The following is a 72,089-nucleotide window of genomic DNA, read 5'->3' as shown; positions in this document are numbered from 1 at the left end:
CCGGACAACTCGTCCTCTCCTATCTTAACAATTATTTCATTACTTCTAATATTGCTAAACTTAAATTCCATATATTCTATCTTTAATCTACTAAGCTTAAAACCTTTCCCTTCTAGTATTTCCCTCCAAGATTCTAGCTTAGCATTTACTCATTCACGTGTCTCATCTACTAAAATAATATCATCTGCAAACAACATGCACTACGGTACTGTGTCTTGAATGTGCGCAGTGAGTTCGTCCATAATTAGTGTAAAAAGATAGGGACTTAGGGTTGATCCTTGATTTAATCCTATCTTTATTGGAAATGCTTCAATTACTCCACCTGAAGTCTTTACTCTGGTCATTACATCCTCATACATATCCTTAATTAGTTCAATATATGTTACGTTAACACCTCTCTTTTCTAAAATTCTCCATATAATTTCTCTTAGGACTCTATCATAAGTTTTTTCTAAGTCAATGAATACCATGTGTAGATCTTGTTTTTGCTCTCGATATTTTTCAATTAATTGTCGAAGGAGATGTATAGCTTCTATTGTCGACCTTCCAGGTATGAACCCAAATTGATTTTCTGTCACTGTGGTCTCCTTCCTTAATCTTTTTCTATTACTTTTTCTCAAAGTTTCATAGTATGACTCATTAGTTTAATATCCATATAGTTTGCACAATTTTGTATGTCTCCCTTGTTCTTATATAAGGGAACTAGAGTACTTATCCTCCATTGATCAGACATTCTTTTCGTTTTCAATATCATGTTAAATAATTTTGTAAGTCATTCAATACCTTGTTTCCCTAAGCACTTCCATACCTCTATCGGAATATCATTTGGTCCAACGGCTTTTCCATTGTGCATCTCATTTAAAGTTTGTTTTACTTCTGATATTTGAATTCTACGATAAAAATTAAAATTTCTATGCTCATTTCAAAATCATGCTTAGATTAAAATATGTATGCATGTTTTATTTTTTCTTAAAATTATCTAAATAAATTATTTCATATAATTTCTATTTGAAATTAATTTGATCTTAATTTTTTCAAGAAAGGGGATTTCATTACTTATCTGTAAAAAAAAATTTAAAAATGTTTGGCTGTTGAATTATTTCTAACAATTTATTTTAACAAAATTTATATTTTTTAATTTAAAAATATTTCGCAAAGTTATTTTTGCAAACTTTATTTTTTATTGACCACTTATCATGATATCTATTTAAAAAAAAATTGCCCCAGGGCGTAGTGCAGATGGTGGACACATGACATCTCTAGCATAATGGTCAGGGGTAATACTATCAAAATCGTGAGTTGACTCGTAAACCTTTACAAAATCGCGAGTTTACTTATGAAAATCGAATGAAATCGTGTATTAAAGTAAAATTGGATCAAAATCATAAAATCATATCAAAATTATAAAATCAGATCAAAATCGTAAAATCACATTTAAACTTCTAAAAACATGATTTTTGAAATAATTTTATCGATTTTATGCTATTAATAAAAGGGAATCATTTTGGATAAAACAATATCATTTTGGGGTGATTTTAGATTTGCACTTGTCTATAAATGATAATATTAATTTGTTATCTTGTGTTTTATTTATCTTTGGACTTAAGATTTAGACTTGAATTTATGTTTATGTTGTGTGTTTTATGGCAAGTATTTGGTTGTTTAAAAGTTTAAAATTATGAATAGTTTATGATTATATGAATTAAAATGTTCTATATGTAGATTTATGTTATAATTTGAATTAAAATATTTAATGATCAATTAAAAAGAATATATCATGTTTCTTTTAAAATTGATTTAAAGTATGATGTAAAATCTTACGATTTTACGATCCGATTTTATGACTGCCCTAACGATTTTACCTAAACTTTCGATTTTGACAACACTGGTCAAGGGTCAATTCTCAGGAACTGACGACCCAGAGTTTACCCCACCATATGCCTATGGCTTGTGTACCTGTATTGTTAGAGTGTATACTAAAAGCCTAGCTTTTGGTATAAATATTTATCTAGAAATAAGAATCACATTGGTCAAATGTCTACATTTATGATAAATGTAATTGTTCAATTAATTTATATTGTAGATAACATGGTGTGTGGTGTCACACACAGAGGATCATGTTATCAGTACCTTATAAATTATAAACAGTAGCTCACGACCATAATGGAAAGGAACAAACCATTGGAAGGTCGTAGTGTAATTAGGTATTAGTTTATCTTAACTATATAATTACACTAGTACACTTAGAGTGTATTGAGTAGGACCATTAGAGGTCGTTTCTTTTATACTGACTTTATAAAGAAACAAAGACCTCAGTTATTATGGAAGTGTGTGCTCTTAATCCTTATATAATAACAAGCATATATATTTGATATTTATTTCTTTAATTTATCAATGGGTGAGATTTAGTTCGATGAATCAATAAGCCCGATAAGTTGGGAAATGATATCACTTATAGTGTGTGTTGTTGATTATAGAAGGAAACTGTGTCCTAGTGATCTAGGTTGAGAATGTCCCCAAGAGGAGCTCATAAGGATTGTCATGTTAAACCCTGCAGGTGGACTTAGTCCGACATGATAATAAGGTTGAGTGGTACTACTCTTGGACTTAGATATTAATTAAATGAGTTGTCAGTAACTCACTTAATTAGTGGACATTTGATATCTTAAACATAGGGAGACTAACACACTCATAATAAGAAGGAGCCCAAAAATGTAATTTGGGATTGGTGCGGTAGTTCAATGATAATTCTCTAGTGGAATGAATTATCATTGATAAAATTAAGTTGTGTGTTCGGGGTGAACACGGGATGCTTAATTTTATCGGGAGACCAAAACCAATTCCTCCTCTCGGTCCCTATCGTAGCCTCTTATTTGTAGAAGTTCTATACCCACCTATACCCACCTTCTATACCCACTAATAAGGGGCCGGCCAAGCTAGCTTGGGAACCAAGCTAGGGCCGGCCTAGGGTGGTCTGCCCTAGCTTGAACCCAAGCTAGTGGGGGCCCGCCAAACTAAATTAAAAGGGATTTTAATTTTAGTTTTTATTATGTGGAAGAAATAATTTTTTAAAGAGAATTAAAATTAAAATATCTCTCTTGTAAAAGATCTACAAAAGATTAAAGAAAGAGATTAGATCTCTTTCCTTATTTGTAGATTGATGAGTTATTTTATTTTCTCTTTAAAATTATCCACATGTTGATAAAATTAAAATTATAGAAATTTCCTTTATCAACCATGAAGAGTTTTTAAAGAGAAATTTTATTTTAAAATTTCCGGAAACAAATTAGGAAGTTTTAATTTGTTGATTAAAACTTATCTAATTTATTTCCTCTAGAAGTGGCCGGCCATTAGAGATTAAATTGGGAAATTTTATTTATTTTTCTCAATTAAATCATGTCAAGGAAATTAAGGAAATTTTATTGTAATTAAATTTCCTAATTTGCCTAGGCCAAGGAATATAAAAGAAGGGTGAGGGTGCCTTCATGGGTGAACCATTATTATTATTCTCCTCTTTTTCCTTGGTATGGTGGTCGGCCCTTCTCTTTCTCTCCTCTCCTCTTGATGGCCGAAACCTATCTTCTTGGTGGAGCTTTTGTTGGTGGCCGGATCAAGGAAGGAGAAGAAGGAGAGAAAGCAAGTCTCGTCTCTAGCATCCCTTGGAGCATTGGTGGTGGCCGAAATTCTTCATGCTTGAAGAAAGTTATTTTGGCCGGCCATCTTCTTCTTTTCTTCCTCTTTGTGGTGGCCGAAACTTATATCTTGCTTGGAGCTCTTGTGGTGGCCGGATACTACTTGGAGAAGAAGAAGAAGAAGGAGAGGAAGCTAGCATCTCTTGGAGCTTGGTTGGTGTTTTGATTTTCTTCCTTGGTGAAGCTTCCTTGTTGTGGCCGAACCTAGCTAGGAGGAGAAGAAGGTGGTTGGTGGTTTCTCATCTTGGTAGATCGTTGCCCACACAACGTCCGAGGTTAGAAGAGGAATACGGTAGAAGATCAAGAGGTCTTTCTAGAAGGTATAACTAGTAGTTTTTCCTTTTCCGCATCATACTAGTTATTTATGTAAATAATACCAAATACAAGAGGCTTACAATTCTAGAATTTCGAATATGGTTTTTCGAAGTTGTGTTCTTTTGTTTCTTTCTTTTCCTTGTGATTTGATTGTTCTCTTTGGTTAACCTAAAGTTATTTTAGGAAATTAAATATTAGCTTTCTATTAAAGGTTTTGTCTAGTCGGTGGTGGTTGCTCCCATATCCAAGAAGGCCATGTGCCTCGCCACGTCAGTACTGGGAACCTTTTATGGAAATTAATATTTAATGGAATTAATAACTTAAGGAGACTTGGGTCGAACGTGTTAAGTTCCGCAGGAGATCCAAGTCAAAACCTAAAAGAACAAATAGATTAAGTTTTGGATCAAACGTGTTAAGTTCCGCAGGCGATCCAAAATTTAATTTAAAAGAACACATGGTAGCTAGGAAAAGGTTCAGACCTTTGTACAAAATTTTTGTACAGTGGAACCTCTAGGCTTTCCGAGTAGCAACCAACATGTATTACCTTCCTCCATATCTGTGGGGTCGGCACTAGGGGGTCGCTAAGGTAGCAGATCTATCTTTTTTTTTATTAAAGAAACTATTTTCAATTTTTTTTACTGTTATTAAATTTTCTATGAAATTTTTTTAAAAATAGTAAATTTTAATATTAAAAATTCTCAAATGTTCAATTTTTAAATTCCCCTTTCTGTAAAAATACTTACTCTATTACATTCTCAGAAATTTTTTCAAGAATTTTCTAGTTTAGAAACTATTTTTAAGCAATATTTTAAAGAATTTACATCTTACTGTAGAAAAGAAATTATTACTATTTAAATTAATTTCACTTTCTTGTGAAAGTTTTATCACTACTTTGGATATGTCTGTTTACTACTATAACATTTTCACAATTTTTTAACAATTAAAAATAATTTTAAATTATTTTTTCCAAAATTGCTTAATAAATCACAAAAATCAGATTTTTGGAATTTAAACTTTATTATTTTTCTGAATGTTAGTCAATTTTTTTTCTCAGAGATTATTTCATACTTATTTCAAAACTCTTTTCTAAGATTTCCCCTATTTTTAATATAATCAAAGGGAGAAAATTAGATATTAAGTATAGGGGAGGGTACATTTTAAAATTTTGTATTACATGTTATTAATTGTAAATTATGTACGTGCTATTTTTCTGTTATTTGATTTTGGTTTATCCTAATTTAACTTGGGTTGCATATATAAAAAAAAAAGGAGATTGTAAGTACCCTGTGGTAGTTTTGATGTGATCAACCAAGTTAAATTAGGTTCTGTTGTCTTTTGATCCTTGTGTCTAAGTGTGCAGGAATTTAGGAGCACAAGAAGTCAAGCGAGAGACGTAGCTAGAGAGAAGGATGGCACGAAAAGGAGTCGGCGGGCTCAGTGTGTCTGAGGGGTGAGGTGTTGTGGAAGAGTACACTAGCGGGCGAGAAGGAAGCACGCGACGTTTCCGAGGGACGAGAAGCCAGCGCAAAAGATTGCTCGATAAGGCCGGAAGATAGGTTCGGGTGAGCTCAATTCTGGATGGCCGAAATCACCCAAGCGAGCAGAGCGAGAGCGGAAGTCTGGACAAAAAGTCAACTTGGAGTTGATTCTTGTCCGGGCACCTGGAGCTACTTTGAGCGCCCGGACCACTTTGGTGCCAGCCGGGGTGCCTCGACTCCTCGGCACTGTGGATCAAGATCAGTAAGGGTTCGGGTGCCCGAAGTGAGTCCGGGTGCTCGGAGTGGGTCCAGACCCCCGGAGCGGGATAAAATTTTATCCCACGTCCGTTGCATAGTTGTTTGTTAGAAGATGATATTTGCCACCCTTGGGAGCCCAAAGAGGGTCTAGGCGCCCGGACCATGCCATGTCAACAAACAGTTAGTTTCAACCAGTTGACTATTAATAGAGCCCTGATCTTCTCCATTTCAAACAACACATTGTACTCCTGAATCTCTTTCTAGTTTTCACTTCTAAGCTTTATTTCCGTGTACAAGGCTTCTCCACCTTTGATGTTTTGTTCGAGAAGGAGATCTTCATGGTGAGCTTATTTTTCTTGAAGTAGTAATCTTCTAATTGCCAACCAAGTAAATTGTTTGTCTCATACTCCTTTTAATTCTATAATATTTTTTAAGTGTGTAATAATTTAAAGCCCGATTGTTTGAAAATGGTATTTGTTGATTAATTATGCAGGGCAATTCACCCCCCTTTTGTCGGTCGCAAGGGACCATCACCACAGGCCCTCTCCTGTTCACCCTCGATCCATGGGCTTCGCTCCAGCTCGCACTCGATCCACGGGCTGCGTTCCCCTTCACCTTTGATCTCTCGGGCTCCACACCCACTCGACTTACAAGCTTCACGCCCGCTCGTCTTACTCACCTCTCACTTGGCATTGCTTGGTCACCCGCTCGACACTATTTTCGTCGCTTGGTTGACACTTATTTTCTCGTCGATCTGCTCGGTACTCGTCGCTCGATTAGGACTTGCTTCGCTCATTGCTTTGTTGGTATTTGTCCCATTTGACACTTGTTCAGTACTATTTTTTGCCGCTCGCTCGTCATCGCTATTGCCATCCGATTAACATTGCTACTGTCACTTGCTTGACACCGCTTTCATTGCTCGATTGACATCATCATAGCTACGGGCTCAACATTATATGACAAACCCAACAATTGGACTCTGTATTTAGGAGTGATTCAACCTTTGTGAAGGACTGTCTAGTGAGTTAGACTCGCGTCTCCTTCGACTAGACTTGAAGAGGAGACTTGTGATGCGGATGTATCTGGAGGGCCCAACAGAATTAGGGAGGAGAAAAAGGGCATTTTTGTCAATGCGTTGGAGGTGCCCTTTTAGGATGGGGCTTGGACAAGAGAAAAGGGGGGGGGTCTTTCGTTTCTTCTCCGCCCCAAGCACGCACGCCGCCACCCTCGTTCAGTGTCGCCTCGCTGGAGGCTCTCGTCGCCACCTCGTCGAAAATCTCATACGCTACTGTTTCTCACTTCTTCTTCTCTCTAGGGGCCATGCTGCTAGAGAGGAGCTCTTGGTTTTGGTCTGCCGCCAACTCTCACTCACGCTGCTCGCCCCTCCTCAGGCCGCCCATCGTCCGACGCTGAAGGCACACCGCTGCCCTTCGGCCCCGTGCCTCCAGTAGTCTCCATCGCTGCCTCCATCACTCACTGGGCTGCCGCCCTTTGGGAGCCCTTTCCCCTTCCCCTCACGCACGCCGACCAACTGCTGCTCGCCGTTCTCCTCTACTCTCTCTCATGACAAGGAGGTCGACCACCCGTCTCACCACCTTCGCCCCTCAGCCAGACGTTGTTGCCTGCAGCAGCTAGTGCCTACCTCCAACGACCAAAGCCGCCCGACGCATGCCATCACCCTTCGATCCGCGCCTCCGTACACTTTCAATATTGACCCATCCTCCGATCCGTGTTGGCATTCCCTTTTGATGCGATCCAACCTCCTCCGAGTCACTACGGTCGTGCACCTCGCTATTGTGTTCCAGCCTTCAAGCCGATATGGTGTTCCAGCCTTTGAGCCGATATGGTGTTCCGGCTTTAGCATCATTGTTGTGTTCTATCCTTCGAGCCAAGGTTATGTTCCGGTCTTCGTGCCGTTGTCTTGTGGCGGCCTGTGTGTCATGTTCTAGTTTACGCGTCGTTATCTTATCTCGGCCTGTGTGCCACTATCATATTTTGGCCTGTGTACCGCCTTCCGGGTCCATGCCGCATCCAGCTTCGTGCCATCAGATCCAACTTCTCAACTAACTCACATTTAGCTACATTTTAGGGTCATGACAACTCAATCAGTGTTTCGATCAGCTCATCGGTCTACCAGAGGGCGCCCCTTGGGCCAAGGTATGTTCTTTATACTTATTCTTTACGCATTTCATTACTCTACTAGTTATTCAACTTCTTATATGATGCGTTGGTAAAAGGGGCATACCAAGAATGAGTCACAGGCGAGAAATGCGGCTGACGTGGAGGTTAAAGTTAAGGCGATTAATGCCAGGAAAATGATAGGTTCACCAAAGTTGGCTGAGCTGTGCCTACTGTCGAGCGGGCCTGAAGGGTCTGATCGGCTCGGACACCCATCTGTGTAGATCGCTCATCCGACCGGGATCACTATAGAAAGAACATCGAATGCTCACAATTGTGACCAAGTGAAGGCTAGTCCGACCGGACCATTTGTCCTATCGGGTAAGAAACAACCTACTGAGATGAGGGTAGGTTGCTGACAACAGGGAATGGTCAACAGGCAAATCGTACGACAGAAGTTTTTACTGTCATTGTCACGCCCCGAGGGTAAGAGTGTCCAATCGAAAATCGGACAACACCTCCTCTGTAATAGTGACAATTGGAACCAATATACATCCACACTCAACATATAAGCATATTCAACAGCCCATATGGCTGGATATAAGCACAACCACACAGTTTATAAGCAGCCCACACGGCTGAAAGTAAACACAACCACGCAGTTTATAAGCAGCTCACACGTCTGAAAGTAAACATAGTGAAAATCATAAAAAAAAATATACGAATGTAAAACCAACAAAACAAGTACCCAAAATACCTGCAATCACCAGACTAGACTCCAAAATCCACGTTAACTAGTTACAACGCAAACTCGCAAAAGCACTATACCACTCAAACAGAAATAAGACCGAAAAGAAAATTGTTCTCGACTGTGTAGTGGGACTGGCAGCCAGGAATCTCCAAGCATCCTTGATTCATCTACCTGCTACCTGGCAAAAGAAAAATCAATTTATGGGGCGGTGAGTGCTGGAACTCAACGGGTAAAGGAAAGATAGTGCATGAACATAATATACCAATAGAGAGTGAGCCAACAGTATACAGTCTCATAAGAGGAATAGCAGATACTAAAATAAAATCATAATATATGCTCATACCTGAAACCATATCCTAGGCTAGGTAATAGAAGATCAGGAGTAATACCGATCGACTACTGAACTGTTCATCACTACGAAGGTATCATGTGAGGTAAAGACATTCTATCAATAAGTAAACCGGAGTCGAACAACATGCGATCAATATATATCCAGCTCAACATGTACAAATGTATCACGTGGCAAAACGAACAACTGTAAACATAAGAAAGCAACAACATATGTAGGTATAACAATAATAAAAACGTATGCACTAATGGTCACTCCCGCCCACCCCTTTACTTCATGACCCCTATATGGTCAAGAGGTCGGGTCAGTGACAAACTGTACAACACTCCAGCTACCACTCTCTCGAGTGGCTGAGTGTACAGTTGCATAGTAGCTAACTAGCTACATCTGCGACGGGGGTCCTTGCTGCTCGCAACTCCAGCTTCCTCTACTCATGAGTGAGAGAGTGGGGGCACAACATGACAAGCGACATCTGCTCCAGCTACCACTCTCTTGAGTGGCCGAGCGTGTGGCCCTGGTCAATGACTCTCTTGATCGCAAGGGAGAATTTATCGTTAACATGCATGCAATGATATGATGCACAAAATACAACAATCATTATATACATATAAACATGAATCAGGTATGCTACATGAAGCCAGCATGCTCAATACGGTACATAAATAAACAACAATCAAAGTATACAAGGTTGGTATCTAATATCTACTGAATATCATAGATGGCATCAAGAGACTGTATGGATATAGAAATGAATATCTCAAAGGTTTGTGTGGAAGTATCAAGCACAGGAAATATTACGAGTGGAGTCAAGGTAAAACAGTCCTTATCCAAAAATAGCTCATGCACCAAGTTCCAAAGAACTAAAGAGAGTCAAAGTAAGAAGTACCCGCCTCAAAACGAAGATCGTATCAAAATAGAACCCATGTCGTGATGCTGTCTCAACAGAGTCCTGCATCAAAGTATTTTATTTAGCTAAATTCTTATGAATTAAATAACTAAATAAAATCCCTAAAACTAGTTAGGGAAAACCCTAATCGATATGATCATTAACCCTAACTATTGATTAACCCCACCATTCTAATCCATCGATCAACTACCCAATAACAAGCAGGAATCAACACTAAACTTACCTAAATTCCAAGTGACCACTGGTGGAATACAACCGGAGGGGTTCCCCACCGAAGCTGGATCACCGAAACTGTGGATCACCAATAATCAGTACTGATCTAAGCTATAATGACCAGGTAAGCATCAAATCTCTACATCACAATCCAAAAATAGAAATTGTATTGCTACAAATCTGATATGAACCATACCTTACTCCAATTCTGTGTTGGCAGTCCATCCCACTCTAAGGATCGGCAGCCATTCTCTGCCGGCGAGGAAGAGGTACCGAAATCCGGTGAAGAGAAGAATGCAATGTACCTCCCTAATGGTAACCACCCCTGCTCTGCTCGTATCCACAAGCAAGAGGGAAGGGTATGCCCTAATTCCCTTTGCTGTCTCCACCCTCTTGGCAACGACAACACCTGACAATAGCAACTCTCGCCATGATCGAGCAGGAGCGATGGCTGAAGGAACAACGATGGTGGATCTAGGGCTAGGGCACGACTCAGCGAGGCCTGTGGACAGCCGACGCGTCGACCGACTCCTGGTGAGACCGACAAGGAAGATTAGGGCAGAGGGGTTGGCGTTGGTGCTAGGGCAGAGGGAAGGAGACGAGAATCGGGGCACAACCGAGAGGGCTCAGGTTGCTGGCGCGATCGAGGCGGAGGCGAGCGTCGAGCTTCGACTAGCGGAGGAGAGGGGAAACAACTGTTGGAACCCCAAGGTTATTTTGGTGTTATCAACAAGTTAAGTTAGGTCCTGTGTGTTTTTAACCTTGTGTATAAGTGTGCAGGAGCTTAGGAACATAGGTAGTCGAGCGGAAGACGCAGCTAGCGAGAAGGACGGCACGCGGTGCGTCTGAGGGACGAGGCACTGCGGAAGAGTACACCAGCGGACGAGAAGGAAGCGTGCGGTGGTTCCAAGGGACGAGAAGCTGGAACGGAAGACTGCTCGAGGAGCAAGAGACGCAACTAGCGAGAAGGTCGGCACGGGGTGCGACTGAGGGACGAATACTGCGGATGAGTACGCTGACGGACGAGAAGAAAGTGTGAGGGATCAGTGGCCGGTTAGAAGGGGGGTTGGATAGACGGCACCCCCAAATCGATCGCTCTTCCTACACTTGTTAGTAAGCGCAGCGGAATATACAAAAACAAACAAGCTAAAGGAAGTTAAACTAAAGACAAGAAAGAATACAAACCAAGCTACACGATCATTTACGTGGTTTGGAGATAAAGCTCCTACTCCATGGCGTGTCCGTAAGGTGGACGATCCCTATCCGTCAGTGGATTACTCCCCGGAAGACCTCCGGCTAGCTCACGTAGCTCCTTGTGGGTGGAGAAACCTCACCACAACTCTCACCAAGGACTCTTTACAAGCTAGGGCACAAGTAGACTACTAATAGGGGTTAACCACCTCTATTTCGTCAACCTCAACCAAGCTCCCAAGGCTTGGTTATATAGGCCACGGGTTGGAAAACCCCGCTTACCAGTCGACTGCTAAAACATGCAGTCGACTGCCCTCTGTGGAAATTCGACTGTTACATCCCAACAGCTCGATTCCACACTAACCGAGCGAATAGAGACATTCTGTTCGCTGCCAGTCGACTGTCCCAGTCGACTGCACCAGTCGACTGCACCAGTCGACTGCTAAAACATGCAGTCGACTGCTATAGTACTGCTACAGTAGCACTACAGTACTGCTACAGTAAAACCCTAAAACTAGGATTTTACTCCGAATACAATCTCTCATGCACTCGTACCCTCACCCTTATGACTCATTTGACGCTTCATTTGTAGCTTTGACCTCTTGCCTTCAAGCCTACTTCCTTTGGCTCTCGTCCCTCGGATGTATTCAAGCCCGCGGCTCATCCCCAATGCCATCCTTCACGTATGCCTCGAATTCGCTTCCCTCGGCCCTTGTCCTCACAGCATTGTCCACAGTCCCTCGGATGCTCCATCCTTCACTGGAACCGAAGCCATCAACCTGAGTCACATGTGTATCATGCAAACCTACACAACTCAAATACACATATCAAATACAAGAGTGAACCTAACTTAAACCCTTTGCCCAAACACCAAAACACATGGTCCCGCAGACCATCGAGATTGCTCCAACAATCTCCCCCTTTTTGGTGTTTGGCAATACGTTTAAGTTAGGGAAAACATATAGCAAATAAACATGCTAAAACAAATGGAGTTACGTTGCCAAGGCTACACACTTGGACTTACACCGCCGAATAGACTTACATTGCCAAGGCTACACACTTGGCAACCGCCGTAACAATGCATCATGCATTGGAACCTATCCTAAGGCTCCCCCTACACCTATGCTCCCCATTGAGCTAGGATTTTATCACAGACTTTTTAAGAACCTATTCCAAGGCTCCCCCTTTACCTAAGCTCCCAATTGAGCTAGGATTTCACCACAGGGCTTTTTAAGAACCTACAAGGCTCCCCCTACGCAAAGGCTTTAAGGTTTTCCCAACTTAACCTTACTTCTCCCCCTTTGCCTAACATCCAAAAAGTTCTCCAACAATATCCCAATTGTTGAAAACTTGTCATCCAAATTTACCCTAAACTCATATATTAATCCCTCATGGATTTCATACACCTGTATGAGTTGACTTAGTCAAAATCCAATGCTGAAAACAATTTCAGACTGGTATCAGTCGACTGCAAGAAGTACCAATCGACTGCCCTTATCGAAACAACACACAGAAACATTCTGTGCTCAATTTTCATTCCTGCCAGTCGACTGCTAAAACATGCAGTCAACTGGTGCAGTCAACTGCTAAAACTAGCAGTCGACTGACATAATTTTTCAACTTTTTTCAGCATTTCTGACCCAATTTTAGAAATGCACCAATAATTTCACAGACCTCCAAAAAATCCTCAAATTTTGTATAGAGGTCTGTTTTACCCATGTCTACTTGGGAAAAATACATTCAAAAATGTATCTATCACCAATCCCAAGATTGACACAAAATCTAAAACTAGCTTAAATGATTCAATAGAACTTTGACCTAAAGTCCTAGTTTTGGCTTCCTCTTGATGTATTTGCCCATGTCAACCCACAATGCATCCCTAGTATTGGTTTATATGACATCTATACATCCAAAACTAATTATCATGTAATATGACCCCAATGTCATATTTCTTACATGAAACATAACCCAATTGTGCCAAAACCCTAGGTTTGAGACTCAAGTCCGCCTCTAAACCACTTGGCACATTCCATGACCCAATCTAGACTCTCAAGTAGAATCCACTTGAGATCCATTTGCCATGGGTCCCAACTTGACTCTTTAAACTCCCCCTAAAGCTCTTAGCCTTAGCCACCTCCCTAGGTGACTCATCCACAATGGTTAGTCCACATCGGTGCACCTCCGGTGACACTTGGCCTACAAACCTAACTTTATTAACCTTGGGCACCTTGTCCTTGGTTACTTTCTCCTTACCTTTAAATGACTTTTCCTTGCTATTTATTGACTTCTCCTTGCTATAGTCATATGCAACCCTAGCATAAGACTTTCCCTTAGCATTGGAGATATTAGATTGGTATCCCAAACCCGATCTATCATTGTTGGGTCTTTGGCTACCCAACACCATACATAAACCCTTAGATCCAACATTGAATCTTTCTAGGGTTCTCTCCAACTTATCAAGCTTTGCCTTCAAAGCTTGATTTTCCCTTTCTAGGTTCCTAAACCTAGAATTAACATGTCCACAATGGACATTCCTAGACCTACCCTTCCTAGGCATATGTCTCCCCTTCTTAGGATTAATGCCTTGGGTCTCCTTAGGTCTTTCATTTCTAGATTTATCATGCATTGGTCTCCTAGGGTTATAGTCTACCTTAACCCTACTTCTATCATGATATCTAAAACCGAAGTTATGCATGGGCAAATAATAACACTTATTTCTAGCATGCATGGGAGTATAAGAATTTAAATTTGAATTAACCTTCAAGTAAGGTATACCTCCCTTACCCTTGAAGCTCCCCCTTGACTTGAGCTTTTCTTCTTCTCTTTCTCCCATTTCTTCAATTTCGCAAGCTTCTTGATTTCCCCCTTTTTGGGGCATTTGGTGTGGTAGTGACCCTTCTCTCCACACGTGAAGCATATGATGCGCATCTTCTTCTTTTGGACTTCTTCATTCCTACAACCCACATCAGAATTTAAAAAAACTTGATTGGGTTTAGGATTTACCTTCTTCTTACCCATAGGACATCTATTCTTGTAGTGTCCCTTCTCATTGCACCCTGATAACCATGATTTTGGCTATATTATTTTGAATCATAATGCATATTTTTATTGGTTTATTCATAGTTTAATCTCACATTAGCATCATATCTCAATATTGCATTTGATTTTGGACCTAATTACAAATTAGCTAATTTTCATGGTATTTGGTGCTAATATTTGATTCTTATTTTGTAGGCATCAAAAGGGTCATGGACCCGATCAGATCAGGCTGCATTTGGGCTCAAATCAAGGGCTAATCAAGTCGATCAAGCCTCGGAGCATTATAGGTCGTTCATCTAAGATTGATCAGATCTGAGCCATCCGTTGAGCATCTGGTTCATCCAACCTAAGGAGGGGTAGATCTGGACTATTGATGAAGATCCAGAGGTTTTTAGTTCGATCTGAAGATGTCTCCACCGTTAATCGAGATCAGAGCATTCTTGGCCATCGGATCAAATCTGAGGGAGGTTTAAAACATTGAGAAGCTACAGTGTACACCTTGGGCTCGGTCGCGATTTTCGTCTACAGTTCTTCTTCTTCTCCGTCGCAGCGCCGAGTTCCCATTCCTCAATTCCAGATCCAGATGCCAGCGATCTTCACCGGCGGCAATCTATGAGCTGACGGCGATCATTGTCCGAGGTCACAGAAGCGGCAGGGGCGTTCTCCAGTCTGCGCAGTTGATGTTCTATCCATTTTCGCGATCCGGATGCAGGGGCGTTCTCCGATCCGCGATTTCCATCATCACCGGAGCTAGAAGGGCGTTCTCTGAGGCTTCGACGACACTTCCGTTTCTTCATTCCATCAGCAACTCCAGAATCGATCTGATCAATCGATTGGTGTCGCAAATTCCAGAACACAGCGCTGTTTCCTTGTGCATTGTAAACTCCAGTTGATTGTGAGCTGTATGGGAGTTCTCTGAGGCTATGAACGATCGATTAGATTAGTTGGAAGTTCGAGATCTGTTGTTGATTGCCATAAGGGCGTTCTCTGAGGCAATTCTGTTGACAGCAGGATGAAGAAGGCTTGCGGCAAGGTTTTGGGTTTGTGGAATGCTTTAGGGTTTAGATTTCTTTGTTTTAGTCTTTGAATTGTGCTTGACCTGCTCAGATCTTCAGATCTAAATCCTTACGTTGCAATTTGATTCTTGTTTGAGTTTTTGTAATTCCAGTTTCAATTTCTGTTTGCAATCCCGACTTTGATGAACTTTTGCAATTAATTTCTTTTCGGGTTAGACTTTATAAAATTGTTTACAGTTAGTATGTAGGTTTTAGGTAATTTAGTTAGCAATTTAGTGATTAAGAAATTAATCTTTGAGGCTATGAACTTGTTTAGTGTTGGAAGCTTAATCTGATGTTTGGATTGTTTACCTCTATTCTTTGTTATTGAGAATGACTTTCTTGAGATTAATTGTTAATTGTGATTAAGTATAGAAGATTTGGTGATTGAGTTGAGTTTTAACTTTGAATGTGATGGTGATGGAATGTTAGATTCGGTTCTTGAAATTGCAATAAGATTTTGAATGTAATGTGGTTAGATGAAAATGAACTTTCTTTGATGCTATTCTTGGCCTAGTTGAAATTAGATTTTGATGGGAACCAATTTTAGAATTCACACACCTACTAGTTATCCTTGGAAAAATACGACTTGGGACTCCATACTACATCTCTTATTTTTAGTTTTGAAATGTTCCAATATTAATTAATTTGATGCACCACGTGACATGTAATATGGTTGACACCAAATTTTGGCGCCGTTGCCGGGGAAATAACTAGCAATGTGTGTTAATTTTAGATTGATCATTGTGTGATTTTAATTGGTTAGCATTTTTCTTGGTTGATTTGATTGTTTATTCTTTTTGTATTTTCATGTTGATTTGTTCTTGAATTTTTAAGTGCCTTTATTGTTTATGTTTTCATGAGATTGAAACTTTATGCTCTTGAGTCTTCTAATTTTGTTTGCTAGTGTTGTTAGTGAAGAACAGGAGATTTCTTTAGCATGGATCCATATTTTCAGAATTTTGGAGGTGGAATGGAGAGTTATCAGTGTTTTCAACCTGAGTATAAAATTTACCCAAATTTGGATCAACAAAATAGTGCACAAGGACCATTTATTGAGCCATATCCAGTTTACCAGAGTTCATATGGGTTCCAAGAAGTTTCAACAAATTTTATGCCACAACCTTTTCAACAAGATTATCCTTAGATGGAAGAATCAACATGGAAACTCAAGGAGATCATGCAACAAATGAATGAGCATCAAGAGCAATAATTTTCAAGGATACAAAACATACAGAATCAGTTAAATCGGATTGCATCATCCATCAATCAACTACAAGCACGAAATTCCAGTGGAGAGATGGAAAGTAGCGATTCTGTCAGGCCTGACCCTACTTCCATTGATTCGCATAATTTTTCTAGTATCTTTTGTGATGATTATGTGATTATGCAAATTTCTGATCCTACTGATATTTTTGATGAAGATGTTGTTAGTGATTCAGGTTCTGAACATGTGTTTGAAGATTATTTAAGTGTAGGGGAATGCTTACTGGAAGCATTACCTCAAGAATCACCTGGATTTGATGAAGTTGAAGATGTAAGTGTAGGGACTTGTGCTATGGAGCCAAGTACCCAAGAATCACTACATGAGGATGTACATTCACCTGAACCATCACTTGAACCAGAACTTGAGCATTCACATGATGAAGAAGAGGTAACAATCACCACTCCAGGTACCTTTCAACACAATGAGGTGAGTATTTCTTGTGATTTTTCAGAAAATTTAATTGAGGTACCAATTGTAGACTTTATTAGATGTGATTCATTCATTGATATATTTTATACCCACACTAATGTTCTCCTATTTTCTTTTAATCCCTTATGTGAGCGGAAGGGATTGTATTTTAATGATGTTGTAGGAGAATACAAGCTCCCGGAGTGGATGCTTGAACTGAACCGCCTTCGACCTCCAGAAAAAGCTTTTGATGGAAAAATGGTAAATAACAAGGAATTGATTGCAACCAAAAGTACTCCATTACCGGTGTGAATTTTGTTGCTCAATCTTCTTCGACCACCGGAATTAAAGGGGAGTTGGTTCTAATTTCACTTTCTTTTGCATTTTAATTCATGCTTTGTTAATAAATTCTTGCTTCATACATTTCTTTAGTTTCATACTTAGCAATTGCAATTTATTTCCACACTTTGATTTCATATTTTGCATTTTGTCTAGTATATATAGCATTTCATTGGAATAAAATTCTCCATGGAATTTTCTAAGTAATATTTTTAGGATGGTAAAAGCTTCTTAAATTTGATCATCAATTTAGATCATGTGACATGATTGGATGCTTTTCTTGCATGATATTGGTTAATTTGGTGGTGGATTCCAATTTGATCAATTATGCATGATTGCATAGAAAATACCTAGAGAGGACCACTTTTAACCTAAACTCTATTATATTTTTGTGTGACGTGTACTCATAACAATTGAAACTCTAGAACTTGCTTAGCTTCTTTTCAAAGTCACAATAGCATGAGTATGCATGGAAATGAAGGATTGTTTTCATTCTTGATCCCTTATTAATTCTAATTCCTTTCTTCATAATTCTCTTAAAACAATTTCCTCTTGCATCTCTATTTTATTTAGAGTTTTGGTTGAATTCTTGATGAGTTTGATTTTTGCAAGATGGGTAAAAGTTTAAGTGTGGGGGAGATATTTGTATACATTTGAAGATGTTGAAGGTTTTGGATGGTTCTTTGCATTGAATGTTAAATCTAATTGTTCTTTGAGTCTATTCTTGGAAAGAGTAAGTTTCAATAGTTTGGAATTTTGGAAGTTGATACTATGGAGATACACTCAACATCTTAAGAAGTTTTTGGAATGCTGAAATTTAGTTGCAGTGCTAAGTGCAAGATTTTGTGCCAAGTTTTCTTGCAAATCTTTAATTAGAAGAAGTTTAAGTGAAGTTCTTGTTCTTGCAAATCCATTTGCTTTCAAGGAGAAATGCAAGGAAAGTTTGAAACAAGAGAAGACTGAATCAATTTGAATTACTAATTTTGGAGATGTGGTGATTGAAGGATAAATTCTGTGATCAAGCTGCAGGACAGAATTGAGAATTGTTAGAACTGCTGGAATGTAGAAACTGAAACCAGAAATTTCAGAATTCTTAAATCTGAAATTGTAACTAAATCAAGTTGCTGTTGTGGATGAGTTTCAGGTGCCAACTGCTAATGCTGTTGAAGAACTTTTCTACTGCAATTGTGAAAAATCTGTAATATGAAATCAGAGTTCAATCCTCTGCTGAGTTGCATTTGATACTACACATCTGAATTAATCAGCAACTTGGAGGAATGCCATGAGTATGCAGAAGCTGCATCAAGAAAAGGGAGAGGATCAATGTGGCAAATCTGAAGAAGTTTAAATGCAGTAATTCAACAGAAGTAAAAAGATTGGAAAGGTCTCTCAAATTGGGATAACACCAAGGTGGATTAAATATAAATGGAAAGTTAAGAAAGAAGCATAACCAATGCTGCTGGAATGCAGTACAATTGCAGTGGTAAGAAGAGTTTCAGAAATGAAGATGAAGTTTTGCAGCTCCAATTTTTATGCAGTCTTGATTAATGTTTGAACACTTAACGAAACCTTCATTTAGACTAAGTTCTTTACGTTTTAAAGTGAAATAGAGTGTGTTCCAAAATTTTGAAACTCAGGAGCTGGAACTATGCAGAATTAGTGTTGATGCTGGAATTGGAAATCAGAATCAGAAATTCTGAAATTCAGAGATTGCTAGAGATTATCGAGCTAAACCTTGATATTTTGCAGCTTCATTTTTAAGTTGTTTGGATGGATATCTGAATTTGACCTATGCATTCATGAATTGCATAGATTTATTTCATTTTGGAGATCTTGTAGCCGCTGAAGATAGCATTTTAAAAATTTCTTAGAGGCCATGTCAGTGCAACTGACACTTGGTGCAAAATAGATCAGACTAATGCATTTTCAGAAGTACTTTTGAGGTTTAAATGCAAAGAATTTCTATGATACAAATGGTACAAGTGAAGTTGGTGGAGAATATGCTATGTACAGAATTAAACAGAAGTGTTGAGCTTTCTGGATTAAAATTTGAATCAACATGAATCTTGGAATTGTAGCTAAATCAATCTGCTGTAAGTGAACAACAAGGTGGAGCTAAGTCTAAAAGAAGAGATGCATAAGAGAAGTTTGAAATGAATTCTGAAATGCACAGAACTGCAAGTGTAGAAGATGAGAATTGTTGCTAGAATGGAAGTGTGAGAAACAGAATTGATAGGAATTCAGGAAATTCTACAAGTAACATCTGAAGGAATTAAGGAAGCTCAGTGGATTAAATTTGATGTATGCCATTGTTTCAATATCTGTACATTTGATTGTGAAAGAAAAAAAAAATCTTGTATGCTGAGCAGAATTATGCAGAGAGTGTAGAGCAGAGATGGAACTTCTGTATCAGATCTGTATCAGAATTTAGGATGTAATGTCCAATTGAGGGAAGCTTAATTGAATATTAAGAGTGTGCTGAAAACAAATGGTATGCTGTTTTTCATGACATCTGCTATAACCGAAAGGAATTGGCAAGATGAAGAATATATTTTGCAGTAGTTATAACCTCTGTAATTGCAGCAATCAGTTGAAGTTCAATTCTGAAAATGCTAAGCTAAATTTAATACTTAACTGCACATCTGGGAATAGGTACTCTGAAAATGTATTCCTAATTAGTGAGAAGCAACATGAAGTTGTTGGGTTTGCATTGTCATTTGATGTTCTACTCTTCTTAATACTTTGTGTACAAATTCTGAATATTCTGAATACGAAATTGTTCTCCTTTTCAAGTCTTCTTGTTTCAAGAGCTTGAAACTTTTTAGAACCTAAATTCCTGAATTTCTAGTATCTATTCGAACTAAATGCTTTGGATTTATATGGATGATGAGATGTATAAATGTTGATTTCAGAAAATGTGAAAGCTGCAACTTAGAGAGTTTGATAGAATCTGGAATGAAACTGCCTAATAGAAGCTGTAATGTTCAGACTTTTCAAGTTTCTGTACCTGTTGGAAAATTATCAAGTGCTGAAATTGTTGAGTTTAAGAGTTGAGTATATTGTTGCAATTCCAGAAGAGGTTTCTGAAACTCTGTCTAGAGTATATTGCAAATTGCTGCTGATTGTTAGAATCCAGATTTTAAACTGAGAATTTCGGCAACATTTGATTCTGCAGAGATGGAACTAGTGTATCAATAATTTCATGTTAGGTGTAAAAATCTGATGATGTTTGAATTGAAGCTCAAATCATTCTAATGTTATATGATGACCATTGTGTGAGCTAAAATTTTCATACTTCAAGCTAGAATTGATTCAACTCTCATACGAATTGGAGTGAAATGTTTAAAGGTTGACCACTAGCAACAATACACTAAAGATTCACATTCATCCTTTTAGTGTTGATAAATGGTTATCTTGCTTAACTAGAGTCACCTGATTTTTAGACTGGAATTGCTTACAAATCAGACACACAGGTTGGAACTGATAATTTGGCTCTCAATACTGCAGTTTGGGGTTTGGTTACTAAAATTGCATCTATGGGAAGTTAAAATTCGAGCTGAATTGTTGTGCTATTGTATGATAATGTGGTTAAGTCTTGCTGAAGATCAAATGTGAAAGAGGAAGAAAAAGAAGAAAAAATATTTGGATGCAGAAATGATGCAGGAGCTGAGTTTAGAGCTGTGTTTTGCTTTAATTTTGTTTGCTTCTTAAGCCATACAAAAATGAGTTCATTTCCCTAGCTAACGAATGACTAAGAACATCTGCAATAGGAATGCAATCTTCAATCAGATCAAAACGGAGTAGCAGTTATCAAAATCTGAATTCTGAATTTGGATTTCTGGAATAGGAGCTGTAATTTGCTGATTTGTGTGTGCCAGTTCTGTATCAATCTCCATATCTTTGGTTCCTTTTGTTTTCAGGCATGTTGATAGTTCTTTACCTTTGTTTGTTGCATTGTTTCCATGATTATATAGAGCCTGAAGCTGGTCTGAAATAGAGAGGGCAGTGACAACAGCATAGACAACCCTGGGTTCTGGAATTGCTGTTGCTGTGAAAGCTGAATGCTGAAGTTTTTGTTCCAAGATTTTGATCAGTAAGGTCCAATCTCAGTCGTGCTAGAAGTTACAGAGATTAAATCCATGTAGAGACCTCTTAATTGATGATGGTAACTTTGCTGAACTTCTGAAACAACATGACAAACTTCTGAAACTAAGAGAAGCAAACGGAATGAAGACTGATTTCAATAATGAAATTCTGAAGGAGATGATCTTGAATCCAGAATTGTTTATTAGATAGCTGGAATTTCTTCAACTATTGAATTCTTAACTTGAGTCCAAGGTTCTGTTGGAAGAAAGTTATCAGTATTTTTGAATACAGGAATTGCAGGAATTGGAAGCTGAGTCTGCAAGATAATGCTTGGAAGACTGTTGCTGTTTTATTACAGTGCTGTTTTACCCAGATTTTTAAATTGCAGAGATAAAACAGTGGTTGTAGTGTGTTAATTGAATTGGGAAGAATAATGTGTTTCATTGTCCGAGACGGTCAATGCTCTAAGTGTGGGGGAGGGAATTCTTCTCCATGAGGTGATTTAAGATTATTTGAGCCTTCAAGTGATGGAAACAAGTGGAAAAAAAACAGTGAAAGAAAGAAATTTTTTTTTGAGAAATGGCACATCAAGAGAGTATCAAGAGGAGATAGAGTATCAAGATTCTTTGTTTGCATTCAAATTGAAGGAGAGGTTAGCTTGATACTTTGAATTGGTAACAACAAATGGTGTTCATCTCTTTTTACATCAAATTGGTCAACTCATCAAGTATACTCCTCCAATACTCTTATCTTCTCATTTTCTTCATTAAATACTTTTCTTTTGCCATTTTCATTCACTTTCATTGTTCTTTTTGCTTTCATTTCAATTCTTGATGATAAAATCCTTTTGATTCATGTATGCTATGTTTTATGGTGGTGGAGAATTAGAAAATAAGCAAGCTTATGGTAGTGAAATGTTGTGAGTTGCATTGAGTTGAACTCCACTAATATGCATGTTTGAGTGTGAGGGCTAGAATAGGTGAATACCTTGTGAGATTGTAACTTGCTTAATTTTTCAATTGGATTGAAACCACCATACCTACTGATTATTGTTTGAATTGTATTCATGAATGTTTGTGATCTTTAAGATGATCTTAGTTAAATTCTTTTTACTATCTTCTAGGTATTGCTAGGGAATTTGTTTGGAGATAATTTTTAGTTTTCTTGACTTGAACGGGACGTCCAAGGCTAAGTGTGGGGGATTTGATAACCATGATTTTGGCTATATTATTTTGAATCATAATGCATATTTTTATTGGTTTATTCATAGTTTAATCTCACATTAGTATCATATCTCAATATTGCATTTGATTTTGGACCTAATTGCAAATTTGCTAATTTTTATGGTATTTGGTGCTAATATTTGATTCTTATTTTGTAGGCATCAAAAGGGTCATGGACCCGATCAGATCAGGCTGCATTTGAGCTCAAATCAAGGGCTAATCAAGTCGATCAAGCCTCGGAGCATTATAGGCCATTCATCCAAGATTGATCAGATCTGAGCCATCCATTGAGCATCTGGTTCATCCAACCTAAGGAGGGGTAGATCTGGACTATTGATGAAGATCCAGAGGTTTTTAGTTCGATCTGAAGATGTCTCCACCGTTAATCGAGATCAGAGCATTCTTGGCCGTCGAATCAAATCTGAGGGAGGTTTAAAACATTGAGAAGCTACAGTGTACACCTTGGGCTCGGTCGCGATTTTCGTCTACAGTTCTTCGTCTTCTCCGTCGCAGCGTCGAGTTCCCATTCCTCAATTCCAGATCCAGATGCCAGCGATCTTCACCGGCGGCAATCTATGAGCTGACGGCGATCATTGTCCGAGGTCACAGAAGCGGCAGGGGCGTTCTCCAGTCTGCGCAGTTGATGTTCTATCTGTTGGGTTTTTCGGGCCGCGAAAACCGCTTTTCGCATCGCGGAAACCCCGAATCACCCAAAGCCGTAGATCCGTGCAAGGAAAACCGAACAAAAATTACGAGTATGAGTTTCAAAAATATCTAGATCTATGTGTTAAGAATATACCTTGAAGCGTGCCCTTTCGCGTTCCCGCTCGTCCAAGGAGTTGCCGGATCTCTAGACCGTCAAGCGTCGGTCCTCTAGAAGTATCCACACGGACACGTAGGTGGAGAAAACCTCACACAAAGGTGTGCTAGCACCTTGGTGAGATTCGGCCAAGCAAGGAGGAGAGGGAGAGGAAGAGCTTCAAGAGGAAGAAGAAGAAGATACACCACTTGAATAAAAAATTGAATTCTCATTCAAACCCAAAGTGGCCGGCCACTCTCAATGGTGAAAACTCCCAAATTAATTGCATTAATTGCAATTAATATGAAGCCATTAAAGAGAATGACCTTGTAACTTCCATGAGGTGGCACCCATGATGATGTGGAGTATCATCATTGGTCCACCTAATGCCAACTCACCAATGAGGTGGCAAAAGGTCAAGTCAAAATTAACCTTTGGTCTTCCTTCTTAAGTCAAGTCAAACTTGACCCAATCTCTTCCATGGTTGATCTAATCTAACCATTTGATTCAAGCCAACTTAATATAATGAATCTAATTCATTTAATTAAATTGATTCAATGAGTCAAAATCTAAATTAGACTCATTGAACACATGAATCAACTTGAGTCGAACTCAAGTTAGCCCAATTAGGATTACTCTTAATCCAATTTGATTCATCAAATGAATCTAATCCTCTTGGTTCATCATATGAACCTAATCTCCATCTAATTGTCCTAAGTGTGTGACCCTATAGGTTCTTGTAACGTTGGCAATGCCCTAAACCCATTTAGGAGCATAAGTAATGAGTGATATCTAGCAACACATCATTACTACCCAAGTTACAAGAATATCGAGATCCGACATCACCTTGTGACTACTAATTGTGACTCCTCACAATATGTAATATTGTCCTTCTATCCTAGACATCTAGATTGATCAATGTGAAGCATAGACCGTGTCATCCTCTAATCAATCTAAATCTTGAACTCTAAGTAGACTCACTCAATCAAATGAGCTCAACATCTCATGTTGACTCACTTGGGCATGGACATGCACTTCGTGGTCTAACTCTATCAAGAATATTGATGTCGCTCCCGTCATATGGGAGGGATAGATCTCATCTACATCACTCACATCCCTCTGCATAATTTGTTACATACCCAGTAATCGCCTTTATAGTCCACCCTGTTATGGATGACGTTTGACGAAATCAAAGTACATAACTCCTTATGTAGGGATCCATGGTGACTTCAGGTCAAAGGACTAATAGTCATACTAATAGCCACATGAGAAAGTATATGACACTCATATAACGATCCATGATACTTTCTCATGGCGGGTCATTCAGTATACATTCTCTAATGCATACCCATGTGTCAGCTTGATATCTCTATATCCATGACTTGTGAGATCAAGTCATCGAGCTGACCTACATGCTAGTCTTATTGTATTAACATTGTCCCTGAATGTTAATACTCGACTGGGAATGATTTAGAGTAGTGTTCCCTATATCATCTCACTATCGATTCAACCAATCGATTAATATAGGTAAGAACGCTCTACTCAGGGACGCTATTATACTTAGTTTATTTGGCACTAATACAAGTAAGTATAATAACCAAAATCAAATGCCTTTATTAATATACAAGAACATAATACAATGAGTCCATACAATCATCAAATGATTGGCTCTAGGGCTCTAACTAACACTATCCATTTTCACGATCCGGATGCAGGGGCGTTCTCCAATCCGCGATTTCCATCATCACCGGAGCTAGAAGGGCGTTCTCTGAGGCTCCGACGACACTTCCGTTTCTTCATTCCATCAGCAACTCCAGAATCGATCTGATCAATCGATTGGTGTCGCAAATTCCAAAACACAGCGCTGTTTCCTTGTGCATTGTAAACTCCAGCTGATTGTGAGCTGTATGGGCGTTCTCTGAGGCTATGAACGATCGGTTAGATTAGTTGGAAGTTCGAGATATGTTGTTGATTGCCATAAGGGCGTTCTCTGAGGCAATTCTGTTGACAGCAAGATGAAGAAGGCTTGCGGCAAGGTTTTGGGTTTGTGGAATGCTTTAGGGTTTAGATTTCTTTGTTTTAGTCTTTGAATTGTGCTTGACCTGCTCAGATCTTCAGATCTGAATCCTTACGTTGCAATTTGATTCTTGTTTGAGTTTTTGTAATTCCAGTTTCAATTTCTGTTTGCAATCCCGACTTTGATGAACTTTTGCAATTAATTTCTTTTCGGGTTAGACTTTATAAAATTGTTTACAGTTAGTATGTAGGTTTTAGGTAATTTAGTTAGCAATTTAGTGATTAAGAAATTAATCTTTGAGGCTATGAACTTGTTTAGTGTTGGAAGCTTAATCTGATGTTTGGATTGTTTACCTCTATTCTTTGTTATTGAGAATGACTTTCTTGAGATTAATTGTTAATTGTGATTAAGTATAGAAGATTTGGTGATTGAGTTGAGTTTTAACTTTGAATGTGATGGTGATGGAATGTTAGATTCGGTTCTTGAAATTGCAATAAGATTTTGAATGTAATGTGGTTAGATGAAAATGAACTTTCTTTGATGCTATTCTTGGCCTAGTTGAAATTAGATTTTGATGGGAACCAATTTTAGAATTCACACACCTACTAGTTATCCTTGGAAAAATACGACTTGGGACTCCATACTACATCTCTTATTTTTAGTTTTGAAATGTTCCAATATTAATTAATTTGATGCACCACGTGACATGTAATATGGTTGACACCACACCCAAAGCATATTATATAGTCTTTTGACTTCACTTCGGTGGAGGTGCTTGCTAGGTTGATTTCCAAGACTTCTTCTTATTCTTCACTTGTCTTGGATTCTTCTTCAACCTTTGAGGATGTAGATGCTATATCTTCCTCATCCACACTTGTGGATGTCCTTTCTTCATCCTTTTCCTCAAATGTGACCAAATTCACTTCCTCTTCTTCTTTTGATGTTGAATTGGTCTCCACATCCGATTGATCCTTCTCTACGTGAGCTTCTTCATCCGTTTCTTCGGATTTTTCTTCTTCTTGTGTAGACATAGGTTCTTCCCATTGAGCCTTCTTTATCTTGCTCCACAAATCGTGAGCATTCTCGTATTTACCTACAAGGCTCATTACGTCATTAGGCAAAATATCAATTAATATAGATATTACCTTGTCGTTTGCCTTTGATCGTGTGGTTTGCTCCTCCGTCCAATGTCGTGGTTGGAGCTTCTTTCCCTTCTTATCCTTCGGGACTTCGAACGATTCCTTTACCACCATTATGGTGTCTCAATCCGTATTGAAGAACACCTCCATCTTCATCATCCAATACGTGATGTCCCATAAGCCTCTACCTTCAAGCTTTGGTGGTTCTATCAAGCCGGTCATCTTGTGCTTCCTTGGCAGTTAGTCCAATGGAGAGCGTCCTCGCTCTTATACCACTTGTGAGGGATCGGTGGCCGGTTAGAAGGGGGGTTGGATAGACGGCACCCCCAAATCGATCGCTCTTCCTACACTTGTTAGTATGCGCAGCGGAATATACAAAAACAAACAAGCTAAAGGAAGATAAACTAAAGACAAGAAAGAATACAAACCAAGTTACACGATCATTTACGTGGTTCGGAGATAAAGCTCCTACTCTACGACGTGTCCGTAAGGTGGACGATCCCTATCCGTCAGTGGATTACTCCCCGGAAGACCTCCGGCTAGCTCACGTAGCTCCTTGTGGGTGGAGAAACCTCACCACAACTCTCACCAAGGACTCTTTACAAGCTAGGGCACAAGTAGACTACTAATAGGGGTTAACCACCTCTATTTCGTCAACCTCAACCAAGCTCCCAAGGCTTGGTTATATAGGCCACGGGTTGGAAAACCCCGCCTACCAGTCGACTGCTAAAATATGCAGTCGACTGCCCTCTGTTGAAATTCGACCATTACATCTCAACGGCTCGATTCCACACTAACCGAGCGAACAGAGACATTCTGTTCGCTGCCAGTCGACTGCCCCAGTCGACTGCACCAGTCGACTGCTAAAACATGCAATCGACTGCTACAGTAACACTACAGTACTGCTACAGTAAAATCCTAAAACTATGATTTTACTCCGAATACAATCTCTCATGCACTCGTACCCTCATCCTTATGACTCATTTGACGCTTCATTTGCAGCTTTGACCTCTTGCCTTCAAGCCTACTTCCTTTGGCTCTCGTCCCTCGGATGCATTCAAGCCCACGGCTCGTCCCCAATGCCATCCTTCACGTATGCCTCGAATTCGCTTCCCTCGGCCCTTGTCCTTGCTGCCTTATCCACGGTCCCTCGGATGCTCCATCCTTCACCGGAACCGAAGTCATCAACCTGAGTCACATGTGTATCCTGCAAACCTGCACAACTCAAATACACATATCAAATACAAGAGTGAACATAACTTAAACTCTTTGCCCAAACACCAAAACACATGGTCCCGCGGACCATCGGGATTGCTCCAACAGAAAGCACACGGCGATTCCGAGGGACGAGAAGCCGGAGCGGAAGCCTGCTCGAGAAGACAGAAAGTTGGGTTCGGGTGAGCCCTATTCCGGATGGTAGAGATCACCCAAGCGAGCGGAAGACTCGGTCTGAGGCGAAGGAGCCAGAGAAGAAGACCCTGGATGAAAAAGTCAATAGGGTTGACTTTTCCAACCGGGGCACCCGGAACCCTTCCAGGCACCCGAAGTTGACTTTTTGACCAGATCGCGTCAATCGTGATCTGAACATTGGGGGATAAAGTTTTATCCCCCTCTAGGGTGCCCGGAACCCCTTCGGGGCACCCTGACCAAGGCTATAAATACAGCCTTGGTCCAGAAACTTTTCAATAATTCCAAGCAATTTATTTCAGACACTTGTGCATTGCTTTTTAAAGTTAAGCTTTTGTTTTTTGTACGTCAACGTTGTAAGAGGCTTCTCCGCCTAGAGGAGATTTGTTAGTACGCTTTTCATCTGTCTTGGATTAACAACCTCCCCGATCGTAACCAAGTAAATTGTGAGCCTCGTCCTTTCTGTTTTACTTACTTACTCTTTATATGCAAATGTTAGTTTAAGAAGTCGAGAAGGGTTGTTCTTTTTATTTTTGCATGCTATTCAACCCCCCTTCTAGCCGGCCGCTGCGATCCAACAAGTGGTATCAGAGCTAAGGCGCTTCAGGAGGACTAACCGCCAATCGAAGCAAAGATAATGGTCGGACCAAGTATCTACCTACCGAAATTCGAAGGGGATTTCACTACCTGGAAAAAGCGAATGCATGTATTTTTTACAACAGATTTTGAGTTAATTCTAATAATGGAATTTGGTTTTGTAGCTCTAGAGGGCAAAGAAAAATACCAATGGACGAAAAAAGAGCAGGTCGACTACGTGGCAAACGAAAAAGTAGAATACCATCTGCTAAGCATTCTTCCGCCACAAGAAGTCAACCGAATCGGCAACTACAACTCCGCGAAGGAATTTTGGGAGAAGTTCCTCGAGCTACACGAAGGGAAGTCCGAAGCCAAGCTCGCTAGACGAGATCTACTTCGTAATCAGCTCACCAGCTTGCGGCTTGGGGAAGACGAGACAATTGCACATCTACACTCGAGAATTAAAGAAACCATCACCGGACTTTCGAATCTCAGAGAAAAGGTAAGTAACCGAGATTCACTTAGGTACGCGTTAAATTCTTTTTCGCGAAATTCAAAATGGGCGTCACTGGTAGATGCCTTTTACATTTCAAAAGACTTAGAAAAAATTTTATTAGAAGAATTCTTTTTTACATTTGAAGTGCACGAATCAAGATGTGCAGGTACGAAAGAGCCCAAGAACAACGTCGCCCTCAAAGCATGGAGAGACGAACCTGAGTTGGAGTCTTCTCTCGACGACGAGGAAATGGTAATGATGGTAAGACGGTTTAAGAATCTTTGTAAATCTAGGAAATCTAACCATCCGCAGGGGAAAAAGAAAAGGATCATCCGCTGCTACCACTGCGACGAAGAAGGGCACATCAAGGACAACTGCCCCAAACTAAAGAACAAGGACAAGGATAAAGGTAAGAAGCCTGTCCAAAAGTGCAAGGCCCTAAAGGCGACGTGGGACGATATGTCGTCCGAATTGGAAGTCGAGGCGTTCTCCGGGCTTGCACTAATAGCGAGTCATCAAGACGACGACTGCAATTCAAGCTCTTCCGAAATGAGCATCGAGAGCATCGATGAAGGGGGAACTACGTCGGAAGAAAGTAGCACTTCAAAGGGAGACACGGACAACGAGATCGACAAGGTAAGTCAGGTATGATCTCTTCCTCCTGATAAAATCTTTAAATTTGTTAAATTGTTAACAAAAGATTATTGCAAATTAGAAAAAGAAAATAAAAGTTTAAAAGTAATACTAGTTAAATCTTGACATCTAGAAGATTTAGACAAATCAAAATTAGAAAATGAAAAATTGAAATCAGAAAATGAAAATATGAAAATTCAAGTAGATAACTTGAAAAATCGTGCATGCTCATCTAATACAAATTTTAGAAGATTTAATAATTTAAATTGGTATTTTCGATATTATAAAGGAGAGATTAGAAATATTTCAAAGAAATATGTCCCTAAGAAATTTTTGGTCAATCCAGTAGGCTGAAACCTATATTGGGTTCCAAAGTCCTGTCTGACTTGAACTTGAATTAATCAGATTTAGAGCTTTGAGCGAGAAAATTAGACATTAAAATTTCATTATGAGGCTTTGTCTAAGGAAGTGGTTGTTGCTCCAATAACCAAGAAGGTCTAGTCCCTCGCCACGATCTAGAAGCCAAAATATTGAAATAAAATGTTTAATTAACTTTCTGATAAAAGCATTAAGGTGGAAACTTAATAATGCTTTAAAAAGTTTTTTAAACATTTTTTAAAAATTTTCAAATTTTATTTACTTAGAATTTTTTTTTGCTTAAAACTTTTACATAAAAGTTAAAAGGTTTTTTCTGATATTTCTGCTTAAAATCTTTACTTAGAAAAATTTTTAAAATTTTTTTAAAATTCTCTTACTTAAAGCTTTACTTAGAAATTTTTTTTCCTTAGAAAATTTTCTTACCTAAAAAGTTTTACTTAGAAATTATAAATTCAAAAAATTTTAAATTATAAAAATTATTTCGAAAATTTTTTTTGGTTAGAAATTTTTTTTTCGAAAATATTTTTTGCAAATTCTCTAACTTATAACTTATTCAACTTAGAATTTTTTAAGAAAGTTAGAAATTTTTTTAACCTTAGACTTTTTCAGAACCCCATTTTTTTTGTGATCAAAGGGGGAGAAGGAAAAGTATAAGTCTAGGGGGAGGTAGACCAAAAGTCGAGGGGGAGGTAGACCAAAATTTAAATTTTCTATCGTTTTGCACTTTATTGCAAAATTAGTTAGTTTATTTTTTATGTCTATTTTCCCTAGCTTAACTTGGGTTGCTCACTTCAAAAAGAGGGAGATTGTTGGAACCCCAAGGTTATTTTGGTGTGAACAACAAGTTAAGTTAGGTCCTGTGTGTTTTTAACCTTATGTCTAAGTGTGCAGGAGCTTAGGAACACAGGTAATCGAGCGGAAGACGCAGCTAGCGAGAAGGATGGTACGCGGTGTGTCCGAGGGACGAGGCGCTGCGGAAGAGTACACCGACGGACGAGAAGGAAGCGTGCGGTGGTTCCGAGGGACGAGAATCCGGAGCGGAAGACTGCATGAGGAGCAAGAGACGCAGCTAGCGAGAAGGTAGACACGGGGTGCGGCTGAGGGACGAAGACTGCGGATGAGTACGCTGGCGGATGAGAAGGAAGCACGCGGCGATTCCGAGGGATGAGAAGCCGGAGCGGAAGCCTGCTCGAGAAGACCTGAAGTTGGGTTCAGGTGAGCCCTATTCCGGATGGCAGAGATCACCCAAGCGAGCGGAAGACTCGGTCTGAGACGAACAGAGCCGGAGCAGAAGACTCGGGATGAAAAAGTCAACGGGGTTGAGTTTCCCAGCCGGGGCGCTCGGAACAGTCCGGGGCGCCCGGAACCCTTCCGAGCGCCTAGAGTTGACTTTTTGACCAGATCGCGCTAATCATGATCTGAACGTTGGGGGATAAAGTTTTATCCCCCCAAGGCGTCCGGAACTCCTTCGGGGCGCCCCAACAAGACTATAAATACAGCCTTGCTCCAGAAGCTTTTCAACAATTCCAAGCAATTCATTTCAGACACTTGTGCGTTGCTTTTTAGAGTTAAGTTTCTGTTTTTTATACATTAACGCTGTAAGAGGCTTCTCCGTCTAGAGGAGATTTGTTAGTACGTTTTTCATCTGCCTTGGATTAACAACCTTCTTGGTTGTAACCAAGTAAATTGTGAGCCTCGTCCTTTCTGTTTTATTTACTTACTCTTTATATGCAAGTGCTAGTTTAAGAAGTCGAGAAGGGTTGTGTTTTTTGTTTTTGCAGGCTATTCAACCCCCCTTCTAACCGACCGTCGTGGTCCAACAACAACTTCGTGCCTGAGAGAGAGAGATCGGATGGAGAGGACAGCGGTGGGGCGACTGGAACCGAAAGAGAAGAAGGGAGAGGAAGGAAAACGGGGATGAGTCGGCGTCGGGAGTAAGGGTTCGACACAGAGAGGGAAATAAGGTGGAGTAAAGGGAATTTATAAACTTAGGGTTTTTAATTAAACCCTAGGTTAAATTCCTCAATTAACTCTTCTTTTTGGGTATTTCAAACAAGCTTTTCCTAAACCTATAAATTCACCCCCCTTAAACTCGTCATACGAGCTCCGAAAAATTCTCAGAAAATTTCTAAAAATCCTTAAAAATTTCAATAAGATTATTTAATTATTATTTTATTACCGTATTTTACAGTCATGACAGGAATTTGCATGCCCTGATAAGGAATATTGTCAAGCACACTTTTTCTGAATATCTTTTCATGGGACAGTTGGGGAAATGTGCACGTACCTTAAGAAGCGTGCACGCCCGCTACTGGAGCACTATATAAATGGGACTCCATACATTGATGAAGGTATGCATTATTTTTGCTTGAACTCTCGTTGTCGCTAGATTTCTTCGCCATCTTTCTACTATTCTGGTAATTGGCTTGAGCATCGGAGGGCCAATGCCGGGATCCCTTCCCTGGCTCGACACTGATGTTCTTTGTGTTGTAGAGCGGAGTGGAGTTTTCATGCGGTCAATTGAGGAGCCATATCCCCAGCCAGCCGTCTTCACCGTTTTCGGACAGGATCATTATATATTTTTGGAGATTACCTCGAGCATCGGGTATCAGGGACCAAGACAACTCGATCATTATCTGTAGATAACATTGACGAAAGATTTTCTGATAACTTGATCAATATTGAAGACAATTCGTCACATCCTCTTCCCATGTCACGATAATTTGGTCAATATTCCAGTAGTATTATTTCAACCATTCCATCTTCTCAATGATCAAAATCATAAATAATGTGGCAAAAGGCGATTCGCTCGCCCCCAGTGCCCCCGCCAATCCGTCTCTAGGCCAACACGGAGGAGGTAAATCATGGATGGCTAATAGTAAACAAAATAGAGCGTTAATTGATTGAGGATTAATTATATGTGATTAATTTACCTTATCGACAAGCGCCCACTGGTTGTCAACCCACTGCCTTCTCAGCCGAAGCTCGCACGTGCGGACTCTGACTTTCTTCATCTTCCCGAGGAGGTAGACGATGACCTTCTTGTAGCCGATGGCGCTAACCACGGGCGGGCTCCAGGTATGGTCTGTGAATGACTCCACCTCGTCGCAGGGGCTCCAGTTGTAGAGCCCAATTGGGACCGGCTGCGTCCTAATAAACTTGCAGGGGACTCGCTTGAGCACCGCGCCCTGGGACGTGGTGGACCTACGGATGCGGACGACGTAGTAGTGGTCGTTGCCGGAGACGACGTCGCCGGAGAGCCAGGAGTAGGAGTCGTTGTCCCACCGCTGGACCTCGACCTCGATCCCCTTCCTCAGCTGCATCCTCATCCTCATGTTCGCCGCCGCCATCGTGCGCTCGATCATTTCTTCCTTCGTCGGTTGTTTAGTGATGATTTTTTTTGTGTGCCTATTTTCTTTATATGCCAGTTCGCGGGTACATCTCAACGGAGAATATCAAATAATCGATTTCCCCGCTCTTCGAATTGAAAACTTTGATTTTGGGACTAATTAAATAATTTTGAAAATAATAAAATATTATTAATTTATAAAAATAAAGAGTTTCTTTTTAAAAATAAAAGAAAGAATTTGAAAGTTACCTTTGCGCCGATTCAAATATCCATTCGCTGGTTAGAGTGAACACAGTTACGTTCTATTATTTTAATAAAATAATTAAATTTTATTAAATGACTCTAGCACTTTAGCTTAAGTTAAAATCACTTTAACAATCGATAATGTGAAAATGATTTTAAATTTGAGTAGTTTTAATTAAGTTAGTAAAGAAATATTTTAATAAAATAATACTTTCATATTTTTAAATTTTGATTAATTTAAAATAATTTTAATAATATAAAATATTTTAATAAAATAATACTTAATATTTTATAATTTTAAATAAGTTAAAGCAATTTTTATTATTGTAAATTGACTTAAAATCTTTAATATCAAACTCAACTTCCTTCTAAATCTATGCGTCAAATAAAATTTATTCTCATTCTTTACATATAAAATTTTCTTTACTTCAACTTCTTTTCAACTCCCTAATTCACATTAATTTACCTAATTATCCTTATTTTTTAAGGTACAAAAAGTTTAAAATAAAGTATAATTCCTTTTAAATGTAGAACATTTAAAGTAAAATCTAATATATTTCCTATTAAATTGAGCATGATTTTTTTTTTCCTAACAATTGATTAATATACTTGATTCTAATTAAATGATGCTGAATTTAGGAGGGATTATATCTCATTTTAGTTTTTTTTTATCTATAAAAAATAACAAGGGATTCTGTTTTATAAAAATAATGGTATAATTTTTCCTAAATTCAGCACCATTTAATTAGAATTAAATATATCAATGGATAGGTAAGCGAAAAAAAGAGTCGTACTCAATTTAATAAAAAATATACTAGATTCTAATTTAAATGAGTTGAATTTAGAAGTAATTATAATTCATTTTATATTTTTTGTACCTAAAAAATAGAACAATTAGATAAATCAGTATACATCTAAAGTTGAAATAAAGAAAAATCAGGGAGCAGATTTGCTGATCCTTTTTTTGTGGATCAGAGAATGTACTACTCATAATTATGACCGGATAGTAGGCGCAATCCGACCTCAATTGGTTGCAATTCCTCCTGGTTCACTGTCCATTCCATGTTATAGTTTGGTTTGGAACGGACTGTTGGAGGCCACTAGGAGGCCACTAATGGTGGACAAGTGGTTAGGTTGCCGAGCGTCGAGCGAGTGTGGCCTCCGACCGTCCGCTCCGAACCAAACTATAACCTGGAGGGAACGATGAACTCAGGAAGGGATCACAACTAATTACGATCACGATCTAACCATAATTATAAGTGATCCATCCTCTAGTCCATAAAAAAAATCAAAAAAATTTGTTCTCATTAAGCATAAGGTTGAGTTTAAATGGTGGGAGTTATAAGATCATTCACACTAGCTTCCCTATCCAAAATGCATAATTTAGAGTAAAAAAATTATTTTATTAAATTTGGATATTCATTTTTCAATACATCATATATCAGTTTTCCTATTTCTTCTCTCTCCTCTATAATATTTAGGAAATAGAATTCATTCCCTAAATTTAGAGAAATAGTTCATAAATGTATAATTTAGAGAATCGATAGAGTGACTGATATAAAATTTTTTTAATTACCCTATCCAAAATTTAAAGTAAAATTTTTGAATAAGGTATGTGGATGCTCAATTTACTTGTTTTTATTATAATCATAAGTATATAACATTAATTGCTATAACAATATTAAAATTAAAATAACATATTTTAATATAATAATGATTTATATATAATAATTTTATAATAAAGATAGTTTTGAAATAAAATTTATAACATTCTTTTCCATTTCATCCTTTTCGTCGAGGTCGAGATCCAGTCGAAATCTACCGGGCCGCAATTCCTAATTTATTCTTGAACCAGAGATTATTCATAAGTTGAATAATAGATGGGTCCATAAAACTAAACGGGTTCATCGGACCAGTTCTTCGCTGTCAGAGGATCCGTGCTCGTCGAGGTCGCCATGGGGATAAAGGTAAGCTTTCACATCCACATGCGGTATGCCAGTATGCCACTGCGATCGTCAGTTCGTCACCTCACTTACTTTGCCATGGTGTCGTTATCTTCCGCTGTCGCTTTGCTGTTAGGGTTTGACGAAGCTCCTTGCTGACCACGCTCCCAAAGCTATCAAGGAACAGAAGTTTGAGAATTATTTCGGCCAGAAGATTGCAATCGACGCCAGCATGAGTATCTACCAGTTCCTTGTCCGTTTTTATCCCTTATGTTTAGTCTTTTTTTCGTCTTATTTTTTTGGATATGCCGTCCTCTTCTCGAGTTAGGGTTTAGGGTTTTAGATAGTGGCTATTGAGCTTTTATCTGCTGTTTGTACCACCCACACTTTCCTCTCTATATTTTATAACTTGATGCAATTGTCTCGCGTCTAGATCGTTGTCAGAAGAACTGGCATGGAAACTCTCACTAACCAGAATGGCAAAATTACAAGGTGATCTTACACTTCTATTTCATTGTGTTGTCCATGATAAATGTTAAAAAGTGCTCAAATTTTGAGAGAAATCTCTGCTTGGCGTGGACTTGTTTATTTCTTCATCTAACTCTTGACATTTGGTATGGCCGATAAGCCATTTGCAATGGATACTCAATCGAACTATCAGATTTTTAGAAGCAGGTATCAAGCCAGTGTAAGTCCATTTGCATGTCTAAATATCATTTTGATTCTCACTCAGCCACCATGTTTTATTATTATTTTGTGATGCCAGATATGTATTTGATGGTCAGCCTCCAGAGCTGAAGAAACAAGGACTTGCTAAAAGGCAAGTCTTTACAGATTTGTCATTGTTTTGTCCCCCCTTTTTTTTTTTTTTGCAAGATAATGATAATTTGTAAGCTTATTTTATTCTATAGATATTCAAAGAGGGAAGATGCAACTAAGGATTTGAACACAACTGTTGAGGTCATTGCCTGTGCATAGCAAGTACCTGTATTGGGACCCTTTAGCCTACTAGAATTTCTTTTGCTGCCTTAGTTAGTTACTTTTGCTGTTTGCAGACTGGTGATCTGCAGGGAATTGAAAAGTACAGCAAAAGGACTATCAAGGTAATCTTTGATATTGCTATTTTATTAGAAATTACCACAAGGATCTCATTGACTATGATGCAATCAACATGAAGTTAGCATGCTGATTATCTGCTTTCTTCATATGTAACAGAGTTTCTTTAAATATATTTAGAAATTTTGTATTACTTCTTGAAGAATTTGATTCCAGTTGCTTACTGTAGAGTTTTTATGATAGGTAACCAAGCAACATAATGAAGATTGTAAACGACTCTTAAGACTAATGGGTGTGCCAACTATTGAGGTAAACTAGTCCACTTTCACTTGTTGAATTCTTAATCCTTGCTACAAGAATTTGAACTTACAATGACAATTTTTCTTTCCCATGCCAACATTTCCTAAAACTACATGCAATTGCTTAATATAGAAGTACTTTATCTCTTGTTTTAGAAGCTAAACTCATCTTTCTGATCTAAAGGCACCCTGTGAAGCAGAAGCTCAATGTGCAGCTCTTTGCAAAAGTGACAAGGTAATATGATGCATTGTAACATATTCTGTTTTGTTTTTTTAACTTTTGTATCCTAAACATATTTGTTTATTATTAATCTTTAGGCGTGTGCGGTTGCCTCGAAGACATGGATTCTTTAACTTATGGGGCACCGAGGTTTCTTCGTCAGATAATGGATCCTAGTTCCAAAAACCCTGTGATGGAATTTGAAGTTTCAAAGGTATACTTATTCTGCTTATTGCTAATTGAATTAGTGTATTTATTTCCATCCTTACTTTTCAGGTCCTTGAAGAACTAGAACTCACTATGGATCAGTTCATTGATTTGTGCATTCTCTCTGGATGTGATTATTGTGATAGCATTAAAGGTAAACTCGCTTCTCAGATATTGCACACTCAACAAGTTTAACATACAAGTCTAGTATTCTACTTGTTCACTGTTTACAAAATTTGATAACTAATGTATATTCAAATCTCTAGTACAATAATGCTTGTGTAGTTGAATATGGTGTCAGTACTGCAACTGTTCCATGCTTATATTGCTCTTCCATATCTATATTACTCGTACTTGATATAGTGTTCAACATGGGTATAACACTGATCGTTGACGAAGAAAAGACTTTCTGGCTTTAAGGAGATGATTTCCTTTAGATCCTGCGCACATTCAAACGATCCAACAAAGCGTTAGTGACCAAAGACCTGGGAAATGATCCCTGGTAAGACCCTTCGACGCTCAAATCAGTACGGTCTCCGGTTAGTGAAATGAAGAACAGTAGTGGATCTGCGAGAGCATGGGTTTCAGATGCAAATGATGTGTACCTTGCCAACGGAGAGGATCCCCCTTTATATACCACCTCTCACAACCTTCGTGATTATGAGATGACATTGTGCGTTGGAGTTTGTTAGGTGATGGAAAAGTATAGTATGGATGATATGCAGTAATAGTCCGAGGAATCTTTTTTCTACCCTTAGATGTACCTTTTTTGTCGTTTATGACTTAAATCCTTGATGAAATTTTCAAGGAAATATGTTGTCATAACTAACCTCCGCAAGAAGTACCCAAGGAGTATCCCTCGACAACCTTGACAGACTGTTAAAATATTGCCTGCTGCTTGTTTGTTGAGTATACCTTGACCGATCCTTAAGTCGGCCTACTCGTTTGGCTGATGTACTATGTGTTGAATATATTTCGACGAGTCCTTAAGCCGGCCTGCTTGTTTGGCCGATGTGTGCTGAATATAATTCGGCCGGTCCTTAAGCTAACCTCTTTTATTAAACCATTCAGTATATTCCTTTGCCTTATGTCAGATTAAGCTACTCAATTATGTCCTACGTCACATTAATATACTTGCTAGAGAATGGTAGAGTATATCGAGATCTCGAGAAATCCCTTTGATAAGTGTCATATGCTTGATCATGCTTGATTGGGCATATGTGCACTTTGGTCGGGCATACCTGGAAAGTTTTATGAAGTTGAGGGCCTTAAGTCCGGACAGCCGGTCGCATATATGGGAATTAATGAGGTTGAGTGCCTTTAACCCAGCCGGTTACATATGTGGAAGTTGATGAGTTTGAATGCCTTTATTTCGGCTGGGATTTATTCGACCAGTTACATATATGGGAATTGATGAGGCTGAGCGCTTTTATCTCGACTGGACTTTATCCGATCGGCTACATATATGGGAACTGAGGCTGAGCGCCTTTTTCCCGGTTAGGCTTTATTCGATCGGTTATATATATGGGAACTAATGAGGCTGAGCGCCTATATCCCGGCCAAGCTTTATCCGACCGGTTACATATATGGCAATTAATGAGGTTGAGCGCCTTTATCCCGGCTGGACTTTATCCGACCGGTTAGAGCATACATGCCTACCCGACTTTAAGGTTGGATGAATGCACACACACACACACACACACACTGTTGTTTATGTTGACATGCCATAGAATGAGTCAGTTATTCTGATCACAATGTAAGACCGGTCAACCTTAAACTTGACCTCTCTAAGATCTGGCTACCCTTAAGACATTATATTCTCCACTTCGCTCGGCTTAATGACCAATCATCTTCCCCTGGTCGGATTAAAACTCGGTCTGATTAACTCCAGGATTTAATATTGGGGAACTACTCCAATCCAGACGAAGGGATATTACTCATTTTTGGAGTAGGACTGTCACACTCTCTTGACTTTGACTACCACGTCATCTTCTGGGTCCATTCGTCATAACCCGTATCACTAGCCTCCTCTACAAGTCTAGTCGAAGGTGTAGCCGACTGACTGGACCCAAGTTTTAATTTTGCCCGCTCTATCTTTTCACGATTCCTTTTGTACCTTGGAGATTTGGCAAATTTTTTAAAAACCATCTGCCTGCAACTAGTTTTTCTCAGATGAGATTACCGAGGATGCGTAGAGAGGTTCATGGTCAGAGGGATAATATGGTTGTCACTTCCATCATAAATGTCTGCTTATGAGCTGAAGCTGCATGACTCTCCTTTTTGTTTTCCGAAACGGCTTATGATGCACGCCTCTTCGTACGGCTCAATCGCATATATTTCCCTATAGATCAATGACCCTTCCAACACAGATTGTTTTAATCCAACGGTGATAATTAACTTTCACTTTATAAAACTCTAAGCGGTGTGCGCTCTTCGCACTTTGCATTTCATCTTCCCTGCCTTTCTTCTCCGGCGACCCTTACTCTCCAAACTTCTCCTTTTTTCCACCCTTAAGCGACTCAGTAAGTTGTTCCCCTTCTTTTGGATTTACATCCTATTATAGCTCAGGAATCATTCGCCCCCTGGTATACCTTTACCTGTTCCACCTTTGATAATTCTAATGAGGCTTACATTCAGTCCAAGTTTGAAATCCCTAAAGAGTATACCATCGTCTTGCCTTCTTCCGACGATCGACCTCACCTGCCTGGCCCCTAATCATGTTACCTTCTTTTCTGACCAATTAGCGGCATGTTTACGCTTTCTTGTCCATCCTTTTTTTTTGTTGGAAGTAAGTTGATACTTCCAAATCCCTTTGCAACAGTTTGTTTCAAATGCTTTCCGATACATGTGTGGAATGTTTCATGTTGTTCTGCATATTTGACATTCCACCAACACCCTGCAATCTTTTTCTCTTCTCCTTTCCCAAGAAATTGGAACCCGGTGCCTTTCTCTTCCAGTCCCGACCAAAGGTGGTGTTCTTCGAAGATATGCCGTCTTCGAACAAAGGCTGTAAATCTCATTTATTTTTCATGAAAATGCCTGGGCCGGTACCTAGTCTATCGAAGGACAATCCTCTTTTCCTCATCTTCCTGACCTAGGCTAATTCAAACAGGATCTCATTTTTGTTTCTTATCTTCCTAAGCTGAATAATCAGTGTTTCAGAATTCATAGGTGGCTACACGAAGACTTCTTATATCTATTTGGTTTAAGCCCCATCTACAAGAAGCTACCCTGCTCTTTTGATAAGTTTTGGTAATTCTGTCCTTACGCTATTGTTAACTAAAGTGTTTTTTGTTTTGTGCAGTGGATGCCATTTTGAAGTCCTTGGTCGATGCAGCGATTGACCTACCCGCTAAAAAGATTCGCGCCGAGGAATAATAATTGCTAACCGAATGAGGTTTACCCTTGGTCGCTTCTTTTGGTGAGAGGACGTTCCTTTGCTAGGCAGTTCTTCAAGGCCCAGCTTCTTCGTGTCCCCTTATGCAGAGACCACCACCACTGCCCTCGAGTGGCTTCATCAATCATTTTTTTCCTTACCCTTTGTCTAAGCTTCGCTCGCTTCAACATTCACCCCTTCTCCTACGCTCTTAATACTATTAGGAGATCATTTAATAAATACGTGGGAGGTTGCAAAAAACAAACTTAATGAGCTTACTCTTATAGGGTTAGCAGACGAATTCTCTTATGAACAGACTAAGATAATGTAACTTTAATTGATTGCGTTTCATCCATTCTGAAGGCTCATAATTGCGCTCATCTTTCATAGTTGGGCAATTAGCATGAGCGTTGCTTAAAAACTGTACGACTTGGTTAAGGAGAATGGGTTGCTAAAGCAACGAGTCACCGAAGCAATTTCCGCGCGTATCTCTGAGCGAATAAAATAGCTAGATGCTCAACTACAAGAAGCTCAACAGTTAGCTAAAACCGAGCAAGAGAAGGCAACCCAGTGGAAGACTGCCTTGAACACTTTTGAAGCTCAACTTCAATCGAAAACAAGTTACCGGATAGAAATACAGAAAAATTGGATGAGCAAATGACAGAGAACGCATAATTGTCTGCCAAGTTACAAGAATTGAAGGCTTCATACGCTGTTGAACTATTTGTCAAAGAATTCGAACTGGTGACTCAAAAGGTCGAGCGAGATTCCATGCTATCAGATCTGATGATTGCTCAGATTGAATCAATAGTAGTTCGGTCAGAATCGACAGCCTATCAGGCGGGAGAGGACGAGCGATTTGAGGCTAAGAAAAAAGCCTTGTTTTTAACACGTGACTTCAACATCCTCATCGACTCCATTACTAAAGCTCTCTTCCTTAGAGCGGAAGGTGCGATGAAGCAATTAAAAGAAGGTGGATATCTCACCTCCGATCCTCCTGCCAGTTTACAAAAAGATAATCCATAGCGCTCCTCCTGATCTATTTCCAAACTTATTGTGCTCTATCTTGTTCTCCTTTATTTGTCTTGTTCAATGAATGGGATACTAATTTCTGCTGTATGATTGAACCTATCAAATATCTCTTCTTTAAAGCTTGATTGTATGATCATTTATGGTCTTACATAACACATGTGTACTACCTTAAGGATCATCTAAATCCGACCAGACGAAAATCCAGACGGGGAAGGGCAAGAATGCTTAGGGCTGACCATCTAGGCCAATCGACTGATCGAGCTATAGTGCTTAACGCTTATTCACCTAAGGATGCCAATCTTTACGACTAGTCATAATTAAAACTTGTTCTAGCTTATTCTTGACCGGGCTTACACTTGTTCGTACCTTAAGTTTTAGGATAATACGAGGATAAGACGAACTGTGGCCAATATTGTTTACTCCAAACTAATCGAAATTGAACCCGCCCGGTACAACCTTGTCTGAGTAAATAATCAGTCTCGTACAAATCCATTCGGGCTTCCACTATTATTCCCCCTATCAAATCACTAAAGGCTTGTTCGAGTTTGGGATCGACCATGCTTTTAAAAGAGTTGCACAAGAAACCAAGCTCACTTCAAAAACATCACCGATGCTTCGGGATGATTGTCCGTCAAATTAGTTACCATTGTAAGTTTTTTATTGGTAACACGTGTGAACACTCCATCCTAGATATACAATTTTTCATCTACTCGTTGCCTTATCTAAGCATCCAACAGTTCACAGGTGACTCCGCCTTTTCATTATTATGATCCGACGATTTAACTCAAATAACATTTTCGAAGAATTCATATAGAAACTTCGTGAAAATGAAAAAACCCTGACGCTTTGCCCTCTTCTTCTTCTTCCTCTATATTTTCACACTTTTCATTCTCCTCATCTTCTTGTTCACTATAGCTGAAGCTTGCGCATGGTACTATCACTGCTCCTCCAATTCCACTATTGATGATGCCTATGACTTTCCTCTCAACTATGGGCTTCCATCCTACATGGTAATTCCTGCTAGCCAAGACCGTCCCCATCTTCCTTGGCCGGAGAGTGTTGCTGTTTTTGGAGAACAAGTTATAGCCGACTTTCGTTTACCCCTGTATCCTTTCTTCATTAACGTTAGCCAATACTTTGGCATCCCACTTCATTAACTTATTCTCTAATCTCTTCGCATCTTAAGTTGTGTCATTATTTTCCGCTTGTTCAATGCCCCTCTTTCTCCTCGTTTGTTCCATCATTATTTCTTTCCTCGACAAGTAGAGGACGATCTATTTCGCTTTTAGGCTCGTCCTAAGGTTATTTTGTTCAATAGAATTCTAGCCCAATAGGAATGGAGAGATAAGTATTTTTTCATACACCTTCCGAGCTTTCTGTTCTGCCCCACAACCGGGCAACCAAACCTTCCCCCTATTCTTGACTTGGTCAACCTTCACACAGACCCAATCCTTCACCAAGCTCTAGGAGAGGTTTGAAGTTTAGTTTCCCAGAGTTGACTATAGAAGGTCTGCTATATGTTTTTGGGATCACTCCAGTGGATCTTGGGCTAAGTGTCACTTTTGGTAAGAAAAAATCTTTGTCTCTCTTAATTATTTGTTATTTCTTAACCATTTATTATAAAAATTTCTAATTCTAATTATCCATTTATTTTTACAACGGAAGCCATTAGCCTGACTTTCCTTTCCAAAAATAATTGGCCATTGGAAGAGACTCTGAACCAAATATATGAGAATTTAATAAAGGAGCGCTAGCTTAAACATGCCTCTGTCTCAGTTGGTTTACTTCCTCCAGTAGAACTTTCTCACAGTTCTTCTTCCAGCGCTATAGATTCGGATATCCCTCTCATAATTAAGCGCAAAAGGCCCCAAGCAGAGGCTACAGGCTCGGGTATACCCGATCGGGATCGTCTTGCTTTGGCCGAGATATCTTTTGCTCGAGGTAAAGAGCCTGAATCTCAAAAATATAGTCGCTCTCATTTTACAATTGCTATGATAAGGCCAGGTGTTCTTATACCTATGTCTTGTGCGATCGATCCAGATATCAGGCCCATCGAGACAATGCAAGCCCCTTTACCTACTCAGTCAGCTCTGCCAGAAGTTTTAAGCGTTCCTTCAGCTACCCCCCTTGCTAAACGAACTCCTAGTATGAGATTAGTCGGTCACACATCTGATCGATCGATACTCAAGTAAAGTTCTGGGCTGGTTGGGCAAGTATCAGAATCTTTATCTGTTCAACCAACTTCTGCTCATTTGCAATCGCTTGAGCTCCCTCTTGCTCTTCCTTCGAGGCCTACTCCTTCAACTAGTTTTCAATGCCTTTTCAAGCAGTCCTATTGGCTGCCCTCACAACAAGGGCTAAGTACCACTTTTCCATCTTTCGGGATACTTAAGTTAAAGGGTTTACTGGCCAGAGTCATGGGTGCAAGCACATGCACAAATACAAGGAACCACAATTTCAGAGTGTGTTGACGAGCACAACTGAAATGCCATTGTGGTGAGTGCATGACTAAGTTTTCTTAAATTACTTTTATGAACTATACCTTTATCGTTATTTCATTCAGTTCTACGCTTTTGGACTACATTTGGGCCAATTGGTTGTGGACTTGTAGCGGGCCAACAAAATTTTGAACAATCGCGTGGAAGAATTAGATGCTACTTCTATCGCTCCTAGCAATGAGACAACCATCTTGTAAGGAAAAATTGAGGAGCAAGCTGAGCTCATCTCTAGTATGGAAAATACTTTGCAATAATGTCAACAATTAGTGAAGTCTCAGTAGATGGACAAGCAGAGATTAGAACTCTTACTACAAGACAGCGAGTTCAAGCTTCGGGTAGAAAGAGCAATGAAAGATAAAGCCATTCTGACCTAGATCATAAAGATTCCCTGCTAGAAGAGCTAAAGCTTTCACATACATCCAACTCCCCTGAACTAACCTAGGAACTATCCACTAAGAATTTCTTGTTATTGAAGCAACAAGTGGAGCTGAATACATGAGAAACCCAACTATAATCCATGCAGGCCGAGTTAGACGTTGCAAAGGCTGAAGCTGACGCTGCTCGGACCGAGCTATCACTTTATAAAGATGAAGAGAATGAGCGTCTTGAGCTGGGAGGAGAGCTTATTTAGATTCTATTGATTTTAAGAGAGAACTAGCACAATGGCTTGCAGGAACACTTAAGCATTCTGCCGAAGGGGTAATCCAACAATTACGGAAAGACTGGCTACCTACCGGCAAATCCCCCTGACAATCTATTGATCAACATCGACTTCTCAACGAGCTCCTAGGGGATCTCTTGAACAGATTCGATTAACAATTTTACGTTGTGTACCCTAATGTATAATTGTGTACAATCCTTAGAAAGAATTGAAACTATCCTCTAGAGTATGCCGAAATATATTTTTAAGATGTGATAAAATAGGCATTGAGAAAGGTTAGATGACACTAGCTTCTCATGCATATCTCCAGAACCACCAATAAGTTTATAAAGTAACTTTCATGCACCCTCGTCATGCAATATATGTTAGGAGGCACAATAAACCGATCGAGGTAGTAACGCCAAACGAAATAGTCTGACTAAACAAATAAATTACTACCTTCAAAAAAACTTACCATAATTGATTGTCGGATTGAATAATAAGTTTAGCCTTGATTTAGCATTGAGCGACATAATCAGGTTGAATAAAGAAAATTCCTTCATAATATATGCTTGCTTTTAACTTATAACTTGACCGAATGGTTCGGGGGTTCCTGATATTTCGGTCTTTAAGCCGCTCTAGATTTATCTGAGCTGCGAGAGCATGCTCACTTATAGCTCGACTGAATGGTTCGAAAGTTTGGAATTCGTTCGGTCATTAAGTCGCTCTGGATTTATCTGAGTTGTGAGAGGATGCTCGCTTATAACTCGATCGAACGATTTGGGAGTCTGAAATTCGTTCGGTCATTAAGCCGCTCTAGATTTATCTGAGCCGCGAGAGCATGCTCGCTTATAATCCGATTGAACGGTTCGGGAGTTTGAAATTCATTCGGTCATTAAGCCGCGCTGGATTTATATGAGCCGCGAGAGCATGCTTGCTTATAATCTGGACCGCCCGCAAGACTCCCGCAGGAACCTTGATGAACTTCTTGTGAAATGTATTCTATATCTTTTTGGCCCTATGCACTTGAGTAAAGGACATGAGAAAGCTCGTTTATAAAGCTGATCACCAATCAGAGTGAACTGACTGACTTTTTTCTTAATTATACGTGTCTGCTCGCGCTTGGGTGGTAGACTATCCTGCTGTAGAAATAATATAATTGGGGTTCTCCAGTCACTTTTAGTGTTTGCTCCACTGGTCTGTCTATATTCCAGGGAATGATGGCGGAGGCTAACTTGGCCAGGTCGTCCTCCATTTGATTTTCTGATCGGGGAACCTTCTGGATAACTACCTCCTGGAACTTTGTTTTGAGTTTTTCAAAGGCCTTTGTATAGAGCTTAAGTCACTCATTATTAATTTGAAGTTGCTTGATAACTGTTGCGTAGCTAATTGGGAATCGGAATAAATTAGAACCCAATCAACACCCATATGTCTTGCAGCTTATAGGTCAGCTATTAATGTTTCATATGCAACCTCATTGTTGGTGACCCAGTAATTCAGCCGAACGAATAGTTGCATTCTATCTTCTTAGGGGATATCATAATAATACCTATCTCACTACCCTGCCGAGTGGAAGATCCATCTACATATATTTTCCAGATCTCCTACTCGGGATTCTGAACCTCTATTAGAAAATCCGCCAAAGCTTGAGTCTTGATGGCCGCTCGGGGTTGATACTGTGTATCATACTCACTAAGCTTAGTAGTCCACTTGATCAACCTTCCAGAGGCTTCGGGGTTGACAATTACTCGGCCTAATGTGCTATTAGTGAGTATTATGATCAGATGAGAAAGGAAATAAAGACGTAACCTCCGGGCAGCTAATACCAATCTGTAGGCCAACTTCTCGAGTGCGGTATAACGACACTCGACTCGTTTTGTTAAATGACTTAAATATATAGGTTGTTGCTCCTTCCTCTCTTGTCTCACCAATACTGACCCGACCGCATAATCATTAGCTGACAAATACATCCACAATGTCTCACCCGCTATGAGCTCTGCAAGTATAGGCAGGCGGACAGGTAATTATTTAGCTCCTCAAAAGCTTTATTGTAGTCGGCATCCTATTGGAACTTGGTCACCCGACGGAATATCTTGAAAAAAGGTAAGCTTCGATCGGCTGAACGGGAGATGAAACGAGAGAGGGCAGTAATCCGGCCGGTCAATCTTTGAGCTTCAGATTGCATGGAGGGGTCATATCTTGTAGTGCTCATACCTTGCTCGGATTAACCTCAACCCCTTGCTCGGTCACAATATAGCCCAAGAACCTCCCACTCTTGGCTCTAAACAGACACTTGTTTGGGTTGAGCTTCTATCCATATTGTTTTAAAATGTTGCAAGTTTCCTCCACGTCCGCACATAGATCAGCCGCATGAAGGGACTTAATGAAGATGTCATTCACGTACACTTTCATGTTCCGCCCGATCTGCTTCCGAAAGACCATATTCATGAGCCGTTGGTAGGTAGCCTCTGCATTATTCAGTTCGAACGACATAACATTATAGCAATGGGTGCCCTCAGCAGTTATGAAACTGATCTTTTTCTGGTCGTCCTTGGTAAGAGGGAGTTGGTGATATCATAGTTCAAAATTTCGTTCTGTGCCGGGCGGAACGGGTGAAACTTATCGTTCCGCCCACGCAATGAAACCAACACCGAACGAGCGACGATTTCGTCGCGTCATGCGTCATGCGCTACGAGTCGTGCGCGCACCAGAAATCGTTGCACTAGGAGGAACAACGTCGCCAGAAGCTTCCGACGTCGCCAAAAGCTTCCGGCTTCGCCGGAAGCTTCGCGGCGCCTGAAGCGTGTCACGGGCGCCGAAGGAGTTGCGATGCGACGTTTCTGGCAACACCGAAAGCGTCACGGATGCTTTTGGCGCCGCTGAAAGCGTTGCCAGACTCCTCTGGTGCCGCCGGACGCCTCCGACATCGTCGGAGGCGTCCACGGGGCGTCGGAGGCATCGTGGGCGAGTCGTGGGCGCTGGGTCGCGGGCAGGGGATCACTGTACAAAGTTACAATTTAAATAAATTAAACAATTCCCATTTAATTGTGATATTTTAAAGAGACTTTCATAAATCCTAATTAAATTATCCCAATAAAATATAAAAAATATATTTATTTTTTTTAAAAATAATCAATTTTATTAAATAATATTCTGAAATTGTTTTTACAATTTTAAAAATTCTAAAAAAAAATTGTTTTAAAAAATTCTATTAAATCAAATTTATATTCTTATATATATTTTTTTATTATTTTATACTTTTACTGATTTAATAAAAAAGGCAGCTTAGTGCACGAAGCTCCCTCCATGCGGGGTCCCGGGGAAGGATCATTGTACGCAGTCTTATCCTACTTTTTGCAAGAGGCTGTTTCCAGGATTCAAACCCGTAGCCTTTTGGTCACATGACAATAACTTTACCGTTGCGCTAGCCTTTTAATGTTTAAATAAAATTACTGAAATCGTATCGGCACGGTACGATACCGAAATCGTATCGTTCCGGTCTCAGACCGAAACCTCGGCACTGGTTGAAATTTTAAACCTTGGGTGATATCCCTAATATGCGTCCAGCATATAGATGAACTCGCACCTGGAAGTGGAATCCACCACTTGATCGATGCGAGGGAGCGGATAATAGTCTTTTGGGCAGACTTTGTTAAGATCTCTGAAATTGATGCAGACCTGCCATTTATTTCCTTGCTTTGAGACGAAAATCACGTTGGCCAACCAGCTCGGAAATTGAATTTCACGAATATAGCCCGCCTCCAGTAGCTTATCCACCTTATCTTTGATGATCTTGTTCTGCTCGGCTTTAAAATCTCGCTTCCTTTGTTTGACCGACCGAGTTTCTGGATAGACATGAAGCACATGCTCGATAATCTCGGGCAACACACCCGTCACTTCTTTGGGCGTCTAGGTGAATACATCACTGTTGCGCGTTAAACATTTGATTAGCTCTTCTTTAAGTTCAGGAACCAGATCGACTGCTATCTGAATGGTAGCTTCTGACCGGTCAGGCTGAATTTGTACTTCTTCTTTTTCTTCATAGACGAGGGCGGGTGGAGCGTCCTAAATAACATTGACTTCCATCCTATCTTCCATGCAGAGTGGGCTTCAGTCTTGATTATCTCAACATAGCACTTGCGTGTCATTAGTTGATCTCCTTGAACTTCCCCAACTTGGTCATCCATAGGGAGTTTTATTTTTTTGGCAAAAGGTAGAGATCACCGTCCGGAATTCATTTAAGGTCGAGCGGCCTAAAATGACATTATAAGTTGAGGGCACGTCAATCACGATGAAATTTGATCGACGTGTCCTCATTAGGAGCTCCTCCCATAAAGATATGACCAATTTTGTCTGGCCGAGCGATTGAATCTCATTACTAGTGAATCCATACAGAAGAGTCACCATGGGTTGAAGCTCGCTTGGGTCTATCTACAGCTGCTTGAATACTTGCCTAAAGATGATGTTGACAAAACTATCTGTGTCAATGAAAGTATGGGAAATGTTATAATTGACTATAACAATCTTGATTATTAATGCATCATCGTGGGGTATCTCTACCCATCTAGATCCTTGGGTCCAAAGCTGATTTTAGGCCCGGCCGCCCATTCTGTGATGCACCCGCCCGTATGAATTTCCAATCGCCGAGCGTGTGACTTTCTCGCTCGGTTGGAGTCTCTATCAGTTGGATCTCTTGCTATCATGTTGATGTTGCCCCTGGCGGCATTATTACGATTTTCCTCCTACTGGGTCGGGCGCTCTGGTTGGTTTCGAGCGGGAGTGGGTGTTCGGTCCACTAGTGGTGGTGGTGGTGTAGTCCTCTGCTGTCGTTCGACCTCACACTGATTTCTTCTGGGCGAGCCATTCGGTCTTTGGTAGGGTTAACGGTTAGGCGATGGAGTGTGCCGACGAAATCTTCAATTAGCCAGCGTGTAGCAATCCTGTGGGTCATGGGTGGTCGACCGGTGAAGAGTGCACCATCGTCTTGGAGCTTCTTGAGGAGGCTCCGGATACCTTTCTTGCTCGACCCCCATATGCTGCACGGCCTGGGGTCGTGACTCTTGATGATGAGGTTAAGGGGCTGCTCGGGATCCTTTAGGCGGAGGAGTGGGCAATGCTCAGTGCTCGGGTATAGGAGTCGGTGTGGGTGTAGGAGTATCTTTCCTTCGGGCAGCTTGCGCCTCTTCAACATTGATAAACTCGATTACCTGGTCGAACAGATGATCAAAATTCCTCGGAGGTCTTCTCACCAAGGAATTGAAGAAATCATTATTGACAAGCCCTTGGGAGAAGGCGCTCATCAAGATTTCGGTAGTGGCGGAAGGAACGTCTATGACCACTTGGTTGAATTTTTTAATGTTGGATCTCAGTGACTTCTTAGGCCCCTGTTTCAGTGAGAAAAGACTCAAGGGAGTCTTTTGGTAGTGTCGGTTGTTTGCAAAGTGGTGAAGGAAAACCTTGCAGAAATCCTTGAAACATTGGATAGATCCAACGGGTAATCGTCTGTGCAGAACCATCGAAGCTGGTGAGGAACACCCACACTTCACCCCATCAGTAAACTGGTGAAGGAGAGTGACATGCTCAAATTTGACAAGATGATCAGGATCAGTTGATCTTGAGTATTCCCTTATGGTTAGGTTTTGATAATGCTTTGACAACTTATCCTCTAACACCCTTTGAGAGAACAAGGTGCTAATGTCTTCAGGTGAACTATAACGTGCTGGAGCCTTTCCCCTTCGTCTGTCTCTGACAAGTGCTTCTCTAGAAGACTCTCGGTGAGGCTCTTCTTGATCTATATGTTCAGGCGGCGTGCGAAAAAGAGCCCCGATGGTGTGGAGCCAGTGAACGAGATACCCTAGGTAAATGGGCTTGACCCTTCTCTTGTACACCTCATTCCTTTTGGTGAGTCGTCGTTGAAGCGATAGGATTAGATGGCAGTAAAACACCACCGGAGCTCCTTGTTGTTGTTGTTGTTGTTACTGTTGCATTAACTTTTGCGTTTTTTCGATGATGAGTAGGTCTAGATCCTCTTGCGTCAAAGTGATAGTGGCGAGTTTCCTCGTCTCTTCTATCTCCGATTCTTAGATTCAGGTGAAACTTCCCACAGACAACGTCAAATTTGATCCTGTTTGAGAGATGAAGAGATGGCATGCTGGTGACGATGGCTTGATCATTGACAAAGAGAAGACCTCTTGGCTTCGAGGAGAAGATTTCCTTCAGATACTGTGCACACTCAAACAATCCAACAAAGCGTTAGTGACCAAAGACCTGGGAAAGGATCCCTGGCAAGGCCTTTCGACGCTCAGGTCAGTACGATCTTTGAGGAGTGAAATGAAGAACAATAGTGGATTTGCGAGAGCGTGGGTTTCATATACAAATGATGCATACCTTGCCAATGGAGAGAATTCCCTTTATATACCACCTCTCACAACTTCTGTGATCATGAGATGGCATCGTGCGTTGGAATTTGTTAGGTGATGGAAAAAGTACAGTCTGGATGATATGCAGTAATAGTCTGAGGAATTTTTTTTTACCCTTAGATGTATCTTTTTTGTCATTTATGACTTAAATCTTTGATGAAATTGTCGAGTATGCTGTCATAACTAACCTCCGCAAGAGGTACTCAAGGAACATTCCCCGACAACCCTGACAGACTGTTAAAATATTGTCTGCTACTTGTTTGTTGAGTATATTTTGGCAAGTCCTTAAGCCGGCCTGCTTGTTTGGCTGATTGACTCTGCGCTGAATATATTTCGGCCGGTCCTTAAGCCGACCTCTTTTATTGAACCATTCAGTTACATTCTGTATAATCCTTTGTCCTATATTAGATTAAGCTGTTCAATTACGTCCTGCGCCTCATTAATATACTTGCTAGAGAATGGTAGAGTATATCGGGATCCCGAGAAATCCCTTTGATAAGTGTCGTATGCTTGATTATGCTTGACCGGGCATATGCGCACTTTGGTCGGGTATACCTGGAAAGTTTTATGAAGCTAAGGGCCTTAAGTCCGGACAGTCGGTTGCATATATGAGAATTAATGAGGCTGAGTACTTTTAACCCGACCAGTCTTTATCCGGCCGATTACGTATGTGGAAGCTGATGAGGTTGAGTGCCTTTATCCGGGTCGTGATTTATTCGACCGGTTACACATATGGGAATTGATGAGGCTGAGCGCTTTTTTATTCCGGTCGGGCTTTATCCGACCGTTCCCATATATAGGAACTGATGAGGTTTAGCGCCTTTATCCCGGCTGACCTTTATCCGATCGGTTACATATATGGGAACTAATGAGGCTGAGTGTCTGTATCCCGGTTGACCTTTATCCGACCGGTTACATATATGAGAACTAATGAAGCTGAACGTCGTTCTCCTGGCCGGGCTGTATCCGGTCGGTTAGAGCATACATGCTCGCCCGACTTTAAGGCCGGACGAATGCACACGCACACTGTTGTTTATGATTGACATGTCGTAGAATGAGTCAGTCATTCCGACCATAATGTTAGATCAGTCGACCTTAAACTTGACCTCCCTAAGATCTGGCTACCCTTAAAACATTATACCCCCTAATTCGCTCGACTTAACGACCGACCATCTTCCCCTGGCCAAATTAAAACCCGGTCTAGTTAACCCCAGGATTTAAGAACTACTCCAATCCAGATGAAGGGATATTACTCTTTTTTGGAGTAGGACTGCCACGTCCTTTTGCCACCACATCATCTTCTGGGTTCATCTGTCATAACCTGGGGTCACCGAGTATTTTTACAAATTTGTACATGTGTTCATTAGGGTCACTGAGTGTACTCTTAGTGTCAATTTCAAGTTTGTTTTTTAAAGTTTGAGCAGTAACTCTGTTTGGTTGCAAGGAAAAAAAAATCTATTTATGCATTTGATGTTCCATGAAATAAATTATACACTTCATACAGTGATGCTATTTTCAAAAATGTTTTCATAACCTTTCTATTTAATTGGTATTGTTTTTAGTGATTTGTTTATGCTATTGTTTATTATTCTTCCTACAAAAGTTTTGATCCTTTACAACTCTTTCGGGTTTAATGATTGAAATTGCGTCATTATGTAAAAGCAATTTTATTATCTTGCCAAGTTTTACGCCATGTTTGTACTCTCCTTTAAAATTGTGTGATACCATCCTTGGCTATGCAGTCATCATTTTTTATGATTTGAGCATCTAGAAGTTGTGTCAACAAAAACAAAATAATGCTGCATACCTTTCTATGGTTGCATTTTAGGTTTTAGATTCTTTATGCATTTTTGTTATGGTCTATATTTGCAGAACTCATCTTTATGTGCATAGGGCATTCATTGAATTTTTAATTCTTCTCCCTAGAATGTATATTTTTTAACATGTACATGATATACATAGCAGTTTTTTTTATATATTAAATTTCTTTTGTAACTTTCTATGCAATGCTGCTAAACGAATGACTCTATCAGGCATTGGAGGACAAACAGCTTTGAAGTTCATCCGTCAGCATAGTTGCATAGAGAATATCTTGGAGAACATAAACAAAGAAAGGTGCTCCAATTTCCCCCATTCACTCAAGCAATATTTAGTTGCATCACCTTCAATTGTTGTGGTTTTGTAAAAATTAAGATCCAACAGGATTCTTATGTTGTCCGTGTAGTTTCTCTTATAAAACTTGGTATAATTATAGATATCAAATTCCTGAAGAATGGCCTTATCTAGAAGCTCGACGCTTGTTCAAAGAGCCTAATGTGACCATGGACGTTCCAGAACTAAAGTGGATAGCTCCAGATGATGAGGTAGTAATAAAAAATAAATTGGGCGCTAATAAGTCCATTAGGCATCTTTACACAGTATTCCTCTCTTATCAGGGTCTTCGGAGCTTTCTGGTGCATGAAAATGGATTCAATAGTGACCGAGTTGCTAAGGTATTTGCCCTCTTCATAATGATTTCGTCTTTGTTAATAGTTGATTGTGGAAGTCCCTATATGAAACTGTTTGTTAATCTCACCTTAAAATTTTCTAGGCAATAGAAAGGATTAAATCGGCCAAGAACAAATCTTCCCAGGCCGGTAGGAATTCTTTTGCTATCTTGTCTGAACTTTGGTGTTGCTTATGATCAATTCAATCATTTTTATTTTATTTTATTTTTCCAGTTTGGAGTCTTTTTTAAACCTGTTGTAAATGCATCCGCCCCCTCCAAAAGAAAGGTATGCTTCGGTTGGCACTTGTGCCTGTTTTCCTTTTTCTTGCCCAAAGAAACCTCGTCACATTCTAGTACTGGCTTCTGCCTTCATGCAATGACTCAAAATCATGCACATGATCAAGTGGTGCAAGTGCCATAAGCATTTACGGTTGACCTGTGAATGTTTAAGCTGCTTCAACTGCCATAAACATTTACGAGTCCTCAGTGAATTCTAACTTATGTTCTGTAATATTTTTCAGGAGAGTGCCTCCGAAAACTTGCAAAAGGAGAATAGTGCCTCCGAAAGTGGTCATTGGAGTCACTCTGATCATTTAGTAGCAATTTAGAAAAAAGGACAAAAAGGGTACCTGTGATGCTTCCTGTGAGTGATAACTTTGGATAATTGATAGTCATGTGACCGCACTTCGATGGTTGAGTGTGGTTTGATGTATTTTGTGTAGATATCTCTGCTACGATTAAAATGAAAGTTTTGCTTGTATTGGTCATCAATGATCTTTGCTATGATAGGTGATCAAGATATACATAGAGAGAGGATACTTTTGTGGCTAGATATTATTTGTTTAGTGCCCTTTTATTATTTTTTTTGTTGCCTTTTATTGTAACCCTTCTAAAAATTTAACCAAGATGACACATTTTAAGAGTCAAACCTGCGACCAGTTTGGTTGACCTCAATAGGCAAATTTTGAAAGCTAGACCTTCTGTTCCCATGGGATGGACAGTGAGCTAGTGTTTGAAGGTATTGCTATCATGACGACGTTTAGGGATCAAATTTTAGTTAATTGGGAGTGTTTGGGTTGGTTGATTGAAAATTTATGATGCATAGATCTAGGTTGAAGTTTTGGTGGGCTGTTTGATGATACTCAAGTATGATTGACTAAATATTTTGAGTTGCTTGATTAACGAAGCAAAAGGTGATATCGAATGGTCTTTGCGTTGCTTGATCAATTCTAATAAATAAATAAATAAAGGTGAAATTAGTCATTTTGGTGATTTTCTTCCACGACTATCTAGAAAATTGAAATAAGATATTATATGAGAGGGTATTTTTATGATTTTGTCGGATTCGATCCTTCTTCAATGCTATAAATTTACCATTTGAATTGTTGGATCAATTTTTGCAAAAAGTCATGTTGACCTTGGATGCTATAATTATACGTAGAGAGATAAATTAGAAAATCGAGTAGATCATTACATTAGAGGGTGTTTTTACCAATTTCGTTAGGAATTGATTCTTGTCCATTTTTATAAATCTATCATATGATAACCAACTTGATTATGCCCTAAGTCCATGACTAATTAATTTAATAAATGAAATCTCTTTTTTAGAGTTGGGATGTTAAGATTTGATCCTTTTTCAATTCTACAAATCTAACATTTACATTGCTTAGTCAAATGTAGTGGCGTCGACACTTGGAGGCGTCGACACTTGGCAATCAGTTGTCGCCTACCGACTGTGGCAACTACGTTAGTGATCGATTGGTGCAAGAAATGAACTAGAGGTATATTTGATATTTAAATTTTAATTAAACATTAAGCTTTGAATGTAATTGGACTACATATTATTGGCCTTGTAATTTAGATTACAAAATTTTATTATTTTTTTAATCTAGGTTATATTATATTAGAATTTTAAAACTATACCAAATAAAGTAATCAATATTATAATATAATTTTGATTACATTACAATGCTGATTATCTCTGACTAAACGTAACCTTAATATAAAAAAAGATGTCTCATTTAGTCACATATATAATTACTTAATTATCCTTCAATATTGATTAGTATGGTTTCCTTCTATCTAAATCTCTTTGTTAATTATTGAACTAGTCGAATGCATTGTAATAAGTATAAAATCATAATTACTATATATATTGTAGAAATTTTGATTTTGTAGCTATTATAATAATTGTAATAGTTATAATTTTATAACTATTATAACATAAGTTTTTATCAACTATGTATTATAATAGTTATGAAATTATAATTATTATAATATGTATAATTATAGTTGTTATAATATGTCCACCGGTTAAAGATTTAGATAGGAGATTTAGATGGAACATAGTAGTACTGAACAAAATTACGATAATTAGATAATTCTACTGTTGAATAGTAAAATAGGATACTCTTTTAAGAAAAAAGCAAAGGAAAAAAAAAACAGAGGCCCTTGAATGATTTGGAAAAAAAAAAAGCGTCTGTTTTTACTCTTGCTCAGTAATTTTTGCTATTAACAATCGCATTAGAATTGTGATCCGGTAAATAAAAAAAATTATGGACTATTCACCTGTCCCGCTCTAATTGGACATCCGATCCCCCTCTCTCTCTCTCTCTCTCTATATATATATATATATATATATATATATATATATATATATATATATGATCCTGTCCGAATGCTGAATCAACGGACGTTGGGCACGTGACGCTCCCCTGTTTCTGATGTGGATCTTCGACTAACTGCACGATGCTCCGGCGAACCTGCACAAAGTCGGGCCGGGAAGGGGTTCCCGGCGGCGACCCTCCGACGCTCAAGTCAGGCGAAGCTCAAGAGAGAAAAAGTGGCTCTAAAACTCGTAGCAGACGTACCTCCAGCGAAGGGTGAGGGCCTTTATATAGAGCAGCAGAGAAGCGAGTGTACACATACCGAGGTGTACACGTGTCCATGGCCCGTACCCCAGCAAGGACTTGTCAGTGAGCTTACCTGACCCATACTGCTACAGTCCGAGCATGTACTCGATGGGATAGCGGAATCTCCTGTCATAAGATTTGGAGTATGGCTTACACGCGGAGCATACTCGCTATCAGACAAAGATGTCCCTTGTCCTTTTCCCTTACTCCCGATTTGGCGTCCGGCCGGCCGGCTTCCTCGGAGTCCGGCCGGACGTATACGGTGATTTACTCGGGGAGATTCTCAATCATGTGCGTTGTGGAGACTATTAACAGTATGCTACCTTATGACTTTGGCCGAGCGTGCTGTCTGCTCGGCTTTGCGATCTTTTCCACTGAGCGTCGGAACCCTGACTTCCTACAGGGCACCTTTAACCATTAGTCAGACACCGGGCGGTCGGACCCAGCCCTCTCTGGACGTTGACTCCATCGAACGGCCGGTCGGCCGTTCGGACCTCCCATCTCCGGACGGGCCTCCTTCCACTCTGACTTCCACGTGGCATTAACCTCACCGGACGGGGTCCCCTGTTCTTACCACCGGATCACTTGCCTCCCCTTCAAGTCTAGTCGAAGGAGGCGAATTGTCCGACTGACTGGACTACGAATCATGCTGGGCGGCTCCTCCGTGCTAGTATCCTCCGATCGGCCGACCGCAGAGATGGCCTTGAACAAATCAACAATGGCATTCACCGGATCTCCTCGTGTTATGCGCCAATCTTCGACATTAAGGTCGAGCATGCTTTCATTAAATGCCCCGAATGGTCGAATGCCACGTGGCGCACTGCCATCGGCCAACGGCGGCGGTGGCATGGTGTTTTGATGTGATCGAAGCGATTCGAAATGGACGGCGCGATGCACGCTTTGGTTCCCGTGACCTGGATCCAACGGTGGAGGCCATCCGGTGTCCACCCTATAAATCCTTCGTTTCCTTCTCTCCATCATTTTCCTCCGCGATTCCGACCTTCGTCTACAGCGTTTTGGTGCTCCGGCGATTTCCTTCTTGCTCCCCGGCGCCTCCTCCCTGATCTTTTCTCCTCACAGTAAGGCTCTGCACCTCTTCTTTCTTGTTTCCGGTGTTCACTCCGCATCTTTTTCCTAGTTTCGATCCTTGAAACCTCCTTTCGCTTGCGGTTGTTTTTCTCTAGCCTTTTCGCCTTTTTGATTCCTTCCGGTCGGCCCATGGCTAGTTCTTCTAATCCCGAAGACCAGTCGCTTGGCCCATGGTACACCACAATGCAGTCGCGATTCGACCAGCGTGATTTTGATATTCTGACAGACAATTTCGAAATCCCGGAGGATTTTGAAATTCGTTTGGCCGGTCCCTCCGCTCGGCCGCATAGGCCGCCGCGCGGAGCTTTCTGTGTCTTCCGCGACCAGTTTACCGCCGGTCTGCGTTTCCCTGTACATCCTTTCATCATTGATGTTTGTAATTTTTTCGGGGTGCCGCTCGGCAGCCTGGTACCCAATACCTTCCGTCTCCTCTGCGGTGTTGTTGTTTTGTTCAAGATTCACAACATCCCCCTCCGACCGGAGGTCTTCTTTTATTTCTACTACCCCAAGCAAGCCGAGCCGGGCACCTTCATGTTCCAAGCTCGGCCCGGATTAGTCTTCTTCAACAAACTTCCTTCTTACAATAAACATTGGAAGGATTATTTTTTCTACATCCGTATGCCCGATCAGGCCACCTTCCCGACAAAGTGGCAGGTCAGCTTGCCTCCCACCCCCGAGCTGAAGAAGTTCAAGACCCGACCGGACTATCTCCATGCCGCAAATATATTAGCCGGTTTGCGACTTAACATCAATAAGCTTCTTCACGAAGGAGTGATGTACATCTTTGGCCTGAGTCCTATACGGACCCCTCTTCCGACCGGCTTCGGTAAGAACTCTACTTGGGCATTTACTTTGATTGCTAACTGATTTCTTTTCTTTCCTTTGAAGCGGACATCGTCATGGACTCGGTCATGGCTGGCGTTCTGAAGAGAAAGGCGTTAAGCGCGGCGGCGAGGAGATGGAAGCGTTGGGTATCCGGTAGGGATCCACGAAGGAGAGAGTGGGACTCAGGCTGAGTCGGCCACTCGAGCTTCTCAACAAAGCGTGGCCAGGCCACCTGAGAACCAGCGCGAGGAAGGTTCCGCTCGGGAGGAGGCGGCCTCAACAAAGAGGCAGAGTGGCGACTCCCTGCCTCGGCTACATCGGTCCAACCGTCAGGACAGCTGCGCTCCGTGGCAAGGCGCGGAGGTTAAGCCATTTCGTCCGACCACGCATATACAGATGGGACGGCCGGCGCGCGTATTTATTCCGGTAAGTACCCTTCCGCCCGTTCGCCAACCAGTCAAGCGCTCGACCATTCACTCGCAGTTCTCTGCGCCGACTTCTGATCCCGGTCGGACGATACCTGGTCACGGCCGCACAGTACGGGTCACTCTTCATCTCCCGACTGAAGAGTTGCTGCCAGAAGCCGACCGACCAACCGCGCCCGAGAACACCATTACTTTGAAGGGGCCCCTAGCCGAGATGTGGGCCGACGCTCGGGCGCACATCGCGATGATTCCCCTCCGCAATTTGGCCAATAGCCACATGCAGGAGTCTACTGGGGTAAGTTCATTTTTTCCGAAATTTTGCGTGTATTTTTTCCGCTCGGCTTTTAACAACTTCGCCTTTTTGCTTCAGAGATGGGTGGAAGAGATAGCAGTCTCCAGCCGCCTGGCTATGGTGGACGAGGAGCTAAGGCAATTGCAGGCGGCAGGTGGTCCGTCCGGCTCGCATGGACCTTCGTATGCCGAGCTGCAGAAGGAGCTTAAGAAGGCTCAAGATATGCTGGCAGCCGAGCAGAAGAAAACAGCCGACCAGGCTCACCGTCTGGCCGAGCTCGAGCGGCAGGTCAAGTCACTTGACCAAAAAATTACCCTGGCTACCACTCGGAAGAACACGACTATTTCTGACTTGGAGAAGAAGAATGTGGAGGCTAGAGGCTTGGAGCTGAAGATCAAGGAGTTGATGGAGCAGCTCGACCAAGAGAAAGTGAGCCGCTCGGCCGACGCCATCAGGCATAAGGATGAGCTGACCACTTTGCAAGAATCTCTTGCTGCAGCTCAACTGGCCTTCAAAGAGTACCAAGAGGCCGAGCCGAATCGGGTTACAGCTCTAAGACAAGGCTACATCCGCTCGCTCGATTTCTCGGAAAAAATCTGCGAGCGGATGTACACCACCTTCGACTTGGCTATGACCGCCACCATGACTTATCTGAAGTCAAAGGGTCTTCTTCCTGAGTCCACCAATATTCCGGCCGGCGATCAGGTGGCGCTTCTGGATAACATCCCCAAGACCCTGTATGATTATATTGAGTAGTTTCTGTACTTTGGCCACTCGGCTAAATATCATCCTTTTTGTAATTAGGCCGCCCGGCCTAAATTCTGAACTTTAATGCAATGTTTTCCTTGTATTCACTGTCTTTTACATAACCAAAATATGTATTTATCCGCTCGCCCATTATCACTCCTCTGGTATTCGAAAGGGATTTTTACTAAGTGTCTGGTGTTGCCTTTACGCCTGGCTTAACATGTAATACTTCGCCTACTTAATTTTCCGCTTTGATAGCAGAGATCACTCGCTAGATACCCCATGCCTTTGGGTTCTAGGCCGAGCGGAGCGTAGAGATGATTTAACGATATTGAGGGCGAGTTTTTGGGGCCATTGCATCCTTTTTATTGGCATCTTCCGCTCGGACGTTTATAAACGCCGGCTCGTCTCTCGATATTTAACGTCTGGGCTAGACGGTCTTCCGCTCGGAGGGTTTATAGACGCCGGCTCGTCTCTACGGTTTAACGTCTGGGCTAGACGGTCTTCCGCTCGGAGGGTTTATAGACGTCGGCTCGTCTCTACGGTTTAACGTCTGGGCTAGACGGTCTTCCGCTCGGAGGGTTTATAAACGCCGGCTCGTCTCTACGGTTTAACGTCTGGGCTAGACGGTCTTCCGCTCGGAGGGTTTATAGACGCCGGCTCGTCTCTACGGTTTAACGTCTGGGCTAGACGGTCTTCCGCTCGGAGGGTTTATAGGCGCCGGCTCGTCTCTACGGTTTAACGTCTGGGCTAGACGGTCTTCCGCTCGGAGGGTTTATAGACGCCGGCTCGTCTCTACGGTTTAACGTCTGGGCTAGATGGTCTTCCGCTCGGAGGGTTTATAGGCGCTCGTCTCTACGGTTTAACGTCTGGGCTAGACGGTCTTCCGCTCGGAGGGTTTATAGACGCCGGCTCGTCTCTACGGTTTAACGTCTGGGCTAGACGGTCTTCCGCTCGGAGGGTTTATAGACGCCGGCTCGTCTCTACGGTTTAACGTCTGGGCTTGACGGCCTTTAAGGCTAATTTTGACGCTTCCGTTTGGCTAAGTTGTTTGCCATCCTCTTTATCGTTTTTGCTTCCTACATTACAAGGATACAGGCTACCAGAAAATATACAAAGCATGTTATTACACCCCTTCGCTCCTTTCAGCTCGGATAATCTACCTTCGCTCGCACGGCACGGGGCCTTCGGTTTTCGAGCGCTTGGCTCGGATAATTTACCTCCGGCCGAACGGCACGGGGCCTTCGTTTTCGAGCGCTTGGCTCGGATAATTTACCTCCGGCCGAACGGCACGGGGCCTTCGTTCTTCGCTGACGATGCCTTATATTTGCTTTAGTCTTCTTTCACCCCGCCCGGTAAGGCTGGAGGTGGTTCGCGCTCCACGGCCTATCTAGCTGCCGACCGTCCTCATCCTCCAAATAATAAGCGCCCGAGCGGAGCTTTTCGATAACCTTGAAGGGGCCCGCCCAAGGAGCTTCAAGCTTGCCGACGTCGCCGACAGACTTGACTTTCTTCCAGACAAGATCGCCGACCTGGAATGATCTGGGAATGACGCGCCGGTTGTAGTTTTGCTTCATTCGTTGACGGTATGCCCTCAGCCGGACGGACGCCTTGGCTCGCTCTTCGTCGACTAAATCCAGCTCCATGTTCCTCCGCTCGGCGTTATCATCATCGTAATGCTGGATCCTGGCGGACTCGACGCCAACTTCGACAGGAATCACCGCTTCGCCGCCGTATACCAGATGAAAAGGCGTGACGCCCGTTCCTTCCTTAGGAGTCGTTCGGATGGCCCATAGGACGCCCGACACTTCATCTACCCAGCTTCCTCCCAAATGGTCGAGCCGAGCGCGCAGAATTCGAAGAATTTCCCGATTGGCTACTTCGGCTTGACCGTTGCTTTAGGGATAGGCCACGGACGTGAAGTGTTGCTCGATTCCATAGCTTTTGCACCAATCTTCGAGTAACTTCTCTGTGAATTGCCACCCATTGTCGGAGATAAGTCGACGAGGGACGCCGAACCGACAGATGATGTTCTGCCAAATAAATTTCTTGACCATCTGCTCGGTGATCTTGGCTAGTGGCTCGGCCTCCACCCACTTGGAAAAATAATCAACTGCCACTAATAGAAATTTCCGCTGCCCGGTTGCCATTGGAAATGGACCAACAATGTCCATTCCCCACTGGTCGAACGGGCAGGAGACGGTGGAAGTCTTCATTTCTTCTTCCGGTCGGTGAGAGATATTGTGATACTTCTGGCAAGATAGACATGTCGCGACGGTCCGAGCGGCATCAGCTTGTAAGGTCGGCCAAAAGTATCCAGCTAGCAGGATCTTCTTAGCTAGTGATCGTCCGCCCGGATGCCCTCCGCAGGATCCTTGATGTACTTCTTGGAGGATGCAAGCCGAGTCCTCCGAGCTCACGCACTTCAATAGCGGTCGTGAGAAAGATTTCTTGTAAAGCTGATCGCCGATGAGTGTGAACCCGCCGGCTCTCCTCCTTAGCAGTTGAGTTTCATCCCGATCGGACGATGTAGCACCCGAGCGGAGAAACTCCATGATGGGTGTCCTCCAATCGCTCGGAAACGTGAGGCCCTCTATCCGATCGACGTGCGCCACCAAAGATACCTGTTCGATTGGCTGCTGAATGGCGACCGGCGTTATTGAGCCCGCGAGTTTGGCTAACTCATCGGCTACTTGATTTTATGCCCTGGGTATCTTCTGGACAATAACTTCTCTAAAATTGGCTTTAAGTTTCCCAAACGCTTCAGCGTAGAGCTTGAGCCGGACGTTGTTAATTTCAAAAGTGTCAGAGAGCTGCTGCGCGACCAACTGAGAATCCGAATGAAGCGTTACCCGACCGGCTCCCACATGCCGTGCTACCTGCAAGCCGGCTATGAGGGCCTCATACTCTGCTTCATTGTTGGTAGCTTTATAATCCAGCCGGACGGATAAGTGCATCTTTTCTTCTTGAGGGGAGAGCAACAATATTCCAATCCCACTTCCGAGCCGAGTGGACGACCGATCCACATATATTCTCCACATAGCTTCCGGCTCCGGCCTCTACAACTCAGTCACAAAATCGGCCAAGGATTGCGCTTTGATCGCCGAGCGGGGCTGGTATTGGATGTCAAATTCACTTAACTCCGTCGTCCATTTGATGAGCCGCCTGGATGCTTCTGGATTCAATAACACACGCCCGAGTGGGCTATTGGTCTTGACAATGATGGTATGCGCCAGGAAGTATGGGCGAAGGCGCCGAGCGGCGAGGACCAGAGCGAAAGCCAGCTTCTCAAGCCCAGTGTAGCGAGATTCAGCATCTTTTAAAATATGACTAAGGAAATACACGGGCTCTTCTCCGCTCGCCCTCACTAACGCCGAGCCGATTGCATGCTCGGTTGAAGATAGGTACATATAAAGTGGCTCACCCGTAGTCGGCTTGGCCAATACCGGGAGAGAGTTCAGATATGCCTTTAAGTCTTCGAACGCCCGATCGCATTCTTCATCCCAGTGAAACTTAGTGGCCTTGCGTAAAATTTTGAAGAAAGGGAGGCTCCGGTCGGCAGTTTTGGAGATGAATCGGGATAGAGCAGTTATCCGACCGGTCAACCGTTGCACTTCCCTTGTATTTTTTGGAGGCGGCATGTCTTGTAGAGCTTTTACCTTGCTGGGATTTGCTTCGATTCCCCGCTCGGTCACTATGTAACCCAAGAAACGTCCTCCTTTTGCTCCGAACAGACATTTCTGAGGATTCAGTTTGACTCCATATTTCCGCAGCGTTCGGAAAGTTTCCTCCATGTCTTTAAAGAGGTCGGCCGCTCGAATGGACTTGATGAGAATGTCGTCCACATATACTTCCAGATTTTGGCCGATCTGTTCCTTGAACACTTTGTTCATCAGACGCTGATATGTGGCTCCGACATTCTTCAATCCGAACGGCATCACATTATAGCAATAGGTGCCGTCGGCTGTTATGAAGCTTACTTTTTCTTGATCTTCCCGGGCGAGCGGCACTTGATGATATCCCTGATGAGCGTCGAGCATGCATATCAATTCGCAGCTGGCCGTGGAGTCCACCAACTGATCGATCCGAGGCAGCGGATAAAAATCTTTCGGGCAAGCTTTGTTGAGATCCCAAAAATCAATGCATACCCTCCACTTGTTGCCCGGCTTGGAGACTAATACTACATTCGCCAGCCAGCTCAGGAACTGAACCTCTCGTATATGGCCGGCCTCCAGAAGTTTCTCTACTTCCGCCCGGATGATGGCATTCTGCTCAGCGCTGAAATCCCTTTTTCTTTGCTTTACTGGCCGAGCGTCCGGTCGGACGTGGAGCTCATGCTGCTCTATACTTGGTGAAATTCCGGGCAGCTCATGTGTCGACCAGACGAAGACATCATGGTTTCTTCGAAGGCATTGGATCACCTCCTCTTTCTGATTCGCCTCCAGATCGGATGCAATGAACGTCGTGGCCTCCGATCGGATCGGGTGTATCTGCACTTCTTCTTTTTCTTCATAAATCAAAGAGGAAGGTTTTTCAGTTATAGCGTTCACCTCGATCCGTGGCGACTTCCGAGCGGCATTTGCTTCTGCTCGGACCATCTCGATGTAGCATCGCCGAGCTTCTAGTTGATCTCCCCGTACTTCTCCCACTTTGTCCTCGACGGGGAACTTGATCTTCTGGTGAAAGGTGGAGACGACCGCTCGGAATTCACTGAGAGCCGGTCTTCCCAGGATGACGTTGTATGACGAGGGAGCGTCGACCACCACGAAGTTTGTTGTCCGCGTCCTCCTGAGCGGTTCCTCCCCCAGTGAGATAGCCAGTCGGATCTGTCCGACCGGCAGAACTTTGTTGCCCGTAAACCCGTAGAGGGGGGTCGTCATGGGCAGCAGCTTGGCTCGATCTATTTGTAGCTGATCGAACGCCTTTTTGAAGATGATGTTGACCGAGCTCCCTGTGTCAATAAAAACGCAGTGAATAGTGTAGTTGGCTATTACCGCTTTGATGAGCAGAGCGTCGTCGTGGGGTACTTCAACTCCTTCCAAGTCCCCAGGCCCAAAACTGATTTTGGGTCCACTTGCCCTTTCTTGACTGCAGCCGACCGCATGGATCTGGAGCTGTCGGACGCTCGCCTTCCTTGCTCGATTGGAATCTCCTCCGGTCGGACCACCAGCTATGATGTTTATCTCGCCTCGGGAAGTATTACTTATATTTTCTTCTTCCCGAGCGGACGGGCGAGACCGTTCTCTAGACATGCGGCGATTCTCCCGCCTTGGTGAGCAATGCCGACCGGGAGTCTGTTTTTGTCGCCCTTCAGCTATCGTCCGATCGGCTTCCTGAGCTCTCTGTCGCCTGTCGGATGAGGGAGATCGTCGACCGCCATTTCGGGGAATAGGATGAGCAATAAAGGGGAGACTTCGGCAATCCCGGGTGTTGTGCGTATCGGTCCGGTGATATGAACAAAACATGGGCATCCATTTCTTCTTTTGCTTGGGCCGCTCGGCAGATACTTCTTGGATCGCCTGGTTCCTTGCATGTGGGTGAGAACGAATTGCTTCGGCCCTTGGTCCTCTGGGCGGCTGATGAGCAGCGTGCGGCTTTCGTTCGATAGGAGGGGCCCGCTCGGTTGGAGTTTCTTTTTTTTCGGGCGGCTTGAGCTTCTTCCACGTTGATGTATTCGTTGGCTCGATGCAACATGTGATCGTAGTCTCGGGGCGGCTTCCGAATGAGCGAGCGGAAGAAATCCCCGTCCACGAGGCCTTGAGTGAAGGCATTCATCATAGTCTCCGAGGTGGCCGTAGGGATATCCATGGCCACCTTGTTGAATCGTTGTATGTAGGCTCGGAGTGATTCGCGGGCTTCTTGTTTGATGGCGAACAAGCTGACACTCGTCTTCTGATAACGACGGCTGCTTGCAAAATGATGGAGGAACGCCGTTCGGAAGTCCTTGAAGCTTGTGATAGAGCCGTCTGGCAGTCTCCGGAACCACCGTTGAGCCGATCCGAGAGGATGGTAAGAAAAACTCGACATTTTACTCCATCTGTGTATTGATGGAGCGTAGCTGTGTTATCAAACTTACCCAGATGATCATCCGGGTCGGTTGTCTCATTGTACTCGCCGATCGTCGGAGGCACGTAGTGCTTGGGCAGGGGATCTCGTAGAATAGCCTCTGAAAATTGGCGATTGATCCGCTCGGGTGAGGCGTCCGTGCGGGGGGCTTTCCCTTTTTTGTCTTCTCGTCTCGGCCGTTCATCCGAAGATGATCCTTGATCTCTATTCGTTGCTGCGGCTTCAGGCGTGCGAAATAGGGCCCGATGAAATGCAACGGTGGCCTGCGGTGCTTCCGCTCGGCCACTCGACACGGATGTTGCTTGCTGCTCCGGCCGCTCGGCTGATGCTTTCTGTTTTTGCTCCACAAGCTTGGCGGCCCTCAACTCGATCAAAGCGTAGAGTTCCTCCGTGGAGAGCGTCACCGTGTGTTGTCGTCCAGCCTCGTCCATCATTTCCGTTCGGTTTCAGGAGCGTTCCCACAGACGGCGCCAATATATATAGCCCCTGGACTATGGTGCAATAAAATATTCAGATTGTCACTTAGATATTTATGATTTGATCCCTAGCTATGACGTATTTGTAAAATTTTTTCTCCAAATGAGACATGCAACCAAAGAATGCTGGGCTTTTAGGCTATCCGTCACGCACGTTTCTCGATTTACTCTGGTGGCTGGTGATAAACTTTTGTGGGGTCAAGCTAGTTAATTTAGGGCTAGTTAATAAGGTTAACTGAATTTATCATTTTTTTTAATTTCATAAAATAAATAATTAACTTTGTTATAATATTAAAGGAAAATACGGACTATGATGTAAATGAATCAAGCCGCTAGTTATTCGGATCTTGATTTATAAAAATATTTATTTGATTAAGTTAATGAGCCGATCACAAATTTGATTGCAAGTTTGAAAACATTATTAAGTCAATCTCAAGTTTCACAGTTGATCCTGTCTGAAAGCGGGAGAGATGGTGCGCTAGGCATGTGACTCTGATGTTGACTAGGAAAAGACTTTGAGAAAGAGAAAAGATGACACCTAATACTCCTTCCTACGCACACCAGAGAAAAGGGAGATATTAGAGAGAGAACCAGGGAGGGGGTCCTTGACATAGGCACTTCGACGCTCAAGTCAACACAGTAGTCGAGCCTAAAAGTAGAGAAGATGAACAGTAAGTGCGTGTGTATGAGAAAAAACATACCTGACCAACGGAGAGGACCCATCTTTTTATCTTGACCCTTAAAATCTCCGTAATCATGAGGTGTTAGAGAATATCTGGTGTCAGAATATATCGAGTAACAAAATATGTACAGCCACCCTTCGAGAGAGGTTCCGTTACACGTATATGAACCATCTTGCATAACTTTCACATTAATGAGGTGGCTGAGAATGTTTGATGTCAGAATATGTCAAGTACGTCGATGATACACGGGAGGATATTTTTCAACAAAATGATTTGGTTGTCTTGTCCATCATAAATATCATTTCCTGAGTGATCCGGTGGTAAGGACGGGGCACCCACGTCGGCGGCGGTCAACAATACGTGGAGGTCAAAGGTCAATAGGGGCGGCCCCAAGGTCCTACCGAGCAAACAAAACATCTGACCGGTCGGTCGGATATCCTCCAGGCCGATCGGAATATAGCTCGACCACAGGTCGAGCTTCCGACGCTTAAGATAAAGGAGCTTATTGGCCGAGCGGACAGGCCACTCGGTCGAAGCACAGATCGCTGAGGTGCGATCCCATCCGAGCACAGGACCGAGGATCTTCCCGCTCGGTCCAATACATACACGTACCCGACTGCTAGGAGCGCCGAGCAACAAGACCGCCTAGCCCTAGAATAGACAAGAGATGCAAAAGGATGAAAGGGACAGCTGATAAACATCATCCTTGAGACGCCTGCCACCGACAAGCAGCATGGTCTGCAGCCGGACTGGACAGAGTATCGTACGGTGGAAGTTTCCACCGTCACGTCAGGGATATGCTCGGATGATTGTGGAACGGTGTCAGACATGCTTTTCTGACACACTCATTTGGAGATATGTTTGGGGAAGCATGCACACATCGAGAAGCGTACCTGCGCCTCCCCGGGGTCCTATATAAGGACCCCAAATTTCGACGGAGGTATGCAGAATTCTCATCACTATAGCCACAGTTACTCTGCCTCCTTTCTTCTTCGTTGCCTGACTTGAGCGTCGGAGGGTCGTCGCCCGGAACCCCTTCTCAGCTCGGCTTCTTTGCAGGTTCGCCAGAGATCCACATCACCAGTCGGAGACAACGGAGAGCGCCACACCCCCAGTATCCGTCGACTCATCGCTCAGACATGATCAAATTGGCACCGTCTGTGGGAACGCATCTGAATCCGAGCCGAGAAGATGGAAGAAGCTGGACGCCAACTCATGATAACGCTCTCTCCCGAGGAGCTAGAGGCACTCATTCAGGCACGAGCCGCAAAGATGGTGGAGCAACATCAGAAGACCCAAGCCGAGAGGATAGCGCAGCAGGCTGCCTCGGTTTCTGGAGGCCGAGCGGCAATGGAGGACCAACCGGAACAATATTCTACCTGGGCTCAGAACAAGGGGCAGACCGGCACACCAGGGGACGCGCCGGCCGCCCCTATTCCATTCCATCGAGCATTGTTCCAGATGTCGTCGGAATTGACCCTAGCCAACCAGGGATCGTCCGATGAAACACCCGTACGGGACGCCAGAAAGGGGAAGGCACCGCGCGCGGAGTCATCCGTCGAGCTGGTTAATCGTCAATTTTCGGAGGTGATTTTGCAAGACCCTCTCCCGAAGCATTATGCTCCAATATCGATCGGGGAGTATAGTGGTGTAACCGATCCGGACGACCATCTCGGTAACTTTGATAATGCTGCCACTCTTCACCAATACACCGACAGAGTCAAATGCAGGGGTTTCCTTACTACATTGTCCGGTTCGACTCAACGATGGTTCTGGAGGTTGCCGGACGGATCAATTAAGAGCTTTAGAGATTTCCGAACGATCTTCCTCCATCATTTCACGAGCAGCAGGAGCTACCAGAAGACCAACGTCAATCTGTTCGCCATCAAACAAGGTTCGAAGGAACCACTTCGAGCCTACATCCAGCGCTTCAACCAGGTGGCCATGGACATTCCAACGGTCACTTCAGAAACTATGATGAACGTGTTCACACAGAGGCTTGTGGACGGTGATTTCTTCCGCTCGCTCATCAGAAAGTCGCCTCACGACTACGATCATATGCTGCACAAAGCTAATGAATATATCAACGTAAAGGAAGCTCAGGCGGCCAGAAGGAAAGAAGCACCATCTGAGCCACCGCCCTCAGCCGAGCGGAAGCCTCCCACTAACTACCATCCGCCTAGAGGACCTCGGGTGGAAGCAGCCCGACCTCATCAGCAAGCAAGGTCGCACGTCGTTCAACAAGTAGCGGCCGATCGACCTAAGCCAAAAGGTAAGGTATGGACTCTCATGTTTTGTTCGCTCCATCAGTCAGCAACTCACAACATGCGCGATTGTCGAAGCCTCCCCCCAATCGCTCATCCTATGCTAAGGAACTATCGCCGTCGATCACCTTCGCCGGACCGGCGATACCGACACCAGAGCCCTGGTCGGCGTGTAGAAAGAGAATCCTCCGAGCGGCAACGTCATCAGCAGCCCAGGACTCAACCTCGGGCATCACACGAGCGTCCCAGGCCATCCGCTCAAGAGGAAGAGAATAGAAGCAACGCGTCCCAAGGAGAAATCAACATGTCGGAGGTGACTCCAACAGGGCAAGGAAGGCGCATGTAAGGCAGCTCACAATCCATGCGGTTGGCTGCAGTCAGGAGCGGGCGAACGGGCCCGAGATCAGCTTTGGGCCTAGGGACCTCGAGGGAGTCGAAGTCCCGCATGATGACGCCCTCATCATCCGAGCGGTAATAGCTAACTATACTATTCACCGCATCTTTATTGATACAGGCAACTCGGTCAACATAATCTTCCAGAAAGCCTTCGACAAATTGCAAATCGATCGAGCCGAGTTGCTGCCGATGACAACCCCCCTTTACGGGTTCACCGGTAATGAAGTTTTGCCGGTCGGACAGGTCCGGTTGGCTATCTCACTAAGAGAGGAGCTGCTCAGAAGAACGCGGACTACTAACTTCATCGTAGTCAACGCTCCCTCCGCGTACAATGTGATCTTGGGGCGACCAGGTCTCAACGAGTTCCGAGCGGTCGTCTCCACCTTCTGCCAGAAAATCAAATTCCCAGTGGAAGACCAAGTAGGGGAGGTCCAAGGAGACCAGCTGGCAGCTCGGCGGTGCTATATAGAAATGGTCCGAGCCGAAGCTAGATGTGCTCGGAAAGTGCCACGAATCGAGGTAAACGCTATAACCGAAAATCCACCCTCTCTAGTTTATGAAGAAAAAGAGGAGGTACAGATCCACCTTGCCCGACCGAAGGCCACGAGTTTTATAGCGTCCGACCTGGAGGCAAGCCAGAAGGAAGAGCTGATCAAATGTCTTCAACAAAATTGCAACGTCTTTGCTTGGTCGACTCACGAGCTACTGGGAGTCTCGCCGAGCATAACGCAGCACGAGCTTCATGTCCGACCGGACACCAGGCCGGTGAAGCAAAGGAAGAGGGACTTCAGTGCTGAACAGAATGTCATCATTTGAGCGGAAGTAGAGAAGCTACTGGAGGTCGGCCACATACTGGAAGTGCAGTTCCCGAACTGGCTTGCAAATATGGTACTAGTCTCCAAGCCGGACAACAAAAGGAGGGTCTGCATCGACTTCCGGGACCTGAACAAGGCATGCCCGAAGGATTTCTACCCTTTACCCCGGATCGACCAACTAGTAGACTCTACCGCCGGGTGCAAGCTGATATGCATGTTGGATGCCTATCAGGGTTACCACCAGGTGCCGCTCGCCCGAGAAGACCAAGAGAAAGTCAGCTTCGTCACCGTGGATGGCACTTACTGTTACAACGTGATGTTGTTCGGGCTAAAGAATGTTGGCGCAACATATTAGCGGCTGATGAACAAAGTGTTCCGAGAGCAGATCGGGCGCAACTTGGAGGTCTACGTAGACGATATACTCATCAAATCACTCCGAGCGGCAGATCTTTGCAGGGATATAGAGGAAACCTTCCAAACACTAAGGAAGTATGGGGTCAAGCTGAACCCACAAAAGTATTTGTTCGGAGCAAAGGGCGGGCGTTTCCTGGGATACATCGTCACCGAGCGGGGTATTGAAGCAAACCCTAGCAAGGTGAAAACACTGCAAGATATGCCGCCCCCCCCAGAAATTTGAGGGAAGTTCAACGTCTTACCGGTCGGATAACGACACTATCGTGATTCATTTCTAGAACGGCCGATCGGAGCCTCCCTTTCTTTAAGATCCTGCGAAGAGCTACAAAGTTTCAATGGGACGAGAAGTGCGATCAGGCATTCGAGGAGATGAAGAGGTACCTGAATTCTTTACCTGTGCTGGCTAAGCTGAACGCAAGCGAGCCGCTTCGCATGTACCTGTCCTCCACCGACCATGCTGTCGGCTCAGCATTGGTGAGGGGAAGCGAAGAAGAGCAGCCCGTGTATTTCCTGAGCCACATTTTAAAAGATGCCGAGTCTCGCTACACTGGTCTCGAGAAGCTTGCGTTTGCTTTAGTCCTCGCCGCTCGGAGACTTCGCCCTTATTTCTTGGTGCATACGATCATCGTTATGACGAATAGTCCGCTGGGAAGAGTGCTCCTGAATCCAGAGGCATCCGGGCGGTTCATCAAATGGATGACGGAGCTTAGTGAATTCGACATCTAGTATCAATCCCATTTGGCGATTAAGGCGCAGTCCTTGGTAGATTTTGTAACTGAAG

General features: G+C 42.2%; 1 pseudogene; it reads left to right on the top strand.

Moving 5' to 3' along the window:
• Positions 1-35,537: 35,537 nt before the first annotated feature.
• On the top strand, positions 35,538-54,782 carry LOC122054089 (annotated as a pseudogene).
• Positions 54,783-72,089: the final 17,307 nt, after the last annotated feature.

The sequence above is a fragment of the Zingiber officinale genome, chromosome 1B (assembly GCF_018446385.1).
Source record: "Zingiber officinale cultivar Zhangliang chromosome 1B, Zo_v1.1, whole genome shotgun sequence".
Taxonomy (NCBI): domain Eukaryota; kingdom Viridiplantae; phylum Streptophyta; class Magnoliopsida; order Zingiberales; family Zingiberaceae; genus Zingiber; species Zingiber officinale.
Note: the sequence above shows the minus strand (reverse complement) of the source record. Positions and strands in the feature narration are given on the sequence as shown.